Genomic DNA, 70,771 nt, shown 5'->3' with positions numbered 1-70,771 from the left:
TGGCACTAACAAGCAGAGCTGGTGCTCATCCTGGGCAGTCTGGGAGGTGAGAGCCTGGCAGCTGCCCAGCACAAGCAGCCTTCCTGCCATGGTGAGTAGCCTATGGGGACAGCCACCAGCACTGGCCTGGGATTCACTGGGGTTGAGGTGAAATTTGATTGCTTCCTTTGCAGATGGCAGTAAGGCTGTGACCCAAAGGCTTGGGAACATCTCCGGTTCCTGAGTTTGCTTCCCTTCGAATGCTCGATGCCAAGAAAGACAAGAAACAGCAGCAAGGTCCCAAGATGTTTTGGTTTCGTGACGCTGGTGTCACTGCTGCTGAAAGCTTGTAACCATTTGTCTTGGAGGCGGTGAGGGCAGCCCTGCCTCAAAAGGGATGGGTGATAGGGCAGACACGCTCTGGGCTGCCTGGCGGGGACATGTGCATCCACAGCCACTCCTTCAGACATCTGTTAAGCTTTGAGCCCCGGAAATCCATTATTAAAACCTCTCTTTGACTTCAGCAGGAGCAGGATTTCATCTTTAGGCTGGGTTTTGAGCAGGGAAGGGATTTCAGCTCAGGGAAGCTGGGCTGGTCTAGTCTTTTGTGTATGAGCTTCAAACATCTTTCACATTCACTTTAGCTTTACCTGTGTTGAACCAGGAAATAAATAATGCATATGGGAAGGAGAGTAATGCATTGTGGCACCGAAACCCTGGAGATGACTGAATAATAAATAAAAGCTTCTTTCCTTTTATCAGTGGCTTATGTCCTCACTGGCTGAGCATCAAGCTGGGCAGCCAAAAGAGCAGTGTAAGGGTGAAGGGAGAGGAGAGAGAAAGGCAGCAGGAGCACAACAGCTCTGCAGGAAGCCCTCAGGACTTCCCAAAAGCAGCAACGGGCTGCCACTGGCACCGCTGGCTCAGACCTGGCCCTTGGGAGCCACAGTTAGCAGCCCCCCTCTATCCCAAACCCTCCTGCCCTGCACCATTTTGGGGTGTGCCCAGAGAGAGCAGTGTCTTACCTGCATGGTGGCTTTGTACAAGGGCTGCTCATCATGTCACACAGCTGTGTCACACAGGCCCAGGGATAGGATTTTGACCTGCAAAGCAATGTCCCATTGGCAGGGGACAGTGACCTGCTCATAGGCAAGTGCTGAGTCAGAGTTTTGGGAGTTTTGCTCATTGCCTGACCAGGGGGACCCATTGATGCATGCCAGGAGAATGTCAGCACCTCCAATATCAAGAGAGAAATCCAGTTGAAAGTGACCAGTTCAGAGAAAAGTGTTAAAGCCTGACCTCTGTCAAGCATGGACCCATGAATGGCAGGAAATGCTGGGAGGGACTGTGGGGAATAGGAGGGTGGAGGGGAGAGTTTGAATCTGAGCTGAACCCCAGGAGGAGAAACTGCATGTAAGGACCTCTGGATCAAGACCCAGAAAGTACAAAAGCAGGAACCAGCCTGCAGTCCAGGACCACAGGAGCTGTGTGTGCATCCCAGCAGCCTCTCAGCCTCTTCAAATAGAGGATGGACGTCTGGAGCGGAAATGAAGCATTGGCAGCTGAAGGCACAGATTGCTACTCTCTCTGCACACCCATCTCCAAATCTTGTAACTACTTTGTCCATATTTAGGTTGCAGCAAAGAAATGTGTTTTTTATTTAATGTTTTCTCTGAGGAGTGATCCCAAGGTGGGGGGTGGATGTTTTCTGGGTCCCCCAGCCCTCCTGTGTGCTCCTGGAGGGTTTGGCCTCAGACATCTGAGCGATGGAGCAAATGGGGGCTCGCCCCATGGTTCTCCTCAAGGAAGGAGGCAAAGGGGGATCCTGAACCACCTCCCTAAGAAGTGGAAAACGTGAAGAAGTTTGTCTTTGTGAGACTTGCTGAAACCCTGATAATTTCTGCAACTCTCTGCTGCCGCTGGAGTCAATCGATGCAGTTTGTTTGCCTCTGGGGCAGAGGGTATCGATCCCCTTTGTTTCCCTCCCTCCTTGTGTGATGCCAGGTGTCTGAAACGTGTCCAAGTTGTGCTGGTGCCAGGCCTAGTGGCAGCTGAATTATCACCTGGGTCACCCTGTTGCTGTTGGAAATGCACAATAAGCTCTCAGCTAAAAGAGAGAGAGAGAAAAAAAAAGAAGTCAAACAAAACCCTGTAGCAGCTGCTCAGCAGCCCAGGGCAAGCAGGCCCTTGCTGTGCAAGCTGGACAGCCCAAAGCACGGCAGGAACAATGCCCTGATTCCTGTGGTGGCACTGCTCACAGGAGGTGTCCCCATTTCTTTGGCTTGGGGACCTGTTTGCGGGGGCTGGCTCTGTGTGGGTGCTGCACCCATGGCAGGTGGCTGTGGTGGCTCTGGGGTGGCTTTCTCTGCTCAGCTCTCCTCCTCCTGACAGCTTCACTCTCATTGTTAAACAGCTTAATGCAATTCCCCTCCCAGCCTGGCTCTGCAACAGGTACTAGCTCTAATGAGGATAACTCCAGGGGCCACGTGCTGTGTCTTGCCAGCTGACTGAGCCTTTGCGTTCAGCTGCTCCCAGCGTGACAGCTTCCTCAGCAAGGTTTGTGCAGGGATTAGGCGTGCTGCTGGCAGGAGAAGGGGTCTGTGACCCACCTTTGTCACCAGTGGACTTCATAGAATTGCCTGATGGGAAAAGACCAGATCATTGAGTCTATAACCTACCATCTCCCTGTACTATTAGCCCATGTCCCTAAGTGCCTCATCCAAATGTCTTCTAAACACCTTCAGGGATGGTGACTCCACCACTGCCCTTGGCAGCCTGTTCCAGTGCCTGATGACCCTTTTGGTAAAGAAATGTTTCCTAATATCTGCTCTAAACCTCCCCTGGTGCAGCCAGAGAAAGGAACAGGATGAGGCTATTTGTGTGAGTGCTGTGGGTGCCTGAGTGTGATCTGTGCATACACAGATGTATGTGTTTATGTGTGGATATGTCTGTACAGTGTATGTGCCTGCTGGGGGCATGGAGCAGCAGCAGCCTCCCCTCTCTCAGGCTGCTGGACCCAGGGTATTTTCCTCTTACAGGACTGTACCAAGTGCTTAAAAACATATAGGGTAATTTGGGCAAGCAAGAGAGGGCTCTGTGCATGACAGTGACATGCCTGCAGGAGTTGGAAATTTTAGACAAGTTGGTTATAATTAATTTCCCAACCAGCTAATGAGAAGTAATGATGCCAGAGCCCTTTGCACTGGTAAGAGGCAGGTCTGGTGGTCACTCTGACGCCAGCTGAGCCCAAGCTGCCAGAAGGGCTCAACCCATGTAACTACAGCTGGAGTTTCTCTCTCCTATTTGAGCACAGAGATGACCTGGCAGCATCCCAAAGCACCCAGCCTCTGGATGCTGTGCACCTCCTAAAACTGACTAACACACTCACAAAGCTCTTGGACACCCATCCCTTGAACAGCCCAGATTCAATGGCAGTTGTTGGGTACAACTCCAGGAGCACAAATGAGCACTGGAAGTAGCAAAGCTTGTTATTCTAGCACGGTCAAAACCATCAGGAGTGCCCCTGCTAAGGCTGGAGAGGCAGGTTTGATGCCTCCTTTGATACACACCAGAAGCATCCACAGAGAGTAAGGAACATTCATCAAGCACCTGAAGCTCACACCCGCACGGCTGATGGGAGCCAGCTGCAAGTGTTTATATATACTTGTGCCCTCCCCAGGGGAGCAGAAAGGGGTTTTTTTCCCCTGCTGTAAGGAGGTGATGTGTAAGGTACAAGTAAGTGTGTTTGGCCTGGAACTACTGGACTCTGTTCTCTATTGCTTGGATTGAGTGGTGTGATGTGGTGTTGCAGACTTGTAGGGGTAGGAAGTGACCTTTGGAAGCCAAGAGCAGGTTGCCTAGGATGGGTTTGGAATCTTTCCAGGTGAGCTGATTCTGCAACCTCTCTGGGCAACCTGCTCCAGGGCTCTGGCATCCCCATAGGAAAGAAGGTTTTCCCCCATGCTCAGATGGAACCTTGTGGGTTCCAATTTGTGCACTTTGTCCCTTGGCTTGTTGCTGGGTACTACTGAAAAGAGTTTGGTCCCGTCCTTTTGATACCTGTCTGTTAGATATTGATAAGGACTGTTAAGATCTCTTAGTCTTCTCCAGGATAAGCAGCCCCAGGTCTCTCAGCCTTTCCTCTGCACAGAGATCTTTGTAGCCTCTGCTGGACTCTCTCCAGTAGTTCCCTGTCTCTCTTGAACTGAGGAGCCCAGAACTGGAGACAATACTTTGGCTGTGGCCTCAATAGGGCACTGTAAACAGGGACGAGAACCTCCCTTGATTTCTTAATACACCCCAGGATACCACTAGTCTTCTTGCCCCCAAGAGTGCATTGCTGGCTCATCACAGTGAATTAGTGCTGGAATAACTGGCCAGAGGCAGCTGAGCCCCAGCAGGCAGAAAGCAGCTCTCTGCAGGTGTTACAGCAGGCTGACTCCATCAGCCTGGGTAGCAAGGGAAATCCCAAACCAAGAATGAATTCTCTCTGTAGCATCTAGGCTGCTCGGCCACGTGGCTGTCCCCAGCACTTACATGCCTCAATAGCTTCTTTTCATTTTCCTGCGGGAAATAGCAGAGAGAGCCCTCCTCCTGTGCCGTGTGTCACCGAGGAGCTCACCATTTCCCTGCACAGCTGGGAACATCTCTTAGCGGTGCCAGGCGTCTCACCCCCACAGCGTGGCTCCCATGCTGCAGTAGACAGGAGATTCATGGCTCCTGGGAGATGCACAGCCCTCGGGAGTAGCCTCTCACAGATGTAGTGATACCGACCTGATCCAGGCTGCCGGCTGCGACGTGTCCCCAGGCACCTCCTCTGTAAGAGAGTGTGGGAAGATGAGTGGCACAGGACCAGCAGCACTCACTGCTGGGTGGTCACCACACTGGGGCTGGTCACCATATTTGTCTTCTTGGTGCTCAGCCAAGCATCGAGTTCTGCAGCTGATTTAAAATCCTGTGCACACGTTATTGCTGTTCACCAAAAGGTATTTTGACAGGGCTCTGTGATACACTAATTGGAAACAGTCACTTAAAATCCACATCTGAAAAGCGTTGCGGAGCTGAGGTTCAAGGAGTGCAGGTTTGCTACAGACGCTAGATTCCTAAAGAACAATTTCCCACACCTAAATAATGATGTTTTCCATCATGTTACATCCATTAGCTATAGCTTGGCAGTTGCATCCATCATAATATGCTATTTCAGGGAAATAAATGAGTGTATTTTTCTCTGTGAGAACCAAGGCAAAAATATCTGGCTGCTGAAATATTGAGCAGGTTGCTACAGCTAGACCAAGTGCAGATCACTGCTCTAATACCTTGATTCAGCCATTAACATCCAGCACAGACTAGGTTTATAATCTTCTAACTCCAGAACTAACATGTTCATAGTTACTACTTATTAAGTTTGCCTTTAAACTATGCAATTAGCCTTCCAGCAATGTTATTAAACGAGATCATGGCTCTGCCAGAACCAGCCTGCCTGTATTTATAGCTGTTCCTGATAGCCTCCTTGTCTTGGGGAGGTGTCTGCTTTCCCTTTGCTTTTTAAAAGCATTTCAATTGAATTTCCCAAGTTGTTCCCAACCATACGTGTGTGCCAGCAGGTCCCTGATTTTTCTGTTCCTGACTTGGGGAGTGCATTTCAGGCAGAAGAGTGACACAGCTCCAGACACATATGGCTTCCCTGGTCTCCGTGTGCTGTTGATGGGAAGAGCACTGACATTCCCGTCGTACTCCATCAGCGTCATCTCTGCTTTGCATGGGAGCAAGATGTGCTGCTCCGGTGGGATGAGCCACGGAGGAGGAGCGTTGCACTGTGCCCTGAGCAGCACCCCTTACAAGAGCTCCTTGGGTGTCCCTGTGTGCTTGTCCTCTCTCGTTTTTCCATCTGTAAACTGGAAATTAACGTGGTTCATCATCCTTTTCATGGAGACTAACAAGTACCTGACATCCTGCGAGCTAAAAGCAACATCTTGCCAGTCTGAGGCACCTTATCCTGAACCTCCAAGGCCAATGGGACTTGAAACAGATTTATCACCCCCTGGAAGAAGGAGATGGCCCATCTGGGGTTGATTTAAAACTAGCCCAGGCTGCAGTTTCACTGCATCCATGAGGCTGCTGATAGGAAACTGCTCCTTGCTTTGGAGGAAGAAGAGAGAGCAAACTGGCTGCCAGATGCTCTGAGCCCTCCAAGAAATGGTGCATCGTCTGCTGGGGTGCAACCAAATTGTGGGCTAGGTGGACAATACTGCATAGGAACAAGCAATCAAATATACCACTTCTTCCAGACTCTGGCCACAGTATTTGCCAGCTGGGAATCCTTTCCCTGACCAACAATGGGGAAAAAAGTAGGCTGAGGATTGTAGTGAGGTGTCACTATGCTTTGCTTTGGGACTGACAGGTGATGTGGTATGGAAAGGGGTGTACTGGGGGGTGGAGAACCCCAGGCTGATTGATAAACATCAAACAAACAGCAGAGAGTTTGGAAAATGTGCCAGTTAGGGATTTTTTTCAGTGATATAATCATGTTATTAAAAAAGCTTGATTCTCAACAAGCCTAATCAAAGGGAAGCTCCTGAACCTCAGCTACAAAGCAAGGCCCCATGCTGTAACAACACGAGCGCTAATCTCAGAACCTTTAATGGACTACACGAGCAAAGAATGCTCCTGGGACAGCAAAGCAGGCCTCATACAGTGGAAGTGAGACACAGAGAGAAGCAGGCTCTGGAGTCAGCACTTTCCTCTTGCATGCTGGGTGCTGATACAAGAAAGGTGAAAGACCAACAGGATCTTCTGCTTCCAACGGTGCTGCTCCCATTGATTTCTGCAGCAACAAAATTGGCCTTTAGTCAACCACTGTGAAGTTTCCTAAAGCATATTTGATGGATGGCACCTATCAAAACTTTTAGAGGGAGGAACAGGTGCAATTAGCAGCTGCATACAGGATCTCCTCTGCCATTTTTCCTTGACATCATCAGCAATTACCTGCACTAAACATTGCTGCTGCTGCTGCGCGTGGGCTTGTCAGTCAAGAGGCAGCTGAGACCCAGAACATCAGAAATTCACTGTCATAAACTTTGATGCCAGATTGAGGAATAAGTACTATAAGAAGGTGATGCAGCATCTGCAGGACTCTGCGTCCCTCCCTGTGACCTTGCAGCTGAGGATGGGGAAGGAAATTACCACGGAGCTGTGCCACACGGGCCGGCTGAACACACCAGTACTTCCAGCCCTCCAGAAGAGCCATCCCACAATTACCTTATGTGAGCCTGGCAGTTCCCTCCGCTGGAGAGATACAAGGTTATTAAGCAAATATGATTAATGAATAAAAGAACCTCTGGCACGCTGGAACGAGGCTCCGAGGCCTGTCGGGCTCCAGGAGGATTCGTCGGCTGGTGCTTTGGGAACCACGTCAGGTTTCTGCAGTAATATGATTAACACGCTGTGTAATGGGCTAAATCCATCCCAAGTGTCCCTCTGGTTAAGCCTCTGCGTGGACACCTGGGATGAATTTGGCCCTTTTACATGGATGTGCTTGACAAAGCCATAACTGCCAAGCTGGAAGAAAGGAGGAGCTCAGTTACTGCTACAGCCAGGAAGGAGGTGGCAAAAGAAGGATGGAGATGAGGGATGGATCTGGGAGGGATGTGGAACAGCCCCTGCCCTTGCCACCCTCCTGGAGCACAGGGAGGGCTGCAGGGTTGGAGCAGATGTGAGCTGAGCACATGTGCCTGCCATCCCCATGGCCAGCTGCCACACCGTGGCACTTCCCAACCAAAGCTGTGGGACTTGGCCACATGCTTGTCTGCCATGCGGTGCTGCTGTCCCCGGTTCCAGGAAGCACAGAGCTGCCAGACCTTGCTGGCTGGAGGAGTGGGAAGGATGGGGAGCACTGCTGTCCTTATCTGTGGGGCCAGATTGTGAGCAGCTGTGGGCAGATAAAGAGCGATGGAGATAGGCTGGAGGAAGGCGTTTGCTTGCCCTGCAAAGCAAACTATCTCTCCCTTTTCCTAGTGTACTCTGGCAGCAATGGTGCTGCCTTCTGGGCAGAGAGTCTTCTCTGCTGCAGGGGTAAAGCAAGGGGATGGATGATGTAAGAGCAGGAACTTGAGTGATGATTTCAGTTTGTTTGCAGACTTCTGCTTTATCTCCCTCTGTCAAGGCTGCTGCTGCTTCCTACCTCCCCTTGCCTGGGATGGTTGACCCTTGCCAAATGGCAGTGTGGCCAGGAGCAGCCCAACACAAGACACAAGCTGCACCTCAACAGCCAGGCTTGGTGATGGGTTTTGCCTCGCTATTGCAATGTTCTCTCATAAGTAGGCTCTGTTCTGCTATAGTGCCCTGTGCAGCATTAATTGTAATATGATATTTCTTACCCACTCCAACACACCTTCCATTTTGGGTAGGTTCCATGTTCTTGTGGTGGTTTAATAATTCCCAGCAATTACCTTTGTTTTCCAGGCCTTGGATAGTTTCATGCATATGTTCACTGTGGTCCCTTACAGTTTGCTTTAGTCTCGTAATTACTGAGTGATCGCAAGGAATCGAGTTGTTTAGAGCAGCTGCCTAGAAAGGGATTAATCACATCCAGACCTCGTTAAAATCCTGTTGCCACACCAATTCCCCACACTTACAGAACCTGACCACAGTGTGAAAATTGATATTTATGCTGAGGAGTGTCAATGTGCTGCCTTGTGCACCATTCCCTGGTTCACTGTCCTCTGGGGTTCAAACCCTGGAGTTGCATCCAGACTTGCTGCTTGATTTCCACGTCCCCAAAATGAAGGAAGTGCCCACCCAGGCCCTCTGGCACCGAATGTGATCAGCAGGTTAATGCTTCTGGATTCTGTGGATGATCAGCCTCCAGCTTTAAGTTAAATTGCCTGGTTGTTTGCAGTCTGAGTCCTGCAAACTTGTTGAACTGGATGAATACAGTAGCAGAACAGCCAGATTTTGTGATAGGGATTAGAAGTCTGCTGCTGGGCATGATTTAAATTCATTCCTTTCAGCCTCTGCTCTCTCTCTGTCCTGCTGGCTAATGGGGGACAGCCTCAGCACACTGATGACAGATTTTCAAGGAGGCCCAAACCATTGGGGGAAGTTTTTCTGGAGATGAGTTGACTCTCCAGGCTTACTGGGGACTGGTGGTCTTCTCCCTGGGCAGCATGTCCTGCAAACGGTTGAAGAAAGCTCCCTCCCCAGGCCCGGGATGGGTTTTAGAGTTTGCTGAAAATGATAAAAGTCTCTTAGTTACCAGAGTTATGACACAACAAAAGAGATGATTTTGTGATAGTCTGTACAGTGGAAAAACTCTGAAAAAGTGTCTGTTGGCTTTGAAAGTGGCTTGCTCCAATAATCTTAACAGATGGACGGCTGCTCGCAGCGATGTGGCTGGTCTGCACTTGCAACCCTTTAGCTCCCGTGGAGACAGAAATGTTTGGTTAGGAAAGAGCAAGTTCTGCCTGAGATTGTGGCTATGGCCTCAGGGACACAGGGGGTGCAGGCAGGAGAGCGGGAGCCTGATGGCCCACACCTGGCAAGGCACAGCCTACCCAGCCCCATGTGGTACCCAAGGCACTGGTGTGACATTTACACTCTGCAGCTCTTCCATGGGATGCTGCTGAGGCCTGGGTGGAGCATCACGCTGAAAAGGATGCCAAAGAACACTCACTGGAGCAGGGGCAATGAGTACTAAGAATTTTAATGATTCTGGTTTGACCAATAATGGATCTGTTAACGCAGTCTCTACAACTAGGAAAGACAGGTTTATTTCTGTACCTCTCAGGAGACAGGCTGGAGCTATTATAAAGTTATTGAGCTATTATTATATCCAGGTATTAAGGCTGAACGAAGAACTCGAGTGCTATGAGGGTGTATAAAAGAGAAACCTCAGAGGTGCGCAAGAGACGTTAGGGAAGTGATGGTTAGGCATTCATAGTGGGAAGGGGCTGCTTTAGATAAGGGACCAAGCAAAAATAGAGAAGATAAACCACAAATCATCTCTGAGCTCTCAACAAGGTGTGCAAACCATTTTCTTCTGCCACATACAGCTGATTTGAGAGGGATTCCCCCAGGGAGGTGCGCATCCTGTTCGTTAGATCTCTAAGTGTTGTTGTGCTCTGCACTGTGAGCAGAGACCAGCCAAGCTCTGAAACTCAGGGAAGAGCCCACCTGGGACTGCACTTCTTAGAGACCTCTGCACAAATTATGTTGTAGTCTGCAACACTTGTGTATTCAGTGGGAGTGGAGTGAGCGTGCAAAGCCTGCAAAGTACAAATGCAACCAGCCAGCTAGAAGAGGGAAGCGCAGCGAGAAGGGAGGATTCTAGGTAGAGCTGGCATGTGGAGAGCATGCCTCAAAACCCAGTGTGGGTAGCTTCTTGGAACCGAAGCTCTAAACACAGTGGGATACAGCAGCTGGATCTTTTTCCAGCAATCTGAGCATCCACCACAGGGAGCAGAGCCAGGGATGTGACACACGAGCACGAAACGTTAGTCAGAAGGGACAAGTGGAATGTGAAAAACCACCAGGAACTCCCAAAGTGGGTCAGATTCCTTGATGCATCTAACAATAGAAGCAAGACAGGAAGGGCAGGGTCAATCTGGTTGCATGCGCTCCTGTGCCTCCCAAAATCTGGCCTCTGCTGTGGGCCTGACTCTGTGGCGGTGAAATTCAAGGCAGGTGGCTGCCATGGTGGAAGCCAGAGCTCCGGCTGTGCCTCCTCCACCCGAGCCTGCCTGGCATAATGTTAGCTTCACGCCTGAGCGAGGAGGATGGAGCTTATTAAACTTGCAAACCTGCCTTGTGCTAGCCCTTGGGTATTTAGGGCTGCCGGGTCTCTGGGGCAGGATGCTCTAATGCTACTTTAACGCCACATCTACCGCAACGAGGCCTCCTTAATTGGCTTGTGGTTCCCACCAGCACTGCGAGCAAAGAACAAGCGATGGAGAAAAATCTGCCAGCACCACAGCTACCGCTGGGCGCTGGAGCATCATTAGCTCACGTGTCATCTCTCTCCCCAGAGACAAACAAGCTGGGTAGCCAGAAAGGTCTGCAGGGAGGATGAGCAGCAAAATCCAGGCACAAGAACTGGGGGGATGCAGGCAGTTCTTGCCCACTGGGCATCCCCCTGCCCAGTCTGGTTTCTCCCCTAAGTTTTCAGTAGCATGGGGGGAACTTGTAGTGAAATGTTCTTCCCTTCTTTTTCTTTTAAAATAATCCTATATTTCAAACCCAGCCCCACTCCTCTGCTTTAATCACTTCAAAGCAACCCCAGAGGAGCAAGACTTGGGTAAATAAATGTGGGAACCAGGGGAGTTCTTGAACTGTTAAAGAAATCAATATAAATCACAGAGTAACCTTGCCCTGATATCTTCCTTATCACCTCTGAGGCTCTACCTGCCTTTGTCTAACAACAATCTCAGTTAATTAGATAATTAATCTAATTATCTAATTAGGTGGAATTGCTAATAGCTATTCCACCTAATTAGGCCAGTGGCTGTATCTCCGCAGCAGTGATTCTCTCTTTCTGGCTAACCCTGCACCTTCTGCCATGCCTGAAACCAGGCTCTGGCACAATTCAGGGCTCTTTGTTTGCTTTAACCAAAACCACCTGGAAACAGTTTTATGTTTCTACTCAGGCTTTCCTTGAATGAAAGCAAGGTGGCCACTTGGAAAGTAGAAAAGGAAGCTCTCAGCAGAAGATTAATTTTTTTAGCAATGAATGCAGGAAGCTCTTCATTTTTTTTAATTCATTCTCCTGGTGTAAGATTAATTTTAGCTCTGATCACAGCAACCTGTTATGAATTGGAGGGAAACATATTGCTCTGAGGCTGGGGAAACAACATAAGCAGCTTCTCCCCCCCTCCTTTTATTTGGACAAGTTTAGCTAACTCATGGCTGTGGTCCCAAATAGTCTCTTTCCCTGAAGAAACATGAGATGTTCTCTTGCTGCAGCTTTCCCACTTCATCCTATGGGAATGGGATAACACAAGAGAGCTGGGCAGAATTAGAACCAGCCTGGGGATGTTGGTCCCACTGGCAGCAGGGTCCCACTGCTCATGGCTGCAGGGATGCTGCAGCTGGCATCACCATGACACTGCTTTTGGATGCTTTTGGATGGCAGCACCACTGTCCCCTCAGGAGCTGTGGACTCCTTTGGGGCTGCAAAGCTGCCATATGGCACTCATGGGTGCTTTTGCCCTTGATGCCTAAAATGGATTTAAAGCATTTTTGTACATTCCAAAACAAATCTACAGGTGTTTGCAGCCAGACCTGGCCCTGAGCAAGGAGCAATGTGCTCACAATTTGTACACAGAGCTCTACTCTCCTGGGATCCCACCTTATGCACCAGCCTAAGTGAAGGAAAAGACATTCAGCATCTGAATAGTCAAGAATTTAGATTCTTCCATTGCTGTACTTTGTGGAGAATCTCACTGGAGCCCCTCTGATGCCTACAGTCATGGCAGGCACCACTTAGTGTGGTGCTTGGGGAAGGAGGCATTGGGCTCAGAAATCAGCACCGAGTCCCTAGGAACCCTGGCTGGATTCTGGATGAGGTAAAATAGCCAGGTAGGTTCTGCAAGAGCATTTCTGTGGCAGACCACTTCTCTCTCCGGGAAATGCTTCCTTCCTGTAGTGTTCCCAAGTTAATCTGCTGCGATAGCATCTAGACCTGTGATCTGCTTCTGGGGAGAGAGTCCTGCTCCTGCCTGCATCCTCCTGCATGACTGGGATGATGGGCAACAGATGAACCCATGGCTTTTCATTTTGCTTTCGCCGTGTTTTGCTGGGATTTTTCATTTGGTTGAGGTTCCTTTGGTGGGTGTATATATATATAACTGAAACACCATAAAATGTCTCCTTAGGGTAGTTTGATTTGTCTTCAAAATAAAAAAAATAAAGTTATATATTATATATTTTTGAGCTGCTTGGAGCAAACTTGTCTCAGCATTCTCATTTTGAAACCCCCATATTGAGGTGTTTATTACGGCATCGTGAAAATTCACATTTAGCTGAAACTTGGCAAATGTTCTTTTGGCTTGAAGCAAGCTTTCTTTTGAAGGAGTTTACTATTAAGTGTTTAAGAGTTGGGTGGTTTGTTGTTTTTTTCTTTTTTCTTTTCCTTTCCTCTCTATTTTTCTTTTCATAAAGCAACACTTTCCAGAACTGAGTTCAGAAGCTATAGGCCAGCTCTGCAGCAAGTGTGAAAGCTGCAAGTCAAGCACAGAGTTGCAGCCATTCATGGCTTGTTGTTTGCTTTTTGTTTGTGTTTTTCTTTTCTTTTCTTTCTTCTTTCCCCTGACATCTGTTACAGGAATGGGAGGAAGGGAATTCAGCTGCACTCCATGAGAAAAGAGGCTTTTTTGTTGTTGTTGTTTTGGTGAGTCCCGCGTAGCTGCGCTCCCACCAGATGCCTGTGATCCTAATGCCAGCTGCACAGAGCACAGCGTCTCTGATTGCCTGGAGCTGGTCCTTTCACACATCCCAGAGCAAGCCAGATTTGCTGTACCTGGAAGAAAATTGAGAGCGCAGCAGGCTTGTTGCTGTTCTGTGACTTAGATGTGTGTTGAACGATGACATCCCTGGCAAGGGCTCGGGTCATGTTGTTACAGTTCCACTGGAGTAAATACAGTTACTGCTGGTTTGTGCTATGGCCTCGATACTGATGACAGAGTCTATGCTTTGCTTTATATTCACAGGCTTTTCCTCTTTTTCAGGTGTTCAGACCCATCTTGAGATTTTGAGCAATCTGGTCTAGTGGAGAGTGTCCCTCCAGTGCCGGGGGGGTTGGAAATATGTCCAGTTCTGGGCCCCTCAATTTAAGAAGGACATTGAGACTCCTGAATGTGTCAAGAGAAGGGCAATGAGGCTCGTGAGAGACCTCGAGCACAAGCCCTATGAGGAGAGGCTAAGGGAGTTGGGATTGTTTAGCCTAGAGAAGAGGAGGCTCAGGGGAGACCTTATTGCTCTCTACAACTACCAGAAGGGAGATTGTAGACAGGTGGGGGTTGATCTCCTCTCCCAGGCAACCAGCAACAGAACTAGAGGACACAGTCTCAAACTGTGCCAGGGGAAGTTTAGGCTCGAGGTGAGGAGAAACTTCTTCACTGAGAGAGTTGTTTGCCATTGGAATGTGCTGCCCAGGGAGGTGGTGGAGTCACTGTCCCTGGAGGTGTTCAAAAAGGGATTGGATGTGGCACTTGAAGCCATGGTTTAGTAGTCATGAGGTGTTGGGTGACAGGTTGGACTTGATGATCTTTGAGGTCTTTTCCAACCTTATTGATTCTATGCTCTTCAAGGTCCTGTCCAACCCAAACCACTCCATGAATCTATGAATCTTTTTCAATGTGAGGAAGTGTGGGCAGATAACCAGGTTTCTGTAAGCCATGCTAGAAAGCTGCATGGCACATAGAGGCAGGTGTCACTTACATGGTTCTCTGTTGGGCCACAAGCCTTACTTCATCCCTGCCCTGCATGCAGGACTTGTGAGGAGGCAGCAGACGTGTGCACAGAACTCTTGTAGGCATGCTCTTCCACATCCTCTATTTTTGCATGCTAGGATGGGTGTGCGAGGAACAACCCAGGAACTGGTGGTGGCAGTGGTAGGAAATGGCTGTTACTGACCAATGTTGGGTCTTGGCTGGCCAAGAGCGCTCAGTGGTGTTGCCTCTCTTTTGCCCCTTTTCAGCCTGCAAGCTGTGAGATGGGTGAGGATGAGTATGGGCAGACAGCCAGATCTCAGGCAGTGCTTCATCTGGGCCAGCCATAACAGCCTTGTGTCTCCATATGGAGGTGGGCAGCCATCTCCAGAGAGAGCCAGGACCTCCCTGCTGTCTGAAATGATTCCTAACCCTGAACCCAAACAGGATATCTTCTGATATGTTGAAATACTGTAGAGGCTTTTTTTTACTTTCCCCCTGCTTCTAGTTTCTAGCACTAGTCAGAAGGAGAAGTACCAAAGTCTCAGGAGTGAGCCTGCTTACTGTGGCTCTGTCTTTCAAGCTTGGGATATTTGAGGAAGTCTGATCATCATCCTTACCCTTGCTTGTTTAGTAGAACCGAGGGAGTTCCCAGTGCCCTATCTGAGATGACTCTGCTCATAGGACTCTGCTGGCTGGCTGCCACAACAGTGCTCACTGGAATAGAAAAAAGTAGCATTGGTACCTCTGGTCCAGTCTTTCTGGTGCTTTCTCTGTTTTTGCTCTCCTGTTGAAATTGCCACAGCAGAATTGTGCTTGTGCTGTGAAGACACCAACCCGTTACCACCCTTTTGTACCACTGCAATGCTTCAGGCACCTTGCTGGAACATCTGTGGTTGGACAAGTGTGAGTTGGGCTTTATCTGTACTGGGGCTTTTCAACCCCTTCCACAGCACATAATTTACTGAGGTGACTGAATTGCAGTGTTGACTTTTTGGTTTCCCTTCCTCTTTCCCTACCCCATATTATCCTGGGGTTTTTTTTGGGGGGTTGTGGTGGTATTTTATTAGATTTTACTTTTTGACAGGATGCTGCCACATATCACTGCTATGCAGATGTTACACAGATCTATTTACCATTTTCCACTTGCCCACATCTCATCCGTCTGTTCAGCAACTTTGTGTCCCTCCTCACTATAGGCTTTGATGTCCTGCAAACCACTTGGAGCTGCACAACCCAGGTGCTTTTTCTTGGTTGCCAGCATCTAGCACAAAGGGAGAGGCAGGTTTGGAGACGTTGCTTGTTTCTATGGATAATAATCAATAAGGCCCATTAGGGAGACAACTACATACATCACTAAACTTTGACCCCTGCCCTCCAGAGCAGTCCCAAGATGCCTATTCATATGCTGGTGACATCCAGATTGCACTATTGCATAAAGCCTCTTTGCTTGGGAAGGGATTACAGATTTAAATTGCAGAGTCTTTGCTATCTGTAGAATACAGCATGCAGGATGCTTAGCTGCAGCCTCTAGTTTTTGTTGGCTTTCTTTACTACTCAGCCGTTTTATATTTAACGCTGTTGCACACACAGCTTTTTATGCCTCTCCACCTTTTCAGGCTGCTTTCTACCCCTGTCTGTCTGGCATTTTAAGGGTTTACAGACCCTAGAGATTCTTGGCACTGGCTGTTGCTTGCATATTGCTCCTCATCTTTCAGACCCTTTTTTTACTACGTTGTTCTTCAGCAGGCTGCTTCTGATAGAAAGTTTTTGGCTTGCCCTTTGAAGTTCCTGATAGTTGGCATTTGATCACTTGCTAATTCAGTTCTAAAACTATTCTCCAAAGAACCCCTGAAAGACTGACTATAAATAGATCATATTAAAAGAAAGAGAGGAAACTTTTAAAATACCCTTATTTTGCTGAACAGAGGAAGCTTTAAGTTTTCTGGGAGGAAGAAGCCACATAACAAATTTCGAAGCACATGGGAAATCCCTGGGTGTTTGGGAAATCCATTGCTAGGCACAAAAGCTGGATGAAGAGTTTTCTTCTCCCTGTACCTCTCTTCTTCCCTTGAGAGGGCATCTCTGGAAATCCCTTGGTTGGAAACAACTCGGATGAGATTACTGGTGTGGGTGGGTGAGAAGGCAGAGACAGGACTCTGATGACAGTGGGAGGTTCTGACCTCAGCAGGATCAGAGGGGCAGGATGGACTGTGTGAGCTGCTCTGTTGTGTGATTCCTTCTGTAAGTGATCAAGGTCCATCTTTACATCGAGTGCCTTTGCTCCTCCCACTGAGAGGCTCTTTCTGTTCCGTTCTCCTCTGAAGGTTAGAAACAGATGTCTAGTTTCCAGCCTACATGTTCAGCATAGATCAGTTGTGCTCTTCATTCTTGTCTTTTGTTGCTGCAATATGCTGCCTCCTTCCCCAGTGTACTTTAAAGAGTCATCATATCCCCTCCCAGCTTTTGTTTCCCCAGGCTGAGCAAGTTGAGTTTGTAGAAATCCCTCTCATAAAGTAGGTTTTTCATTCTTCTGGCCATCTTAGAAACTATTTTCCATGCTCCAGCCTGACTGCATTTCTTTTTCTCAGCTGGAGAATGGTAAATCCAACAAGATTCACCTGTGCACTGTACAGTGCCATTATATGCCTCCTTGTTTCTGGTCACTGGTACTTCCTCTGACAGCCCTGATTGACATTGGCCTCTTCAGGAGCTAGGTCACACCAACAGCACACAAACACCTGAGACAGGTCGTCTCCTTCCTGTGTGCCATACCAATAAGCTTCTGCTTTATGTCAGGAAGTTTTATGAGCATCCAGCTGCCTAAGTCTGTATTGCATCCTATTTCCATTTTGCTCTCTCTCAAAGTTCTTCTCACGACATCTTGCCTCTCATCTTCAGGTTATTAGCACAATCCCTCCTTTTCCTAATGAGATCACCAAGGAAAATATCAAATAATGTTCACCACAAGGCAGCTTTTTGAGGAGCTGTACAAACAATCTTCCTCCAGCCTCACAGTTCTCCTTGCTTCATCCCTTGCCTACTTTGCCATGCCTGTGCTCCCAGCACAACTGAAAATGTCCCACCTGACCATACATCCAAGTGTTTAGTGAGGTCTGGAAAACAGAACACTGTGTGCTAACTCTTCCTTATCACTTGTTTCTCTCCCACAATTGTCAGTAAAGTCTCTTAGCATCCCAGTATTAATCTTGTTAATTCAGTACCTTTTGCTGGAGCCTGCATAAATCTCTGTGGTGCACCAGGGCCATCCATCAGCCAGGCCTGTGTTTACACAATCCCTAGCCCAACACTTTCCCCCAAAAGCTTATGAATTCAGCCCGGGCCACGTTTTCAAAGGTGCTGTCAAGTGTTAAGTGAGACTTCCTGACTCTTGCTGGCATCAGCACCTGGAGCCGATGGCAGTTAATGCTGTGCTTTGAAAGCAAGAGAGGGTGCGGTCAGTTGGCCACTAGTGCCTCTGGCCAGCACATGCTTTCTGGTTTGGTATTTTGTTTTGTGGTGAACACTTCCAGGCTTCTGAGCAAAGGCTCCTGCTTCCTTTGCCAAGGATGCTCTGACGGTATGGCAAACATTATGTTACTTTGTGTGAAGTCCATCAGCTTTCACACAGCCCCTTTTTCTTCCACCCCTTGATATCTTCTCCTCATCCTGGATACCTGGATAAGCCAAACACTTTTAATCTCCTTTGGCAGGACACAGAAAAACGAATGCTGGCTCTTACAGTGATCTGGTGTAACTGGTTCACCATTTCTACCCTCAATTGCTCATTTCCTTTTCTGCCCACTTCTACTAAAAGGTGCTAATTGTGTGGTGATATGCAACTTCCCTGCCCCAGAGAGCCACACCATCACTTCTGCTCCTTTTAACTCTGGCTAAGCTAATAGAGAGACCTGTGTCCTGAGCCTGATTCTAACTCCTGTGTAACAAGTTCCTTATTAAATCCACAGAAAAACTCATTCACTGCTGGTTAGACTTCAGGCTGCTCAGGGCAGCAATCACTCCTGAGAAGTTACGCACATGTGTGGTTCCCACAGTGACCAAGGGGGCTGAGAAGCTCAGGTTAATGCTTATACTTGGCATTGAACCCCAGGCATGAATACTGACTTTGACTGCATGTGTAGCATCCTAGTTTACTTCTAAAGCCATTTATATGATGGTCTGGGTGCAGGGAATTACCCCTGAGCTCATGACACCCCAGATTTTGGAGGTCTCACTGTGCTGAACAGGCTGCTAACAGGATTCTTAGATGCTTGTGCCTGTTAGCATCCCTGACCAGATGCTTTGTGAAGGATACAGACTGTTGGTTTGGGATGTCAGCTCTTTTCAGGGCTGAAGCAAGGAAGCAGGAGCAGCTGTGATGCTACTGGGGTGGGAGACCAGTTATGCAAGGGGAATAAAGGGTGATAGGTGTGGTACTGAGGGACATGGTTTAGTGGTGACTTGGCAGTGCTGGGTTAACAATTGGATTTGATGATCTAAAAGGTCTCTTCCAACCAAAATGGGCTGGGATGCAGAGGGGTAATAATGCTCCATCTGTCTTATCCCAACATCTCCGTACCTGACATGAAGGATGTACTGACTACCAGCCAAAGCTTTGCTATGAAAAGCCATTTTGCTTGAGGTCCCAGCATGGGCTGTGACAGACAGTTTGTCCTGAGAGGTTTGTGCCCTGCTCTCATGGCTGCTGCGTGTGTCCCAGTGCTGTGTCTGTTGTGCCCTGGAAGCACCTTCAACCAGTGTCTCTTCAGGAGGTTTTTGTTGTTAAAATTACACATGGTGCAGGAAGGGAAGCAGTGGAAAGAAGTGGGTTAACAGAATCTTCTTGCAGTTGGGAGTGCTCTCAAGCAAGCCGTTGCACACAGTTGGCACTGATGAGAAAGTGGCATCTTCTGGAGTCAAGGGTGGGAATTTCTTCTTCAGGTGAATTTACCACCAGCTGAATGGCACTGTGGAGTCTAAAATGTTTAGCTGGAATGAGATTGGTTTGAAAACCTGTGCCACAGATCCATGCATGCACCTACAAATTCTCTCCAGACTGCAGGAGTTAATGAGGAGGAGTGCTCAACGGCTTGCCCAAGGCTGCCTGGTGAGCATGCGATAGCCTCGGCTCCACTGAAAATCCCTAAATGCTCAGTGGGGTGCCTTGCTCATGCCACACTGGTGAATTTCAAGGCCAGCAGGATAACTTGCTGTGCTAATACCATGGTGTTGAAGAAACACCACATCAAGGCCACTGTCATTTAGTTTGACTGTACTTTCAGCCCTGATCTCTGGCAATGGCTCCTGTCTTAGTGTCTGGAAGGGTCAGCAGGGAAGTGCTGCCTGCAGGATGCAGCATCCTAAAGGCTCGATTTGGATCCAGCTGTGAGCCCACCACCAGCCACAGCACTCCTCCAGGAACTGTCCATGAATGTAGAGACACCCAACTGTGGCTTGAAGTGTGTTTAACAAATTGGGAATAATCAACCTCCTGTTGCTGATACAGGATTGAGTGATGTCACACTCTATAGGGTTGCCAAGCTTTTAGCATGTGACTTTGGAAGCACTATTTGCTGTGGAAGGAAGGCTTCCAGGGGAATTGATAATAAAGGATGTAGTAGGTATTTGGAAAGAAAACAACTTTTGCTATGAAAATATCACATCAACCCTGAAACTTTTTGAGGAGAGAAACTGCATTCTAAAAATGAGCTGCAGCTTCTTCACAAGAATTCTGTGCCTGTGGTGGCTGTCGCTCTGCTTGATGCAGCAATGGGGAGCTAAGAGAAGTAGCTGTGGCAGAAAACAGGAGTCAGACTGCTTAGCTCTCCTCTAGAGCCAAAATGTCAGCACTTTCTGCCTTTCTGTGCTTCTTCTCAGGTTCTCTGCTGACCTCATCTCCAGACGCTGTGTTCTTGTTGTCCCAATAAGCATCATTTCCATGAAGTTCTGGTAGCGATTGCACACCAGGACTCTGCACTTACCAGACCCCGTGAGCACTGCTGAGCTACTGTTCCCACACAGATTCCCAAAGCAAACGTTACTGCTGTAATCTAAAAGAGCAAAAATGTTTGGAAAACAGCAGATGCAACGGGAAAATGACACTTCCTACATGTGATAATTCTGCAACCTTAACTCTGCCCTTGGAGTATGTCTGCTTCTCGCTGTATTGTTCAGGAACTTGCGCGGTGTAGAAAAAAAGTCGTTGGAAGTCTTCCTCTGTGCAAATCACAGCTAGAGCAGCTGTCAAAGGTGCCACCAAGGGTTAAATCACCTGTGTGGGGCCGAGGGGGCTGGGTAGGGTAAGTGGATTACCTTAAATACAAGGAGGTGACTGTCAGCATGATTTGGCTGTTAGGATGGGCTTCGGTGAAGGGGGAAAAAAAAATCTCTGTGGCTTGTGTGCACAGATCACTAAAGCTTTAAAGTGCAGGACATGGTTATGTTTCCCTCCTGCCATAAGCCACTGATACTGGTTTGTTTTGTAGGTAACGTTTTTCTTTATCTTTAACTTGTATTCAGCTATAGGTTAACTGTGTTCAGACTGTCCCTATCCTCAGCCTGCAGCCCTTGTCGTCATGCTCTTGGGCACAGCCCTGTGCAGCCCACGGGCATCCCTCCTGCCTGTGCTGTTTTCTTGCCTGGGCATGAAGTTTTCTCTTCAGTTGTCTTGGCTTAGTCGCCAGAGAGAAATTGGGAAAGCTCAGTGAAAAAATGTGTGCCCTGCCAGGCTTGCACTTGCGCAGCTAGGAGAGGTAGAACCAACTCTTGTCTTTACTCATGGCTCATTATCCCTGGCCTCCCCCACCTGTTCATTGCCCCAGCTCCTGCTGCTGAGGAATCAGCCCTGCACAAGAAGCAGCTCAGCAAAGAGGGCAAGGGCTTCTCCTCCGAACGTTGCCCTCCAGCTCACCAGTGTGTCCACAGGCCGAAGGGGGAGGGAGGAAACGCGAGGCAGGACTGCAGCTTTTTGAGAAATGTCACTTCTTGCCACCTTGAGAGTTTTGCAGAAGCGCTGCTTATGCTTTTGGCGGAGTGAATAGATCACTGAGGGGGTGACGGGGACGTTTCCGGAAGACTATGGCAGTGCTGTCAAAATGCCTTTGGCACTGTACGGCCTGACCCGAAGTGGAACGGAAAATCATAAAAGAGGCAGCCGCGGGATTCGTGAGGGCACAAAGAGCCTGTCCCGAGGAAAGGGCACGGAACAGGAGTTTGCTCCGGGCTGCTGCCCAGCCCTACCGGGTAACTTCCAGCGCAGCCGCCGGCGGGGCGAGGCATGCTTCCAGCGCCCTACCCCTCACGGAACGGCCTACGAAGCCCCCGTCCCCCGCCGCTGGTACCTGCTGCCCCTCCCGCTGTCCGGGCATCGCTCCCGCCCCGCGGGCAGGATGGGGCTGCCTGGCCGCCCTCTCTTCTCACGGGCTCCCGCCTGCAGCAGGCCACGGCCTTAGCCCCCCACTTCCCCGGGGGCACAAACAGGCGACCAGCCCTCCGAGGGGGAAGAGACGGGAAAGGAAAGGGCCGAGAGCAGCCAGCCCTCCCGCCGCGGCGGGGTGCCGGTGCGAGGGACAGCGCCCGCAGCGCTGAGCTGAGGGAAGGAGAGAGAGAGAGTGAGGCGACCCCGCAGGGGCTCCCGGCCGGGGGCGGGGGTGGGACCCGACGGGGAGGCGGTGCGGCGCGGGGGGCGCTCCCCGCCAGGGCTGGCGGCGGGGCCGCCCCCATTGGCCGCGGCGCGGCAGCGAGCTCCGCCCGCCGGAGCGGCGCGGCGCGGGGAGGGAGAGGAGGAGGGAGAGGGAGGGCGCCGGGCTGCGCTGCGCTGCTAGTCTGGAGCGGAGCCTGGCAGCGGCAGGAGCGGCGGCGCGGGGGTGAGGAGCAGCCGGAGCCCGCTGGACGGAGGCAGCCCCGTCCCCCTCCCCTCCCCCTCGCCTCTTTCTTTGTGCGCAGGGCAGGGGCGGCCCCGATCCATGGTCATGGGCGACAAGAAGAGCCCGACCAGGTGAGCGAGGGGCGCGGGGGGCGCCGGGGGCGGGCGGGGAGAGGCACCTAAGATGGAGGGAGCGCGGCGGGGACCACCCCTGCCCCGCCAGCGGTGGCTGGCCCGGCTTGGCGCTGGCGCGGCGGGAGGGAGGGGATGGCGGTGGGTAGGCCCCTGGCTGGTAGTTGCGTGCGTGTGCTCCGCCGCGGGGGAAGGAGGGGGGGACGCGGCGGCGAGGGGCTCCTAAGATGGAGGGAGCGGGCGGGGAGGGGGGCGGTGTGCCCGCGCCGCCCCGCCAGGTAACGCGGGGGGCCGGGGCGGAGGGGGGGACGGACGACTGCGGGCGGGGAAGGGCGGGAGGGAGGCTCCTAAGATGGAGGGAGCGTGGAAGGGCAGCAGCAGCGGCAGGAGGAGGAGTGCCGGTGTCTCCGTGCCTGCCGCCGGTGCCAGGGCTGGTATGGTGTGAGCGCAGCCATGGCGGCTCCGCTCGCTCGCACTCCCGCTCCGCGCACTCGCTGCTCCCAGACAAAGGGAGGTTTAACAAGGTGGAGGAGGGAACGCGCCTCCCAGCCTTCAAACTCTCCCACCCACCCTCCCACCCTCCCTCTGCGGGAGGGGGAGCGGCCCCCGACGCGGTGCGGGGGGCACCGGGGGAGGTGCCCGGCTCGGCTTGGCTGGGTTCGGCCCGGCCCGGCCCGGCTGGGCCCTCCCGCGGCTCGGGGACTGGGCCGGGGGCGGAGCGCGGCTCCGCACCGCACCTCTGCGAGCGCCGGCCCCGGTAGGTGTTTGTCGGCTGTTCCTGGGCGCGGGGCGGGGGAAGGAGAAGAGGCGCTGGGTTTCGGGGCTCTGTAACATGGTTTCTCATGTGTGTGTTTTCTTTCTCTCCTCCTTCTCTCCCTCCTCCTCCCCCCGCCTCTCTCCTCCTCCCCAAACACACACGTACACACACGCGCTTCCCCTCTCCCTCTCCCTCCCCCTCCCCAAGGCCGAAAAGGCAAGCCAAACCTGCAGCCGACGAAGGCTTTTGGGATTGTAGTGTGTGCACCTTCAGGAACAGCGCCGAAGCCTTCAAATGCAGCATCTGCGATGTCAGGAAAGGCACCTCCACAAGGTAGGTCCGCACCTTTCTGCACGGGTTTTGCTCCGCGCTGGGCTGTTCTGACTTGTTGATTTCTTTCCTTTTTTTTTTTTCCCCCGCTGTTGCTTGGATATCGGCTGGTTGCATGCCCCCTTCCCTCCGGTGCAGTCCCTTCTGTCCCTGTTCAAAAGCTTGTGGATTTTAAAAATTCTCTTTCAAGCGTTTAATTGGAGCTGGAAGACATGTTTCATGGATGTGGCAGCGACCTGAATCTTTTTGTTGTTCTATGCTTTTTTTGTTGCTGGTGTACAGAAGACCTCTTGGAGGTCCGCAGCAAGCCAAAAACGTTCTGACTGTGGTTTGGGGCAGATGTCTTTTCTGTGGTTTGGGTGGAGGTTTACCTGTGTTTTCGATGGGAGTGTAGAAATGATTTAGGATTAGGGAACCAGGAAGGAAACGTCTGAAACTAAAGACGCTAAAGAACAACAACTGCCTTCCTGTGATGTTGATCTCTTGGTGTCTGTTGTCATCCGAAAGGAATCGGCTTTGTGCTCAGTGTGGGCATGGTGCAGATTTCTGAAAGCTTTAGGTGTCAGGTCTCTCTGATTGCCTTGCTCTGAATAACTGGAAGTCTTTGTGAGGTGATGAAACTGACAGAGTAGTTAGTTTAATCTCAAAAAGCCCCCCAAAACTTGCACTGTTTTGCTTAATGGGTTCAGAAAATTTTGCCTGGAAATACCGCTCGGTGCTAAATGAAGCATGTGGTGCTCTTTTTCTGATGTGCTCTACCATGCTGACTTCTGATTTTGTTGATACTGTACCTTCCAAATTTGAGTTCCCATTGCTCTGTTCTGCCAAGGAAGTAGTTCGTAAGGTTCCCGTTGTGGAAGGCATTTTCATTTGAGTGAAGCTGTGTATTGAGATGCTCTCATCAGCAGGCTGTTTGCATGACTTGGCTGTCTTGACTTGATTGACAAAGGAGGTGAGAGAGTGTTTGGTTGGTTATTGTTCACAGTGTGCTGTAGACAATGCGAAGTGCCTACATCTTTAATGGGAAGCATGCTTTTGGGCCGTTGAAACTCTCTATGAATTACAGCAACAGAGTGTTGTAGTGCTTCACTGTGTGAGTTTTGCCATGCATGTCAGTTCCAAGTATCTCCAGGCTTCTCATAAAATATGCAGAGGTGTTGAACTTCAACCAATTTTAAGCAGCATAGTTACAAGCAGTGAATAAGGTTGAGCTTTCAGGACAGTAGCTGATTCTTCACTTATCCTGTTCAGTCTCGTTTTGTCATGCAACTAAACCTTCACAGCACTCTCGATTTCTGTGTGTTTCTGTTTTCCTTGGCTTCCTTGTTGGCTCAGGTGAAAGATGCTGATCCTGCAGGCGCCTGGTCTCTAACTGTGCTGCTAGAGTGTGTAGCCTTGCAGTCACCACAAGTTCTCGCAGCATCACGTCGAGCCATGTGCATGGGTGTTTGTAGGAGGAGAGCCTTAATGAGATGTGGGAACCCATATGGGTTGTATCTTGTGTCAGACTCGATCATTCTCATTTGGCCACCATGCTGATGTTCATTTTGAGAGCAGCAGCTTTCTCTCACATGCTCTTACTTCGGTGTCTTTTTGTTGTGTGGTTTGTTTTTTTTTTAATGACAATTTTCAAACTGTTTGTTGAGGTAGTAGGATGTTTTGCCTTTTAAAAGGGCTGTTAAGGAGGACAGCAGTGGATGATTTCGGGTTAAGAGCTGTAGCCTTACTTGCAGATGTGGTGCTCAGGTCTAGAACGTTTTAATTCCCTTTAGCTTTTAATGAATCCTTATGAATGGCTTCTAATTTTAATTCATTTAATTCATCAGCTTTCTATTCAGTTTTGCTGCTTTTTTAAATTGCTTTTGTTTGTGGAATTTGAGAAAGTATTTAAAACATTCAATGGACCATCATGTCTTCTTGCATATTTATATCATGCACGAATAAATAGCACTGAAAGCTGGAGTGACTGAATGTTGTGAGGGAGCCTCCTGTGTTGAGAAGACCTGGGAGGTCAGAGTTCTTTGTTGTGGTATTGCTTTGAGTGTTACAGTATGTGACGCACCAGTTGATGCTGGGGAAATTGTTGTGAATTTGTTTAAAAGAAATGACTGATGTGAAGATGCTTAGTGAGCTAGGACTGACGATTTGGCACTCGAAATGGAAGGTATCTGATGAGCTTGACTTTTAAGTTGCTATTTGATGAGTTGATGACACTTCTCCACGTTTAGAACTGCCCTACTTCATTAAGGCTTACTTCAGTCCCACTTACCAGAAATTTTATCAGACTTGCTTTTTACAACCCTAAACAAAGTTCTGAAAGAGACATCACAGATAGATATGGTGAGGCAGCTGCTTTTCATCAAATTACTGTGTGCAATTACAGCGTGCCCAGGGTTTTTTTTTTGGGTAAGATCTGGTATGACCTACTTTCTCCCCCCCCCCCCAGCATGAAGCTGGTTATTTGCTGTAGAATTTGTTTGGCTGATAAATATTCTCTGATTTGAGAACGAGTTAGGACATTGGCTAATTCTCACTGTTTTTTCAGACTCGATATAATCAGTTGGTGTGTGGGAGGGGTGGCTGGCAGCAGTTGGAAGTTTTACTTTCTCAGATCCAACTATCACCCTTTCCCTAAGATCTCATAAAAAGAGCTTCAAACACAGTGAGTTTTAGAAGTGACCTGCCAAGACAAAATCACTGTAGATGCTAAAGAGTTAAATTGCCCCTGAATCCTTTTTCAAGGGGCTGTTTATAAATATTTCAGTTGCACTTTTAAATAAAAATGAGGTCAAATCCATCTCCAGAGAATCAGGAGTTGTCGTGCCAAGATTACATTAAACCTGTAGTATTGTCTTGAATACGGCATGTGTTACACTATGTTACTAACTCCTTTCCTCAACCTTTCTTGCTATTTTATGGTTAAACTTTACTACACTCTATTTAGCCAAGTACCTTGAGTCTTTCCTACCATTTTCCTTCTGTGAGGATCATGGCAAAGATAAAAGCTGTGCTCAACATGTCATTCAGTTGGGCAGCACGATGATTTAACTGGTTAGCTTGGGAGTGAGCAGGGGTGATGAGTTTGCTGGAGTGTACAACGCCTTTTGTCTTTCCTAGAGGTTTTGTGTCTGTTTTATGGTGCAGGGAACTCAGCCACCACTTCCACTTGCTTCCTGTGGCTCTTCTGGTGATTTGCTTTCCTTACCAGCTCCTGCAACCAGGAGAAGTGTTTGAATTAAAACTTCTGCTGGGAAGTTTTCTCCACAGACACATTCCCTTCCAATAACTATTACTTCTTCAAATGTAGAAGGAAAGTTTACTTTGGATTTCCTAGGAATTTGAGGGCAGAATTTGGCCTTGCATTTCCCATCATGGGGAGCTGTGTGTTCCTGTTGGAAGGTAAGCAGTGGCTCCCTGGCTCCATTTGTTTTTCTTAATTGTTTTCTTGCTTATCTTCCCCTTTGCTTCTCTGATAGTTTACATGTGTTGTGTTACTGTACACCTCTTGTAGCTTCCTCTCTCAGGCATGGCCATGCAGAGTGTTTCTGCACAGGACTTCTTTCAGACATCATTGTGAAGGAGAATATTTCCCTCTCTGATTTCACAGAGGTAGTTAATATTTTCCTGTAGCTTTCCTTCTGGATAAATAGGCAAGTGGTGTAATGTGCTGGAGCTTCTCAGATGTTAATTTTTCTCTAACTTTAGGATAAGTGCTTTCCTTGCCTGAACTTCACATCCTCTAGCATGAATGTGCCTTGATTACAGAGAAGTGCACTAAAAAAAAGTTAGGGGAAGATGCAAGAGCAACAGCTGGATGTCTGGCATGTAAATTAACAGAACAGTGGGACTTCTGAGTACAGAATGAACAAGTTGTAGTGTCTATGTCCTCTGCAAGGCATGCACTTGATAAGCATTGCTGTTGTATCTGTTGCTTATAGCTGTGTGGCTTGGAGTTTGCATCAAGTGGTTTGAGCAGAGGTTTCTTTGCGGAGCGCTCCAGTTGAGCTTGCCGGTAGTGCTTCGCTCTTCTGCTATCCTTATTTCTGAGGGGAGGCTGAGCTGAAACTATTCATCAGAATTTTAAAGTTATTTTTTTCTTGTGTGGAACAAGTGTCTCAGGTATTTACCTTCGTTCCCCTTCAGTTCTCCAGAAAATTCCTTTGCGCATTTGCAGGATCTGTGTTGGCACCTTGAAGGACGTAAGCTACTGTCTGTGTCACTACTGAAAAGTATTTACTTGTTCTGCATCCAAGCTGGGCTGACCAGAATAGACACCAGATAGTCCTGCTATTTCTGGAATGAGGAATCAGGCTCATGATCCTGACCTCCATACAACTAATATATGCCCTGCTTATTTGCCTTCTATTTGCATGACTGTTCTTCTTAAAATGCTTTCTTTGGTGTGTAGCTGTGCTGTAGGTTGGAAGCAAAGTGGTTAATTTAGTTCTTTTCAGTTAAATAACTTGCACTTGGATTGAGGTGGGTTTTATTTAGCATCATACCTGCCCTTTAAGTGGGTTATTTTCTGTAAAAATGGAGTACATGACTCCATTGTCTTGAAAAAACTTGTTGTGGAAGAGATGTTGGTGCCTTTACTTTGGACTATTTTACTGGTTGTCCATTTGGATCTGTGGTTAAACCATCCCTGTATTTCCTGCTGATCGCTGAAGTTAAACGGCAGTTGCATCAGGTGGAGGGAGGCATGGTCTGCACCAGCCTGGAGTTATGGCAGTGCTCCAGGAGGCCGTTGAGGTCCTGGAGATGTGCCTCCTTAGGGACTGTTTTGCTGGTAATGGATGGGAACAGCGTAATTCTGCCTAGCTGGGCTTGAGTGTGGGAATGCACCGTACCCATTTGCAAAATGTTTGCCCATGTGCAAGGAGTTCTTGAGATCTCTCTGGTCTCCTACCTCATTTACCAGCATTGGTCAAAAGTTACTTTCAGAATTGGTGGACGAGTACTTTTGCTGCCTCTGGCAAACCCGCCAGGGCGGGTGAGCTAAGGACAGGAGGAGGCTTTTGCAAACCCAATACTTTACAAGCAGACAGTGCTGATGGTTCACAGCAAGCCTGAAATTCCAGGGCTCTGGTTTGAAGATACACGGAGTTTGACTTCATGACTTGTGTTGCTGTACCCCAGGTGCCTCAGCCATGTGGCCTGGGGGTATTGATCTATTCTAAACTGATTACAGATTTGTGCTATGCTTTTTTAAACTAGCGTAGAGATAGTGTGTGAGACTTCATCTGAGCAGATGAAGCTGTTCAGCTTCAGATTAGCTATTACCTGTCATCCTGGTGCAAGCATAACCCTGGCATAAGATCTGTGTCTTGTACTTGGGCTGTTTGAAAGCAAGAAGAGTGGTGTCCTGATTTGCTCTTTGCTGGTGTTTGGCTCTGGCACTAATGATCTCATTACCATCACCGCAGGATTTCTCTTGAGTCTCAGCACCTCTGGGAAATCATTCTCAGCAGGGAGGATCCTCAGTATTGATGTGCCGCACCAAGGCAATACCCCTTTGCTAGGATTACAAATTTGGGGACCTGAAGTGCTGGAGGTGACATAGCAGGTAGTGTGGTGGCTGCTGTGACTCGCTTTGTTTGTGCCACCTTTTGTTTCTGAAGGTCCTGTTAAGGAATAATATCTGTACCTGTGGTGGTGCTTTTTCTTTAGGGGGATAAAAAGATCTTTTTGCAAAAACAAATGCAAAGTTTTTCATATGGATGAGGTGTGTTGCAGTTTTTGCAAGGAGATTACCCATTTGAGTTTAATAATCGTGGGTGGCAGGGTTTAATATCAATCTCTGATTTCTGTTGGAGATTGTATGAAGATCTGATAGATAGCTGAACACACTCAGTGCTGCAGTTTATCACTGATAACATGCAGTGTGGATATTACTCATTTTCCCCTTCCTCCATAGGCTGCTTTTTTGGGAGATGGGAATCTAAATCAAAGTATGCATGTGCGTGTAGGAGGAGAGGGCATGCAGTGTTCTTCTAGTGCTGTAAACAGACGTTGAGTCCACTGGGATGCTGGCCCCTTGCTCTCGGCAGGTCCTCTCCGGGAACTGGTAGGCAGAGGAATGCAGAGCAACTTTCTCTGCGTGCCTTTCTTGATTGCCCTGATTGTTCCATGTTCCCATCCGCTGGCTGCGGAGGGGCTGCTGCTTTTGCACGACTGCCTGATGTGCGTGTTTGCACCCTGCTTGTCTAGTGGGTGGAATCTTGCATGAACTGGAAATCGGAAAGTGTGCACTGTTGCTTGGGGTACTGGTTGAGAGGAGGGAAGTGATGGATACGAAGCGCGGTTCTCTGGGGCCAACTTTGGCTCCTGTGAGATCTTGGCTGACTGTCCTGTGCTGCATGTGAGTGTTCCCTAGCAGCTTGTAGTGCTGCAGGGCTCGCTCTGTTTTGGCTGAACTCTTAGGTCCCTGAAAGCAATGCCTGAGACTCAAGATCCATGAGGGGTGAAAGGAGTCAAGAAATGTGCTGGGGGCTGGGTGAATTGTTTTGGCTGGCTACATCCAGCTTTCGTGCTGTAGCTTGGACACCCCTGCTGTAACTCCATGCCAATTCACTGCTTGATGGTGAATCAGGCGTCAGTTGCGTTCCGGCTGCTGTGAGACCTGCTCTGTTTTAGCTTTGCTGTGCTGTACCGGGGTGCTGCTACTTTCCTTCCTGCTCATATTCAAACGAACAGACAGGTCCTTCCAGGGTGAGAAAAACAGAAGTGTGGGGCACTTCTGGGGAGTCCTGCTGGCGTGCAGGAATATGGAAGTGGGGCGAGGGATGCTGCTGGCGGAGTGCTCCTGCTTGTCTTTTATTCTGTGCATCGCTCTGTGTCTGCCTATTTTTTCTTGTGAGGAAACCCAGTGACCCGTTTTGTGGGATTTTGGGTGGCTCTGTAGGTTAGTGGGCTCCAGTCCCACAATGTAGGTCACTCACAAGGTGTGCTGGAGTTTTGTAACGCATAGCTCTGGCCCGAAATAAGATTCGTACAAACTCTCTGGCTGTGTCTTGCAGCTGTGCTTTATGTCTCTGCACTGGCCGCCTCCTTCACAAGAGGAAAAGGGAAATGTGGGCACTTCCAGAGGGAGGGTCTTACAGGAGGCTTTGTGAGTGTCTCAAGTGTGCATGTTTCAGACAGGTGAGGGGCAAAATCATTGTGAACTGCCGCTTGCTGTTTAAGAACACGTCAGAAAAACCAGACCACGAACACTGAGAAACCCATCCCTGCTACCCTAAGCTGATGTCTAGGGTTACATGATAGGACAGAATGGTGTGGAAATACCCCCATTACGTTGATGTAAGTTACTTTTGCAGCTCACACATGCTAAATGCATTGATTATCTCTTTGTACAGACAGATTTTCTTCACATCAGCCAGAGCTCCTTTCACACTTTTTTGGTATGTCTGGAGGTACGACCAAATCCTTGACATGGCTCTTCCCATAAGCCAGCAATTAATTAGGAGCTTGTTCTCTGTAACAGAGTGCTAATTGGTACATCAACAAATCCACTCCCTGTTTAACATGGGAAAGGCTGTAATTCTGACTGGCTTGAATATAGATTAGAGGGGGAGCATCACTTCTTGCTGGTGTGGGGGGTTTTATTGGACTCTGAGGTATCTGTATCTTCAAAGTCTGGTGAATCTCAACTGCTTCCTAGAAGAAGCAAAATGAGCTGGATAAAGGTGGGCATTACTTTGATAGTCTTGTATTACTGCAGTGCTGCCTGTGTTTCTCAAAGTTAAAAGCATCCCCACAACCTATCTTCTGTTAAGCAGGACTGGAAATGCATGAGAAAAAAGGGTTACAGTGATCTAAAGTATGGATTGTGAAACCGGGAGAACTGACTCTGAACCATGTGTGGTCTTATTTGAGGTGCTGACCTGGGATTGTGGAGTAACCCCCTGTGCTGCAAGGATCAAAGGACTAAACAATTTTTATCATGTTCTTTGCTGCAGAAGCCTTGTAGTAGTCAAATTGATTTTAACCTTCTGACTGATAAACATTTTGAAGCATGCATTTTATGGCAATCTGCTGAGAGCTGAAGTGTTCCATATTTAATGGACACACGGCGTCTGCTTCATGTCAGTTGCTACGTGGAGGTGCAAACTTCCAGAGACTGTGTTTACAGCTTACATGGGAATATGGACATGGCCACATGGGCAGTGGTTAGAGCACCCTCAGCAAGCTTGCCAGTGGCACAGGGCTGTGTGGTGGGGTTGAGACGCTGGAGGGAGGGGATGTCATCCAGAGGCACCTGGGCAGGCTTGAGCAGTCAACCCGTGTGAGTTCAACGAGGCCAAGTGCAAGGTCCTGCACAGGGGTTGGAGCAATCCTAAGCACGAATACAGGCTGGCCAGAGAATGGATGGAGAGCAGCTCTTCAGAGAAGGGCTTGGGGCTGTTGGTTGGTAAGAAGCACAGCATGGTCCCACAGCATGCCCATGCAGCCCAGAAAGCCAGCTGTATCCTGGGCTGCATCAAAAGCAGTGTGGTCAGCAGGTTGAGAGAGGTGATCTTGTGCCTCTACTCTGCTTGCATGAGACCCTACCTGAAGTACTCTGGGGACCCCCGGCATATGAAGGACATGGACCTGGTGCAGCAAGTCCAGAAGGCGGCCACAAAGATGATCAGAAGGCTGGAACACCTCCGCTGTGCAGACAGGATCAGAGGATTGGGATTGTTCAGCTTGGAGGAAAAAAATTTCTGTTAAGCCCTTGTGGCAGCCTTCCAGTAGCCAAAGAGGTCCTACAGGAAAGCTGGGGAGGGACTTTTTGCAAGGGCATGTAGTGACAGGACAAGGAGTAATGGCTTTAAGCTGGAGAAGTGTAAATTTAGATTAGGAGAAAGTTCTTCACTGTGAGGGTAGTGAGGCACTGAAACAGGTTGCCCAGAGAAGTTGTGGATGCCTTTTCCCTGGAAGCATTCAAGGACAGGCTGGGTGAGGCTTTGAGCAATCTGGTCTGGTGGAAGACATCCCTGCCCAAACCATTCTAGGATTCTGTCTTCAGAAATTGTAGAAACATTTTAGTATGAGAATTTACCAGATTGGTTGTCTTTAAATAAAATGGAAGCACAGCAAGTCACTCTTGGTTTCTGTTCAGGTCTAAACAAGGAATAAATGTTTAGACTTGTTTTCTCAAGCAGATTGTTGTTTGGGATTTCAGAAGTTATGATGGATTGCTTGTAACATGTAGAGGTGCTAAGTGAGACAAATTCCAAGCCCGAGATACAGCTGCCTTCTTTGGATTTATATTACTGAATAGACAGATGTGAGACTGATCATAATCTGAAATCTTTTTCCTGAACTGAATTTTTGTGCACGTAGAACTAGGTCTGGATAGTTCATGTGCAGTCATTTCCTATGGTCGAATCAAGGAGGTGGACAGAGGATGTAGAAGCACTGGAATTCGTTAGCTTCAGTGATTGCAGAATGATTTGGCTTGTAAAAGTGATGCTGGGAAGTTGGTCAGGACTCTTGCCTGATCTGTGTTGAGTGTGGGTTCCCCCCCTGTGTCCTGGTCCCAGACATGGCAGTGTTTTGAAGTTACAGGGGCAGTCCTTCACTGAATAGGAGTACTCCCCTTGACACTTTTTATTATCCAAGTGCTAAAGAAATACATGGGAGGACTTGTGTTGTCTTTCACTCCTATCTGCAGGTGTCACTGGGGATAGTATGATGATGTTAGTGTGATTTGAGCCCACATAAAAGCGACTGGAATATTCACCCCTTAGCAAACCAGCAAGTTAAATGTCCTTGAGTTGCCATTTTTTAATCTAACACTCTCTTTTAATTTAATCAAGAAATTCATCTGTGGTAGGTGTTTCATTCCTTTGTTAAGGAAAAAAAAACCCACAAAAAAAGACTAAAAGCCATCTAGATTAGCAGAAGGACATAAATCTTCCTTGTCCTTGTTGGACAAAGCATGCATCTCTGTCCGGGCTGTTGGAAATGTGTGTTTCTGCTGAAACATTTGGCTCTAATTATATGTCTTGGAGCTCTTATTCTGAAAGTGCTTTCACTGTCTTTTCAGAAGTGGTACTGAGCACTTTCTCTTCAGAGCTGAGATTTCAATAAGAGAGGCAATACATTGATGGACGATGGCCCTGTGATGGAGTCAATCAGCCAGTGCAGTCATTTGTCTCCTGGGGATACAGGGTAGAGCACATCATTAGCAGCAGAATGGGAGGCTTTTTTCCCTCTGTAATGCTAATAGGGTGAGGAAGCTCTGGCGGGTGCCTGTTTGCTGCTGATGCTCGGTTTATTACAGGTGGCTTCTGGAGTAACAAACCCATTTTCATTTGTTATCTGTAACAGCCATGGGTGTGGATCAATTTAACAAAAATATTTAATAAGCTGTAGGAAATGTTTCCAGTTCAGCATAGCATTAGCAATTCCTAGACTTGTATGAGGTAAAACTGCTTGCCATAGAAATAGTGAATTACTTTGGGGGTGTCGTGCCTGTTTTCCTGGTTTTCCACACACAAAGCTTGACTTCGTGTAGGAAGGACTGGCAGCTGCCCGATGGCAGCGTGGGATTCGAAGGACCTTGTGTCTTAATGGCAGGAGAAGTGTTGGAAGTGAAGCTGGTGGGCTGCAGAAGTGACTCTAATAGCGTCTGACGGTGCTGGGCTTTGTCAAAGCAAAAGGCAAAGCACATGGCAGTGACAGCAGGTGGCTTGTCCAAGGGAACGTCTGGGTGCTGTGGCAGCAGCAGTGAGTTAGCTTAAAGGTAGCTCGGTATATTTCAGGTGGTGGGTGTCATCCAGGTCTGATTTATAGTTTCACAATGGAATTGTAAATGCTGGCAGAAAAGAGGGTTCTGGAGAGCTGGTGCTTGTTGCTGGGTACCCACCAGTGCTGCGAGCAGGGAGGTGGCACCCAGGGCACTGCTTCATGTGGGGACGTTTTCCCGCTCCCTTTTAACTCGCTGTGAATGTGGACAGTAGAGCAGAGTAACTCACATGCATAGGTTTGCCTGTCTGCAGAGGAAATGTAGTTAAGAAGTCCCTACCACATATGGCTTAGGGGAGGTTAAGTTAATTTTTGGAAGGTGCTTTGAAATCCTGGAATGTCTCCTGAAAACTGCAGGTGAAGTCAGACTTGGAAAGTGATGCTTGGCTTCCTTTCTCTAAACTATATACTTTAAAAATAATGCTGCAAGTGCCATGAAAATGAAAAAAAGGAAAGGTTGTTCTTAAAGAATTTTCAGCATACTTGGAATTTCCAGTTTCTCATGCTTTAGGAAGCATGTTTGTGCTTTTTGATGAGCACCAAGATGGCATAATTGACGTTCGGGAATTTGTTGTTGCTCTGTCAGTTGTCTGTAAGCCATCCAAAGCTCTGGAAACAATTCAGTTGGCATTTCAGCTGTACCAATCAGAAAGTGGAACTATAGCAGAAGAGGATTTAGCTCATGCTCACTGTCACAAGTGTGTCACAGATTAATGTTGCACATCTTTTTCGAGCTGTAGATGAAGAAGGAGGAGAGATTACATACGACGACTTGTACAGATTTGCTGAACTGCACCCACGCTTTGCAGAAGACCATTTGCTGATCAGCTGGGAGCTGAGAGTGGCTTGGAGACTTCATCTCTTTCTGCTCCTAATGGTATCTGTGCTGACTTCAGCCCTGAAAATGCTGAAGATAAAAGCAGGCCTCTGTGGAAGAACCCGAGTTAACACTACAACTGTTGCAATCTTCTCCTGGTGAGAGGATTGTCCTGTCTGTTGGGGTTTTCCTAAGTCACTCCCACCTCTACAGTGAACACCAGTTTTGTGTGTGAAAGCTCTTCTACCTTAAGAGCAAGGGCAGCAAGAAAGGCAGTGATGATACAACTGCTGGAATGGCGTGGAGGGTAGACTTCACACTTTGTTTCAGCATCATGTACAGTGATGTCTTCACTCCTAAAGCACCAGAGCAGTGCCACAGCTGCGTGCTGTGTAGGTACTGAAGGCATGGGTTTCTTGCACAATGTGGATTGGCAGGGTAGGGAACACGCTTACCCATGGTGTGGGAACACAATACTTTGGCAGCAATTAAGAAACATTAATTAGAAGAACTTATTAGCGGATGTGACTCAAGTTAGTTGTAAGTTGCTTAACTTCTGAGGTCAGGAAGATCTGATGCATCTGAGATGTACATTATTAGTGTCCATGGGACCGTGGAGCTCTTTGGGTTGTTGGAAATGTGTTTCTGCTGAAACATTTGGCTCTCATTATGGACAGTCTGTAATACCAGAGCTCAAACTGTCACATTTTGCTGTTCTTTAAATGGCAGTGACAGTTTTGCAGCATCTTTACAAGCTGGGACCACTCATTTGCATTCAGAAGTTAAGACCTCTGAGGGGTTCGTTGAGGCTTCTTGGCTGCATTGGCTGGGAACATGAAAGTGTGTGCTGGCAACTGCTTGCCTTAGCAGGGAGATTGGATTAGATGAGCTCCAGAGGTCACTTCCACCCCTACCATTCTGTGATTCTGTGACTTCCCACTGCTGTGCTGGGAGTCACTGTTGTTTAACCTGCATTCAAAGAAGTGATGGTGAAACTCTATAAACAAAAGCTTCCTTGTCTTTTTGAAGAGGATGGGTTTTTTCTCTTCTTTTTTCTAATTACAAGCTAACTAATTTGACCTGGGCAGGCTGGAGAGTCGGATGGGGAGAAATTGAAGTAAATCTGACGAGGACAAGTGTAGAGTCTTGCATCTGGGAAGGAACAACCTCATTTACCAATATAGGTTGGGAGCTGACCTGTTGGAGGGCAGCTCTGGGGAAAAAGATGTGGAGGACAGAAGGGTTCCCTTGAGCCAGCAATGTGCCCTTGTGGCCAAGAAGGCCAATGGCCTTCTGGGGTGTGTTACAAGGGCTGTGGTGAGTAGGTCAAGAGAGGTTCTCCTTCCCCTCTACTCTGCCCTGGTGAGGCACATCTGGATATATTATGTCCTGTTCTGGACCCCTCAGTTCAAGAAGAACCTCAGGGAACTGCTTGAAAGAGTCCAGCCACAAAGATGAAGGCAGTGGAACATCTCTCTTTTGAGGAAAGGGTGAGGGAGCTGGGGCTTTTGAGCTTGGAGAAGAGGAGCCTGAGGGGTTACCTCATTCATGTTTATAAAGATGTGAAGGGCAGTGGCAGGAGGGTGGAGCCAGGCTCTGCTCAGTGATGTCCAGTGATGAGACAAGGGACAGTGGGTGCAAGCTGGAGCAGGGGAGGTTCCACATGAACATAAGGAAAAGCTTTTTCACTGCGGGGGTGACAAGCTGCCCAGAGGTTGTGGAGTCTCCTCCTCTGGAGATATTCAATGTCTGCCTGGATGTGTTCCTGTGTGACCTATTCTGGATGGTCTTGCTCTGGCAGTAGGGTTGGACTAGACGATCTTCTGAGGTCCCTTCTAACCCCTAACATTCTGTGATTCTGTGTAATTGATACAAAAATCAGCAAAGGACAAGGCAGTGGAACATTGTGCCCATCTGCCACCTATCTAACCTGCACAAGCATGAGTGATCACACCTTCATGTACAGCAGATGCATTTTTGAAGATGTAAGGTGAGAGGACAGCCTCCCCACTTGTGCTTGGAAGATGCACTGCCTCTGCCAGCAGCCAGGCATGCCAAGCAAGTCGTGGAAAATGGCCCATAAAAAGTACTCATCACAATTCTGTGCCAGTTCTCAGGGGTTTTCCTAATGTGCAAGGAGAATGAAGGATAACAACTAGCAGTCGTTTGCTTTGATTTCCATCTTTTTTCCCTTCTCAACTGTTGGGTTTGTGGGGGTTTTTTTGCATGGTAAGTCAGACTGACTTTCCTACTGGCACTCTGAATTCAAAGCCCTGACAAGGTACAGCTGTATACTACACTGACTTGTTTTTCCAAGGCTGTCCCAGGCATGAGTGGTGGTTTTTTACGTGAAGGCGTAGAGCGTAAGGAACAGGTTTACTTAGTCACAGCTGTGGGAATATGAGTTTAATAGCAGTTGGTCACTTCATTTCTGACTGTGCTAGCATTTGCAATTCCATCTGGGTTCGACAGGTTGTTTGATGCTTGTGGAGAATGTGACCTTTTGCTCTTTGCATTGATTTTTCTGAATCGTGTCCAGAGGCTGCAGAAGTCAGTGCAGCACTTCATTGCCAGCTGCAAGGGCTGGAGCTGGGCTCTGAGACCCCTGCATCAAGAAGAAAGGGAATAAGCTGATATGGAACTTAACATGGTTATCTCTTGTGATCTTGCTTTGTTCCAAGGCTATTTTTTTTTCCAGGGTGGTGTTTTTAATAGATAAAAAGGAATTGAGAAATGAGTTGTATTGTATAAAGCCTTAAATGGGACTCAGGGGAAGAGCTTGGTCTGTGTCCATGAAAGCAGAGGATTCCTCTGACCACTCGCAGCTCTTGGTTGTCTTGGAGCCTTTACAGTTTGAACAGGGGCTGAGACTGCCAGAAGTTGGAATCTAGGCTTTTTGGGTGTGTTTTGGGGGTATGTGGGGATTTGTTTGTGGTTGTTTTTGTGGTTTGGTTTGGCTTTGTTGTTGTGTCTGTTTCATGGTGTTTGTTTTGGTAAAGTGTCATAGATGGTCACCAAACCCTTTAAAACAAAGAAATGAAATACACAAAGTCCAACATCCCACATCTTTCAAGGCTCTAGTTCTCAGTGAGCCTCATCTTTCTGTGGCCAACTGTGTAAATTTCTTGGGTTGGATGTTAGTGTACAAATACACCTACATGCTCGCTTGGATCCAAAAGAACATTTTCCTCTTGCATGGAGTTGTATCCGTGCCTCTGCTTATAGAGCTGGCACATTCTTAGTAGGTGAGACAGGTTGGTTCTCAGTGGTTTGCTGCTTTTCCTCCCTGCTCTAGTTCAGAGTTTTTAGCATTAGCAACTTTTGAAGTAAGGTTCCTCTTGGAAGAATTTCTGACTTGAGGCAGGAAAAGTTTTCTTACCAGTCTTGAGCTGCTGGGACTATTGTGTTTCTGAAATGCTATTCATTGCTTCACAAAACTGTTACATCTTGAATCATGCATAGCCTGAAGAATGTCCTGGGGGTAGGGAGATAGAAATAATTGTTTAATTGGGCTGCTCTGCTGTGCAGCTGGTAGCAGTTTGAATATATGGAAAGGACTGATGTTATTTAGTGTTTCACTGTAACAATTCTCCAAGTCCTAAGCTGAGCATTTATCTTAGTAAAATTTCATGTGGTGTTAAGCAAGACAGGCAGATGTGTTTTGACTCAAGCTTTCAGTTTGTAAATAGAAAAGATTCAGATCTCTCAACTTTTAAAAATGTAGTAATTATGGTAACTGAAGTCCTGTGAGAGAGTCTTCCAAGGGAAGCAATTTCCTACTGGAAGGAGAGAACAATAGTTAATAACTATTTGTAAATTTCATTAGAGTTATGGGGAACTGTATCTTCAGTGGTTGTTAGCAGAGATAGCAAAAATCCAAGTAATGTATCAGCATTGTTTTAATTAAAAATATATTTGTAGTCTCCTAAAAATGCACTTTTGACATGCAGGCTTGAAATGAATGTGAAACTTGGCTTTTATACTCCAGGAAAATACGCTCTTGTGCTCAAAGCATGCAGCAAAAGCAACCCCATGAAAATCAATTAGAATAATAGAGTAGAGGCATTGCAAAATATCATTACAATAGTTAAGTAATTATCCCACTGCATGACTTAGCAAGAGGATAAATAATGCATGTGGAAGAGTGTTGGTGCTTGCAAGGAGGATTCGTGCTGCAGAGCGGATGCGAAGGGTGAAGGCTGAGCATGTGTTTGAGGAGAGGGCCTGCTGGGTACAGTAACTGATGATTGAAAGCTTTCAGTGCCTGCAGTAATGAAGATGCAAGTGGGACCCAATTTTGTGCTTTTCTTACAAGATGGCCTTTGGGAAGCAATCTTCCTTTCCTATGTTGGCACAGCTTGACTCCAGCTGCTTCTTGGAGCTGTCCAGCTGGTTGGGGGTGGGTGGATGCTCAGCTCTGGGGTGCAAGCGCAGCCATCCTTCGGTGGATTGCCTTTTGGATTTGGGGAGGAGTTATGTCACAGTCACAGAATGGTGAGGCTTGGAAGGGAGCTCTAGAGATTGAGTCCAAACTGCCTGCCAGAGCAAGATCACCCAGGGCAGACTGCACAGGGACACATCCAGGCAGGTTTTGAAAGTCTCCAGAGGAGACTCCACAGCCTCTCTGGGCAGCCTGTTCCAGAGCTCCCTCACCTTAAAGAAGTGACTCCTCGTGCTGAGGTGGAACCTTCTGTGTTCCTGTTGTTCCATAAACACAGGAGTCCAGCGTTGCTGCCTTCCCAGGGCAGCTTGCAAAGTGTGGAAAAAACCCAAGATGGTGCTACCTCACCTGTTCCACTGCTCTTAACATCTTCTGTGTGTGACTACTCTAGGTCTGGGCAGCTCCTTGTCTGTTGTTTGTTGGGCTGAGGGAGCTGCTTCGTGCATTAATCACACAATGCAAAGCTTGGAGTCCCTCCAGCAGCGTGTCCCAGCCCCTGACCCAGCTGTGAGTCTGGGCAGCAGGAATATTGGCTGGGGTTTGGTTTTTTTTCAGTGGACAGATGAGAGCTTTCATTTTTATTTTTTTTATTTATGTTTTTTTGCCTTCCTTTCAGCTCAAGCTGAATACTCCAAATCTGTCAGTTGCTGCCAAGAGGATTGTACTTTGGGATTAGTGAGCTACTGGAAGCAGTTTGAATCATTGCAGTTAAAAGCACGCTGCACAGCGGTGTAATTAATAGTTACATAACATCATCAATAAGCTTAGGAAAGCAGAATGTAACTTGGGAAGAAATTCAGCCCAGTGCAATCCCTGCACCACCTGAGGACCACTGTGCATTTAAAGGGCGGTGTGTACTCCTTTCTGGGGTGGTTACTGTCAGGGCAGGCTCGCTGCTGCTGTTGGTTCTGTCACGGCACATGTGGAAGCACTTTTTTGAGCCTTTCCCCAGCCTTTCTTCTTCTTGGATGCCTTTCTCATTAGGACCTGGTCAGATTAAGATCCCTGCTCACCTTGGGCTTGTTGGAGCTATTCTTGGCTTCTGTGATTGCCGAAATCCCTAATTGCTGTGTAATTATGGATGCTATGTGAAACAACTCTTCAGCTCCTGAGAATAATTTGAGTTTTCACTGTTGAGTTTTTGAATAGATATTTGAGGGGAGTTCTGCAATACCTTGCTGTTAACACAGGACTAGTAAACGTCTGCCAGCTCTTTACCACTTACGCTTTTAGGGAAGCTGAAATGGTTACTGAGATTTCCAAAGCAGCTTCTCTTCTGTGACAAGCTCTGACCTGTCTGGTAAAGCTGTGTATTTCAGCAAGGCAGCAGGAGAGACTGTACCTGAGCCCTTCTGTCCTGTTAAGTTTTGAACTGGAGGTGTAATCTTTCCAGTTGTTTCTATGAACTTCTGTGAATATCTTAAGAACACAGAGAGGGTAATCAAAATTCTGAGGTCTTGCTGTAATTCTGGATGAGTCTGATTAAAAAACAAAGTCATTATTGTTCTGTTGGCTGACTGGATGCTTTAATTGTCTTAAACCCTTAACTCCCAACACCTAAAAAGACTTTATCTCTTAGTTGATGTGCAGATGTGTCACTTGGAGACATGGTGGACTACTCGGTGCTCGGTTTGTGGTTGAACTCTTACGATCTTAAAGGTCTTTTCCAACCTAAATGGTTTAATGAAAAAAGGGAGAATTAATGCTGGTAAAGAATTTAGTATTTGCTTTTCTCAAAAGGTACCATATCAAACATTGGTGATTAATTAGAAGATGATTTTTCTGTCTAAAAAGAGCAGCTTTGTATTCAAATGTGATAGCTAGGCAAGTGTAAGGCTGCCTGCCCTCCTGTTTTCTATCTACACTGCTTCCCCAAGTGTCAGTTTGCTCAATAGTTGCTGCCATTGACCTTGGATAATTAAGAAAAAACTCTGCTGTTCTGAGGAGATAAATGCAGCTCAGTTGATGTTTGGAACGTGGCTGATTAGCTCAGTTGTAAAAGTGTCATTTTATGTCTGTGGTTCCTGGCAGGATGAATGCTGCCTTTGCAGAACTTGATGTCCCTCTTTTCTGCTCCATGACACCCATGTGAAGTTGGTGAAAATCTCCCAGGACTTCAAAGATCTGAAATTTACAATGGACCTCTTCAATTTTCAGTGAAAATTAATTTAATAGGGGCTTCTTTTACTTGCTGGACCACTCCCTCACTTTCAGCTTATTTCCAGTGCAAATGCAAGGCTGCAGTTGTGCACAGGGTGGAGGTTTGCTATTTCTAGCCAGTGTGATGGTCAGAGGAGGAGTTGGTGCTTGTGAACTTCCCTCTTCCAGAACAGGGTTGGTGTCAGTGTTGCTGTTGAGGGGCTGCAGTGCACTTGGGATACCATTCTGTGCTGGGGGCTGAGGGAAGACAAGAGAAACACCAGAGAAGGGGAAAGGCTGAATCAGAAAAGCAACAAAAAAGTAAGAAGAGAAGCAAATTTCTTTTCAAGCCAGTGACAGTTATTTGTCAAAAACTGAAGGTAGGGGACTGGTGGCATTAGGGGCTGCTTGCCAAATCCCTTGCTCTTTTATTCTTTTTCTGTGCTGCCACTTGGGCTTCACTTCTTTGATTTCTGTGTTACTTGGACCATTGGTGACTTATGCTTGTGTGAGGGCTCTTGTGGTTTTTAAGCATCACTAAGTTGCATAGTATTTTGGTGGGCTTTTTTTCTCAGGTTAGTACTGCTCTAGCAATGGAGCTGCACAGACTACTCTGGGCTGAAGGTGGCCAAAAAGTGAAAGGGTGTTTCTTGGTGTGGTTTAAAAAAATTGCTATTATTTAATCCAATCATTTTGGGACCAGAAGCTGTTCAAATCAAAGCACAGCTTTACAAGTGTATCTGCACCCATGCTGGGTTTTGTTTTAAAGCTGGTGTCAAGCTTTTTACATTCTGGAGAGATATTACTGAGGTGGCAAATTGGGTGTTTTGCCAGGTTGTCCTTTGTTAACACACAATGGGGCACTGTTCCTGGTGGGATCTTTGGGTGCTGAGGCAGTATCAATAATTATCAGGCAGATTTGGGATGGCATGCTGCTTTTACAGACTCTTTTTGCTTTTGAAGCCAAATCTGCAGCATTGAAAATCTTCAGGACTTTGTAATCTTTCCCTCTGCAAGGGTATTATTTATTTGGGAAATTGCATAATACTTGTTATGCAAGCAGTCTCTTTTCAGCCACTGTGTAAAGTGTATTACAGAGAGAAGTGCAATTGTTTTATATATTTATTTTTTTTTAACTTTTATTTTAAACTCAGGCAGCAAGTGGCACAAAATAAATCCCACAACTGAGATAGAATAGAATAGAATAAACCAGGTTGGAAGACACCTTCGAGATCATCATGTCCAACCTATCATCCAACACCACCCAATCAAGTAAACCATGCAACCAAGCATCCTGTCAAGCCTCGCCCTGAACACCCCCAGCGACGGCGACCCCACCACCTCCTCAGGCAGCCCATTCCAGTGGGCAATCACTCTCTCTGTGTAAAACTTCCTCCTAACCTCCAGCCTAAACCTCCCCTGAAGCAGCCTGAGACTGTGTCCTCTTGTTCTGGTACTGGTTGCCTGGGAGAAGAGATCAACCTCCGCCTCACTACAACCTCCCTTCAGGTAGTTGTAGAGAGCAATAAGGTCACCCCTGAGTCTCCTCCTCTCCAGACTAAGCAACCCCAGCTCCCTCAATCTCTCCTCATAGGGCTTGTGCTCCAAGCCCCTCACCAACCTTGTTGCCCTTTTCTGGACATGCTCCAGCAAGTCAACATCCTTCCTAAACTGAGGGGCCCAGATGTTTTAATGAAGAGAGGTTTTATTGAAGGCTTTATTCTGGTACCACAGAGGTAAGGCCAGAACCGAAAGCAGCTCTGGCAAATGTTCACACCTGTTTCCCTAAAGAAATTCAATTCCCACAATGCATCCGATGCTGAGAAACGGTGATTGAGTGGACAGGCTGTGCTGTAGATAAAATCAGCATAGGTCTATTAAATTGAAATACATTTTCCCTGGAATATTTCTAGTAAACAACATCTTGCAGGAAATCTCTCCATACCTTACTTTACAATGTCTCCTGTAAGGATTTACTGCTTGTGCCAAGTCCTAGGTCCTTTTCCACATGTCTGTTCCTGTCCTCAAGTAACTCACTTTGTAGGCTTCTCTCCTTTTCCTCCGCAGGCTGCTGCGTGGTCTTGTTTTTGAGATTCCCTGAGAATCTCGTTTTAAAAAAGCAGGAGTTGATACAGTGGAGCCTTGCTGGGGTTGTGGGAGGACGCTGGAGCCCTCGTCCTCTTCTCACCTTCTGTGCATGCAGCAGGACTGGTGAGGCTCGATCTCTACTGTGTTAAAATACAGTGTGGCTGCTTCCCAGCTTTGGGAGCCTTGCAGGTTTTACATTCAGATTTTAGCTGCGTGCCTTGGATATATCTGTTCAGTTGAGAAAGGGCTGTTTCATGGAACTCAGGAGAGTTACTCACTTGAACAAAAGAGACTTAAAATGAAGCTGTTAATTGTCACAGCCAGTGACTTTTTCCTGTGCATTGCTGCCAACTGAGAGTCTTTTAAACTTGCATGCGAGGTATGAGATGACTTGTGGCCTCTTATCTGCACCTCCCCGAGTAAGGGAAGCAGTCATTCAATTATGCTCTGTAATTAGTGTACTTCAGTGGGCAGGCAGGTGTTAGTTATTCATGGGCTGTTTCACTGGCTCTTACTTTTCCAGGAGTGTTTGCCTGCAGCTCTTCTGCCATGGGTTCAGGTCCCGGGTATTGGGGATGATCCTGACCCACCTTTACTCCTTGTAACAGGTGGGCTGCTCTTGCAAGATGCGAAAAGGAGTTTAGATGAGTATGAAAACCAGTCCAGCTGATGTAAAAATGTCTTACCCAGGTTGAAAGAATTTGAGAGGTGCCGTGACTCCAATGGTGTATGAATATTTAGGATAACTTGCCCAGTTTTGCATGGTAGCCCTGAAAGCAGGCTTGCAAGTCTGAAGATCAGGTTTAGACTGGTGATGGTTTAGGCTAAGCTTTACATCCTCCTTTAGAAATTGTTGAACTTAGAGCCATCACAGCCCCAGTACTGCTGTTGCTGCTGCTTTCTGTAAAATGCATTTATAGGTGTTGCAGCATCCAAAAGGTTTACTCATCACTGAGTGCTTGTAACCCAGGCCAAGTTGTTTGTGCCTCTGTGGAGGGTGTGCCCTTACAGGGTAGAAATAGTTTAACTGCACAGAAAACTTTGCTTCACTCCTCTGTAAAATTCTGAAAGGAACCTTGAGACTCCTTTTTCTTCTGTGAGTGGACCAGGAGGGGGAAAAAATGCCCCAAAGTTCTTGCTGATTGGGGGAAAAAAAAAAGAGAAAGGAAATATGAAACAGGATTTTGTTGCTGGAACCTGTCCTGTAAAAGTGGTAGATGATTGTGTCTGTGAAGCTGCTCTGGTGGTTTTATTTGGTTTTGAGGCAGTGAAGAAACAACTTATGAAAGGTTTGGGTCCTGGTTTCCCAGTGGGTACCGTGTGTGGGCATGCTTCGTCTGCTGCTTATTAACAGGCCAGCTTCATGAGAGCTGATGATTCAGGGTTCTTTTGATAAGCTTATTTTCAGGCATTTTCTGTCACTACGTGTCAGTCTCCGAAATGGTAGCCTTTAGGTTTAAATGAGAAACACCTTCTCTTGGTGGCTTCTTTTAGCGGATACTTTGATGTGAATCTGTTTTGGTGGAATTCCTGTTCTGGCTGCTCCTGTAAAGACCTTTACTCAAGAAGAACAAAGGGGGCTGTTGTGATGAAAAAGCACTGTTAAGGCTGAAGGTGTAACCACCCTGTGAATGGAGGAGTGGCTGTAGAAAATTCCTGACTATTAAGAGGACTGTAGACCTAGATTTACAGCTTAGTGCAAGCACAACTTCCCAAAGGCAGCAGTAGATCAAGGCTTGAGCTGTCAAAATTGTGGCTTTCCTTGGAAATCCCTGGAGAAGAGCTCTATCATGGATGTCAAAATGAGCATACTCGCTTGCAAAGGATGTTCAGTATCCAGGCTTCCTGCTACAGATGTCTGGTTCATGTTGTTACTCGTCCTTCATCCTCCAATCCTGCAGAACTTGGTCCTTCATGTGCCTAACATAGAAGTCATTCACTTGAAGATAGTGGAATTGATATCACTGAGGTTAAACTTTAGTGTAGGATGAAACAGCATTGAAGCGTAATTGTCTGTAAGCAGAGCAGTCTGTCAGTTCCCAAGCACTTGGTGACCATGCCAGGCATCTCCAAGAGAGGTGTTCAGCCTCCAGGGAAGGAGCAGAGAGACTTTTAAGTTGTGTGAGTAGCATTTAAGCTACATTGAGCTTAGACCGTGTAACTCAATGGCTTTTCTCTCTTCACCTCTATACCTTCTTTAAGCTTAATATGACACTGGAATACCAGTGGGATTTTTTTTTTCCAAGCAATCTCTGCGGTGATTTGCTGCCTTTCTTTTACTAAAGACTTGAAGCTTCTTCCAAGTTCAGAAGGACACAGCTACCTGTGTTTCAAAGAGCAGCATGGAGTGGCTGTCTGGGTCGAAGACTGCTTCTTGGTTTTGGATAAAGCCACTTGCCCTGCACTGCCCTGGCTGCCCCTGGGAGAGGAAAGAAGCTGAATAAACAGGGAAACTGTGAAATAAACAGAAACAAAACCAAACCTAGCCCTTGCCTCGGGGCGTGGGCTTGAGTTAGTGAAGCAGCTGTTTCAAAATTAGACTTTCTTTTGTTAAAAGGAGGCACATAAAAGCTTTTCTGCTTTTGTTTTTGTGCCATCATGATAATTTCCATGCATTTCTCTGTTACTTGATTGCTCTCAGTTTCTTCTGAGGAAACTTACTTGAAAAATGAGCAGTTGTGTAATTGCAGCATTGAGATGGTTGCTTCAAGCTTTCCTGCCTTGCTTACCATCAAGTTGTCTGGCAGAAGCAACTTGTCAGGTAGTGAACGCAAACCTACTTGTTTTTCTGAGTTGCCACTCAGTCTTCAAAGATGTTAAATAGATTTTTGGGGTTCCAGGTCAAGCTGCAAATAGTTGTGGTGGGGCTTCAGTTTTGTGACCTTCCTTACTGGTGTTCACAGTGAGCACCAGAGCTGCTGCTGCACTGATGTCAACCCGTCTGGCTTTTCGTGTGCGTTGAGAGCTGGTGATGGGGATAAGTGGGTTTGAAGAGCTGGTGGCAGGAGCAGGCAGAGCTGTCTCTCATGTGGGTAGCGTGGACAGATGGGGAAGTCTTGTGTTGGTTTAGAATCCTGGCACTTGCTGCTGCAACTGACCTCAGAGATTACGAAAAGAGAAAACGATGAGCAAGTATTTTCTGGTTTTTGTTTGGGTTTGTGTTTTTTTATGTGGATAATTTGTATGTGTGGAACTGCTCACAAAGCTACGGGAACTCCTAAAGCTTTGGCTCTCTTCACTCCCCAGCCTTGGTGCAGAGCAAGGGTACAAGCCACTTAGGAAGTGGTTGCTCAACCCAGTCCACACCGTTTTCCGCAGTGCCTTTGAGTAAAAACAAGGTTCTGTTTTTAGCTTGCTTTAACTTGGAAATTCTGGAGATAAGCAATTAGCTGCACAAATCCAGGAAGAAATTAAGAGGAGGAAGCAACAGAACATAGTAGAATCTCACTGAGTCATTTCTGTAAATCTCTAGAAGTATTTTCTCTCATCTGATCACCAGTGTGGTGTAGTCCTGGGGCTCAGACAAGCCTTTGTTTTCTTCTGCTGTCCTCATCCTCAAGCAAGCAACTCACTGTCAATTTCCCCACAGTTAAATGGAAATAAACCTAACCAAGGGGTGTCTGGATAAATACACCTGAGACTGAGGTGTCTGGATATTGTGATGCTGAGAGACTGATGATATGCTTAATTCAAACCCAAACCCAACAGAACAGGGCTGCTTAGTAATGCTTTTCCAGACTTCTCTTTAGTTGCTTTGTGCTTGCAGTTATAATTAATGTGTATTTATTAGCATAAACATGGGTTTATAATATGTTGCCTAAAAATCTCAGTATTTAGGGTTACAGTTTTGGTCTTTGTCTTTCTCTGTTGAGATCATTCACAGAAGGTCTGTAAGCTGACATCAGGTATAAAATAGCAGGTCTTGGTGTGTATGGGCAGCATCTGTTGCCTGAGGAGGTTGTAGAGTGTGTGCCATGTGCTGTTCTTGAGCTTTCTGTTGTGTTTTTTCACAGGGGAAGTGAAACTTCAGCTGTATTTTGCATATATCTTTTCTTCTGTTTCTAAGTAAGATCTCCCTTGGCTTCTGCATTTCATTCATCTACAACCCAGTTTCACTTTCATTACACTTTTTAGTTAGGCATCATGTTGAATTTGCATTTATTTGCTGTTTGAATGTTTTGTGGTATCTCCTTTTATATATTCATCTTGTAGGAATTTACAGTGGGTTTTACAGGGCTGATGTATTGCCTTGTGCTTGGAAATACCTCACTATCTTTTCTATAGAAAAATGCCCAAGCCACATTTCTTCCTGCCCTGCCTAAATGCCAGGCATAAGTACAGTTTAATAGCACCCTCTTAAACTGATGGGTGACAACTGGCTTGGTCACGACTCAGATTGAATCAGAGGGCTGGAACACCTCTCCTGTGGGGGACAGGCTGAGAGAGTTGGGGCTGTTTAGCCTGGAGAAGAGAAGGCTCCAGGAAGACCTTTTAGAGTGGCTTTCTAGGGGGGGCTACAGGAGAGCTGGGGAGGGACTTTTTACAAGGGCTAGGAGTGATTGGATGAGAGGGAATGGATTGAAGCTTGAGGAGGGCAGATTTAAACTGGGTATTTGGAAGAAATTCTTTACAGTGAGGGTAGTGAGACACTGGAACAGGTTGCCCAGGTAGGTTGTGGATGCCCCCTCCCTAGAGGTGTTCAAGGCCAGGTTGGATGAGGCCCTGAGCAACCTGGGCTAGTAGAAGATGTCCCTGCCCATGGTGGGGGGGTTGGAACTAGTTGAGCTTCAAGGTCCTTTCCAATCCAAACCATTCTATGAATCTGTAATATGGACTCAAAACTGACTTTTCATTGTTGTTATACAGCTAACAGAAGGTGGGTTACATGGGGGGAAAAAAAGTTACAAAAATCCAGAATCTTGAAATGTAGCTTTTGAGTCATTACAAGGCAGCAGCAAAGTGAGGACAGGTGTTTTGTACAGGGAAGCCCTGTGCTGACCCTCCAGCCTTTGGTTAAAGGATCCTGCTGCATGCTGTTGCTCTTACCTTGCCCATTTGCCTCTCAGAAGGCAGGCAGTGGCAAACATCCAGACACTCACTTCTGTACCTCTTTCTCCAGCAGTGCTGGGAAGCGTGGTAGCTGGAGGTTTTGGGAGCCGCCGGCCGTTGCTATGCTGACGCCGTTGGGTCCCGCTCGGTCCCGAGACTCTCCAGATGACATAGTGCATTAGGCTGACAAAGCCACACGTGTTGCGGGTCAGGCAGGCTGCCAAGTGCTCAGCCAGCGGGGAGGAAAGGCATTAGGAATCCCAATAATCCACACATCAGTCTCCGTGTGCTGCCTGGTCAGTGGAGACCGAGCGAGTGAGCTGCGGAGAGATTGTGGGTATTAAGTGGGATGGGTAATGAAAGGCTGTGCTGGCGCTGATGTGAGACTCTTTAAATGGAAAATGACTTTAAATGATGGTGCCAGGGCAGTTGGAGTGATTTGCAGCTGGCACAGGTTCACAGCAGAGCGTTTGGGGAGTCTAACCACTTCTTGAGGATGGAGCACCAGAATTGTTTTGAAGAATTAAGGGGGGGGGGCGGGGGAACCCCAACAAAGAACTACCAGCTGAATTTACTCGCTGCTTCTCCTTGGGGCTTGCAGCAGCGTGGTGGCCATGCAGGATTTTGGTTCTGTGTGTGCATGTGTATCTGTGTGTAGAAATAAATGAAAGCCACGTGAGTGTGTGTAAAGCTGCAAAATATACATAGAATACATAGAATAAACCAGGTTGGAAGAGACCTTCAAGATCATCGCGTCCAACCCATCAACCAATCCAACACCGCCCAAACAACTAACCCACGGCACCAAGCACCCCATCAAGTCTTCTCCTGAAAACCTCCAGTGATGGCGACTCCACCACCTCCCCAGGCAGCCCATTCCAATGGGCAATCACTCTTTCTGTATAGAACTTTTTCCTAACATCTAGCCTGAACCTCCCCTGGCGCAGCCTGAGACTGTGTCCTCTTGTTCTGGTACTGCTTGCCTGGGAGAAGAGACCAACATCCGTCTGTCTACAACCTCCCTTCAGGTAGTTGTAGAGAGTAATAAGGTCACCCCTCAGTCTCCTCTTCTCCAGGCTAAGCAACCCCAGCTCCCTCAGCCTCTCCTCGTAGGGCTTATGTTCCAAACCCCTCACCAACTTTGTTGCTCTTCTCTGGACTCGTTCCAGCAAGTCAACATCCTTCCTAAACTGAGGGGCCCAGAACTGGACACAGTACTCGAGGTGCGGCCTAACCAGTGCAGTGTACAGGGGCAGAATGACCTCCCTGCTCCTGCTGGTCATACTGTTCCTGATGCAGGCCAGGATGCCATTGGCCCTCTTAGCTGCCTGGGCACACTGCAGGCTCATGTTCAGTCTACCGTCGACCAGCACTCCCAGGTCCCTCTCAGCCTGACTGCTCTCCAGCCACTCTGACCCCAGCCTGTAGCTCTGCATGGGGTTGTTGTGGCCAATGTGCAGAACCCGGCACTTGGATGTGTTCAATGTCATGCCGTTGGACTCTGCCCACCTGTCCAGCCTGTCGAGGTCCCTCTGCAGAGCCCCTCTAATCATCAGGACAGCACCAGGGGTAGGACACTCAAAAATACAACAAAATGAAGATTTTTAGGTTCAGGATCACCTTATCTGAGAACTGTATGGAAAAAAGACAGTTTTGTCTGTACAAGTCATTAGCATTGGTACCTGCAGGGCAGAAATTGGCTTGCAGAGGACTTGGAAATGTTTCTGTTGTTTTAATTATTCCTGGCTTTTTGTTTTGTAGGGGCATGCTCTCTACTAATTTTGGTTATAAGGGCAGTTGAGCTTCCTTGCCCTGCAACAGGCACACAGAGATAGCTCACACTGGAACTTTAAGTAGGGAACCAACACTTTACTAAGTATGTTTCTTCTAAGGCTTCCGAGTTAGGGGGAGGAAGAGCTTCCAAACTGATTATTGTTATAATTGTTTCCTGACAAATTTTGAAAGCAACCGGGGCAGTTCCACATGCCCAGGAGTAATAATTCTGAAAGCAAAAGGCTCAGTGCGCTCAGGCTGCCTTGTTCCCACAGTGCTTGAACAGCAGCTCTCTGTGGCAGTCCAGTGCCTGACTTCTCTGGTTGTCCTGGGCAGCAGTTTACCTGTGCAAGATTGTCATATGTTGTGCCACCTGGATGGAGCTGGACATCCCAAATTGTCACTTCTTTGTGGTCAGTTCTCTTGGTTGTGTTTGGAGGACACAATGTGGGGGAAGCGTCTCTCAGCACATGATGGCCTGTTGAAAATGCACCTCTGCCTGCCTCATCATCCTTCAGAATGTCTTTTATTTCCTCTTGTGTTTAGAAAAGCAAATTGATCTATTAAGCCATTGGTAGTGACCATTTCACCAGAGGTTGTGCTGGGACAGAGGTACAAAGGAGTGGGTTACCCCTTACTGGTACCACTGGGTACCAGCTCCCTGTGTTGCTGCCTGGTGCCGTTGGCAGAGCTGGGGAGCCAGCAGCGCAGTGTCCACTCCACACGGCAGCAGCTCTGATGTGTCTTCTCAGTTTGGTAGCTGCTGCAGATTGGAACTGTGCTGGTGATGCTGCATTCCTGGTTGTTCAAGGACTCTTGAAATGTCTCTTTTATATGAGAGGAAATCCTGTCATTGCTGGTGTGTTGTTCTTTTGTTTTGGGTGGTGTTGTTGGTTTGATTTTGTTTGTTTGTTGCTTTTCTAATGAAAAGGGTTTGCTTGCTAGGAAACCTCAGTTTCCCCCATGTAGGTGAAGCCTGCTGTGCCTGGATTAAAATTCCTGCTTTGCTCAGGTGGCTTTTTTTCTTTTTCTTTTCTTTTTCCTTGCCTTATGACATCCCTAGAGATTTGGGGCCAATTGAGACTATTCAGCATCTGTTGTAGAAATGGTAGCTTCTCATTTTTCTTCTGGGTGAATTTGGTTGGTAAAGGATAGAAAAGTCTTTTTTTTTTCCTGAGTGCAATGTGTTCCAGTGCTGTGCAAGCACAGGGAAAAGTTACTTTGCCTAAACCAGTCCACCCCTGCATTGCCAGGGAACTCTCCAAGAGTTATTCGGAGTTTCTTAGTTGCTCCTAAGCAAAACTTCCCTGCTTCTTTCCACAGGTTAGGTCATTGGGGTTATCTGCAGTACACACATTAAGCACTATGCTTAAGCAACTGGAAATGCCTGTGTGTAGTTCTTGCTAGTGACCATCTGTAATGGGTTAATGCAAGGGCTTAACCTGCCTGGTGAGGAGCTCACAGGTTCATAAGCTGTTTAGTCCTGTGAGTACTGATCTTAGGACAGTATTTGAAAGGGCAACAGTGACTGCAACAAAAAAAAACCCCAAACTCTTGATCTGCCTCAGAGCTGATCCTAAAACTTAGAGTCTTAAGTTCTAAAATTTCAGTCTCCAAGCTAATAGAAATTCACCTTGTTTCAAAGTTAAAATTTACCTTCCTTTCACTAATAAAAAGATGTTGCAATTGTGTGATTAAAACCACAAATTCTGGAGCTGTGGTATTGGCGTGTAGCTTCAAACCCCAAAGATACCTTGTTCAACTGTAGCTGTACAGCAAGGTTATGTTGGAGACTCAGTATTTAAATGTTGATGTTTTGTAGACATAAATGGTGTTTTCTCTTAAAACAAAAATTGAGAGGCCTCTTAGGGAGTGGTCCTGTGTATGCAGTGCCACATTATTAGGCATTGTATATTGATACCTACTCACATTTGGAGATGCTTGAGCGTGTTAGGAAATGCTCTTAGAGGTCATCATCCTACAAGTTAAAAATGGAGGTTTTCATCTGTGTTCATCCAACAGCACACTTTTAAGAGGGATGCTTTTGGAAATGAGTTTTATTTTAGTTGCAGTACAAATTTTTGGGGAGAAGACCAGCTTCAGAATTCAGCTGATGTCTCATACTTGGCATGGAGGTCATTTTATCAGCATCTCTTCTCTTTCTTGCTTGTTTTCCAAGTTTGGTCTCTTTCCTGCTGTGGTTTTGAATCAGGAAACTTTAGTGTCCCAAAACCTGGGGACAGATGCTCCCAGATGGAAGGTGTATCAAGCTGGATTAAAGGATGGTGCATGAATGACAATTTCCATTTCTCCTCAAGATTTCACTGTCTGGAACAGAAAAATATATATATATATATATACAGGTTGGACTTGATGATCCTCGGGGTCTCTTCCAACCTTAGTTACTGTGATACTGTGATATTAGTTGTCAGGAGGTGTTGGGTATTAGGTAATAGGTTGGACATGATGGTCTCTGAGGTCTTTTCCAACCTGGTTGATTCTATGATTCTATATATATAGATATAAATAGCAGTGTTAAAATGCATAACTCCAGCTCTGGTATTCCTAGTTTTCAACTGTAGCCAGAGTTGCTAAAATTATTCTCTTCCTCAGATTTCCATTATTTTAATCCATAATACAATAGCCATGAATAGCTGCTTGAAGGAATCCACATGTTAAATTTTCATCAGGCTTGTTTATACCCTCATGCTGCCAACTGCACCTTGTTACTCACCAGGAAGTTTTGAGCTTGTTCGCTTTCCTCAGGATTATACATAGCTTAATAAACAGTCCAATAGGAAGAACTATTTAAGTAATTGGTTTTGTTGTAAATCAGAGTGTTTTACTATGCACATCTTGGTTGCTGCCAGCTTTATGGACTGTTTTCAGATCTTTTTGCTAGTGAGAGCAGCTTATTTTTGTCAAGCAAGTAAAATGGCCTTAGTTTTATCATCGCTCTGGTGGTAGCAGGCAAGTAAATTTTGTGCTGAGATCAGTGAATTTTCCATAACAATTTTGTAAGCCCTCATAAATCATGGCACATGGGTTATTTTGCAGGAAGGACTGTCAGTAGATTGAAACACCAAAAGCAGCACAACAAATTTTACCATTTCAGTGTATAGCCTGCCAAAATATTGATTTGAATTTCCAGTGATGGACTAAGCTGAAGCCCTGAGTAGGTCAGTAGCATGATGAGGGTCAGTTGCACTAAATGACTAGGAGGAAGTTTGTTCAGCACTTGTAACATGTGACTAAAATGATTGGTGAGCAGAGAAATTCACATGCCTAAGAAAAATGATTTGGTAATCTCAAGGCCATCTTTTCAAGTTTGGACTTGGTGTGACCTTTATGGTTGCATCTCATTTTGTAAACACTTGGTTGTGGATTTTGTGTATATTAGCACAATTTTTTCTACTGCTGTAGAACTTCTTCCCTACAAATGCAATAAATGAATAGGAGGCAGTGCTCTTTTTTGAATGCTTAGCTGTGGACCTAATCTCAAAGGCATGAGATTGAACACATCCAAGTGCCGGGTTCTGCACATTGGCCACAACAACCCCATGCAGAGCTACAGGCTGGGGTCAGAGTGGCTGGAGAGTGGCCAGGCAGAAAGGGACCTGGGGGTACTGGTTGACAGTAAACTGAACATGAGCCAGCAGTGTGCCCAGGTGGCCAAGAAGGCCTATGGCCAGCAGGAACAGGGAAGTCATTCTGCCCCTGTACTCAGCACTGGTTAAGCCACACCTCGAGTACTGTGTCCAGTTCTGGGCTCCTCAGTTTAGGAAAAATGTTGAGTTGCTGGAACATGTCCAGAGAAGGGCAAGAAAGCTGGTGAAGGGTTTGGAGCACAGCCCTATGAGGGGAGGCTGAGGGAGCTGGGGTTGCTTAGCCTGGAGGAGAGGAGACTCAGGGGAGACCTTATTGCTCTCTACAACTACCTGAAGGGAGGTTGTAGCCAGGTGGGGGTTGGTCTCTTCTCCCAGGCAACTAGCACCAGAACAAGAGGACACAGTCTCAAGCTGCACCAGGGGAAGTTTAGGCTGAATGTTAGGAAGAAGTTGTTCACAGGAACAGTCATTGGCCATTGGAATGTGCTGCCCAAGGAGGTGGTGGAGTCACCATCACTGGCAGTGTTTAAAAAGAGACTGGATGAGGCACTTAGTGCCGTGGCTTAGTTGATTAGACGGTGTTGGGTGATCGGTTGGACTCGGTGATCTCGTAGGTCTTTTCCAACCTGGTGTATTCTGTGTTCTAACTACTAGTCATGGTCAGCAAATGCTTAGGCAGAGGGAAAGAATTCTTGTTCAGCTGGAATTTAGGGTGATGTTGCAATTGGGGCTTGATGCTATTTTAATTTATTACATATTGCAGTTTCTTTTTTTCAGCAGGAGAGATGTATTGTGCTCTTTTTTCCTTAATTTCTGCCTATTTTTCAAAGGGGCCATTAAAAAATCTTAGTAAAAAATTGCTCCACTGTGTTACAAGAAAAACAAGACAGCATCTGAAAAACTAATTCTGGCTATGTGCTCTTTTGTCTTAGATTTTATGTATGGTCATAAATCAGAAGTAGCTTTCTAATATTTGCAAACATAAAGAAGTTGTGATCCTTTGGACAGTTCTGCTTCCCCATCAAACAAGGCAAGACATGTTTGAAGGATGGCAAATTTGGTGAGTTTGCCAGTTCTTCAGTAATTTTGCATTGACTTAGAAGTGTGAACATTATGGACTTTCTCCTATTCTGGTCCTTAAGAGGTGTTCTTAATTGTGGAAGTCATTCTGGGAGATGGTGGTGCCCACTGGCAGGACAAGAGGTGGGCACAAACTTGAGCATAGGAAGTGTTTAAAATGAGGCTGGATGAGGCACTTAGTGCCATGGTTTAGTTGATCAGATGGTGTTGGGTGATAGGTTGGCCTTGATGATCTCAAAGGTCTTTTCCAACCTGGTTGATTCTGTATTCTGTAAAATGAGGAACTTCTTCACTTTGAGTGTGGCAGAGCACTAGAACAGGTGGCTCAGAGAGATGGTGCAGTCTCCTTCTGTGGAATTATTCAAAACCCTCCTGGACACCATCCTGTGTAGCCTTTTGTAGGTGAACCTGCTCTGGCAGGTTGGTTGGACCAGGTTACCAGAGGTCCCTTCCAACCACTGTCATTCTGTGAGACTACCACAGATGGAATCTTTACTCAGAGTACACAGCTCTTCAGTGCTGCCTCGCTGGTGTGTGTGTGCAGATCTGGTTACAGACAGATCTATATCTAGATGTATGTGGGGAGTCATGCAGGTTGGCTCCACAGCTTCACGAGGGCTGCAGCCTCTGCCTGTAGAGTCAGGGACAGAGCTGAGACTGTCAGGGAGCAGTCATTTCTCATCAGAGCAGGCTTCTTCCAGGGGTTTGAACTAGGCAGAGAAAGCAACTGCAGGGTGAGCATCTGCTGGGCGGCCTCAGGGCTTTCGCTGGCGCTCGTTAGCTTCTGCAGATTAGATAGGAAATTATCTCCTGTAGCAGCTTAGGTGCTACAGATGAGAAGATGGGTGAGACTGCCAGCACTGCACGGGCTTCCAGACAAGCTCTTACTCTGAAAGGAGAAACAGAGCAGTGTTCCTTCCAAAACTTCAGCATGACTTCTGTTCTGCCTCCTGCAGACACACAGTAGGTTAAATTTTACGGTATTAGCACTTAAGTAAACCTCAGGCTCTCTTCCAATAACTAATACTCATCTTTGTTATTCACCATCACTGCTATTTCCATCCACACTCTGGTGTTAAAGAAGCATGAAGAATAACTTCCATTTAACTCTTCCTTTTGCTCTCTTGTGATTTCTGATTGAAGAGCAGCAAAAGGAAAGAGTTGTTGCCCTTGCAGGAGACCTTGTAGGGATGGCTCTTTGTTCTCTAGAGCGTACAGGAGGTTTTGTTTGCTGCTGTCTTGCACTACTATCTGTGGAGGCATTTCAGAATGAACCTGTAGTCCAAAACACATCTCCTTCTGAATTTTGTAGGATTGTGTGTTAGAGAAGGACAAAGACCCAGGGCAGTAAGATGAGCAAAACCTGTGAGACTGGGTGGAAAAGACCCAGATTTGTGACTAATCTTATGGTTCAGTACTTTGTTACCAGACAGCCCAATGTGTGATCTATCAGTTTCTGTTGAGGGGAAAAAGAAACAAAAACCAAAAGTTCTGTGCAAAGTTGGTATACTTGCAAAAATTCACAGTGGTGCTTCTCCACTGCAGCTTTTCCAACAAATTCCCAAACACCTTCATTCTCTGGTGGCTTGGGGCTTCCTTCTTACCGGTGGCCCAGTAGGTCAAGTCCACCTCTGCAAGGAGCACCATGTAAGATGTTTCTTGATTAATTTGATAGAGGGTGAATGGTCCCGATGTGCTTTTACATTTGCATTTGTGAGTGCCAGCAAGCAGTTACGTGGAGTTTCCATTTCCATTCTGTGTTAGAATGAACCTGGTTGAGGATGCCCCTGCTTACTGCACAGGGGGTTGGACTAGATGGCCTTGGGAAGTCCCTTCCAACCCAGACCATTGTACAAATTTATGAATGTTTGGAGGAATTTTGTGACTACTCAGCTTTGGCATGGCAAACTTCTGATCAAACTGCTTCCAGGAACGTCTTCTGGCCCTGACTTCAGACTATTTTGTAATGACATTATACAAAAGAGCTATAAAAGTACTGAAAAACCTACTACCCTATTGCTGTTGAGGAGCCACAGTTTCAGAGATCAATTCTGGGACACACAGTACTGGGTTTGTGATTTTTAATGTATTTTCACGAAAACTCTGGGTATAAAGCTCTTTGTTTATGCTTTGATTTGTAAATAGGCCTAAATAATTAAAACCAAGCAATGCTGAGGCTCCTGTAACAAGTAAGAATTCAGGATTCTTTTTACAAACACCACTGAAAGAGCTTCAGCTCCCCCATAGTGGCACAAAGGCAAACAGTAGTGCCAGTCACGTTATGTGAATGGAGGTGACAGCTTGCACTTCACTTAACTTTCCTGCTCTTAATTTGATTAAATAAAAAAAAAAAACAGAGGAGAGAGGGGATTGAAGAAAAGCAGGTTTTCACCCTAAATAGCAGGCAGCTGGCAGCTTTGTGAGACCACTAAATAGTAGGTACTGCAAGTAAGTTTGAACTTCTTCAGCGTATGTACTGGGCTGGGGAGGGTCTTCAAACTGTGAGAAATTAACTGAGGTCTGTAAGTTTCTGGTGGACAAACATGAAGTTTAAAACACCCTTCTCCTGCAATCTGAACAGCTCAAGGTTTGTTGTCATAGCCAGAAATAGCTATCCCAAAGCTGACTCTCCTTTATCTCTGTACTGCATATTCTTGGCCCTTCCAAGGAGATCAAAGACAGTGGGGCTGGATGGTCAAGGAGGATGTTGTGCCATTTGTGGGAGGCTTTCTGAAGTGACCACGCACTTTTAAATGGATTTAGTTTATTTTGTGGTGAACAGTTGTTTTGTTTGTGTGAAGCTCTTGTTTTCTTTCATGCTTTTCCCCAAATGTTCAGCCTTAGCGCTTGGAGCCTTTTAAACGAGTTGCTGTGCACTTCTCTCTAAGGTTAGTAGCAAGTGCTGTTTTCTTCAGCTGAAAGATAACCCTGTCCTGCTGGCAATGCTGTGAAAAGCCAACACCTGCAGCCCACAAGTGGGTGTTCCTTGGATTTAACTTCTGTATTTTTAAACATCTGTCTTCTAAATCAAAGCACAGCTTTAGCACATCAGTGTGAAAGGAAAGCTCTGTTCCTTCAGCAGAATGTGGCTCAGTCACGTATTGCTTGCCATTTGCCCTCCTGGTTTTACTGTTTTTATCGTTGCCTTGTGGCCTTGGACTACAGGGAGAACTTCTCAGATAAATGTATACAACTTCCATACTGCTTTGCAGTTGTACACTAAGGACAATTCGTCCATTCATCCTTTTTCTTGTTGCTAAAAAGGACTTATGTGGTCATAACAAATGAGCTGGGAAATCTGCATGTGAGAGTAAGTGCTTGGCCCATCGCATTTATGGCTTAGTTTCTCCAAAGCTTTGCTCTTCTCTGGGTATAAAATTCTTTTCTTTAATTTCTCCAAAGCTTTGCTCTTCTCTGGGTATAAAATTCTTTTCTTTAATTTCTCCAAAGCTTTGCTCTTCTCTGGGTATAAAATTCTTTTCAGGAGATGTTGATTTTTAATATGTTCATGGGTTAATTCCTAAACTCGCTTTAGAGTATCCCTCAGAAGTCCGCTTATTACATTATTGTTCTGGCACTGACTGCTTTATAAACATGTAAATACTTTTAGTCTCGGGGGTTTTTGTTTTACTTTGAGCAAAGACAGATCAATGTGTGGCTAGGATTATTAAAATAATCTGGTACTCCACGCTGCATGGCGTGTGAAACACATTTTCTCAACGAAACGGCGAGGCACGCGGAGATCTGCTGGTATCACTGCTTCCATCAAAGCCAGAACAGCATGAAATTACCCAAATCCTCGCTACTTCACGTTACATGAGGCTTTTGACTCTGAAATCCCACTCGATGCCACTTTCATTCTTCTGATAACATAGCTGTAGGAAAGTCAGAGCAATTGTAATTAGATCCACGTTGCTGGGGATTGCCGGAGTCCCTCAAGGTCTCCGTGCGTTGCTGTGGGTGTAACACCAGCCACGTGCCTTCCCAGTGTCTGCAGGAGGCAGGTGGCTTGCCTTCTCTTCAGGCAGTGGAACCAGAGAAAGCCCAGAGAGATACAGAAATTAGGGTCACATTAGAAAATACAGTGCTACTTTTCCTCCTATATCCCTGTTGAAATCCAGGTCTGAGTAACAGTCGAGTGTTGGATGTCAGGTGATTTGTGCTGCTCTGCTTCAAAGCTTGGTTGCAGGGGTTAGGAGTGGAGCGACAGAATTGCTGAGCGTCAGTGCTCTGGATTTGGTCCTGGGACACGCATTGAGATCCAGAAGTGATCCATGGCAAGATGCTTACCAGAAGCTTAAAAGTACAGGATTGGGTTTGGTTTCTTAAAAATTCCAAGAGCACAGTACCACAGGCAGTGAGCCCTTCAGGAAGGGTCTTGCATTTATTCCACTTCTCAGGAGCCAAATATCCCATATGAGGATAGAATATTTGCAGGCACATTCTTTCTGTGCAGGGCTGTTACTAAAGGTGGTAAAGAGTATGCGTGTGCATCATTTATGATAGCTAATGGTAAATGCCTGGGTGCAAAATGCACACTCAGAATAGGCAAATACCTTTCAGCTTTTTCATGCATCTGTCTGTCCATCCTGCAGAGGTCATGAATTACTGTGCAAATATCTGCTCCTCTGATGTCAGCTACAGTTTAATGTGAAACAATTCATTTTACTTGACATAACTTTGAAAGCATCTGGAGGTGTTCAAAAAAGGATTGGATGTGGCCCTTGAAGCCATGGTTTAGTTGTCAGGAGGTGTTAGGTATTAGGTAATAGGTTGGACTTGATGATCTTTTCCAACCTGGTTGATTCTATGATTGATTCTATGATGATTAAGTTAGTTTCATTGCTCTCAGTTTAGAGAGAAGACAATCCTCCTTATGCTGGGAAAAAGGAGAGTAACGTTCATTGGTTTGTCACATCGGTGTTGAAACTTGATGGTTGCATCTTCACTCAGACTGCCACTTAAATTAGGGGGAAGTTGTCCAAAGCATAACTTATCTTAATGTTCATGTAGAAGGCAAGATACCCATTTCAGATACTTGCATTGAAATTGTTTTCTTGTAATCATAGAATCCTTAAGTTTGGAGCAAGTTTTGGATATTGTGGTGACTTTACTCACTACTGGTCACTATGTTTTTGGTTTGCTGTGGTTAAAAATGCACTGCTCTGCTTGTTTTGCTTGGCTTTTTAGTAAAGGGCTTGTAACCATTGTGTCCTGGCTGTAGTGGCAGTGTGGGACTTACTTGAAGGAATTTATTGCTCCTATTGTTACTACCATTAGTATACCAGTTGCTTAATTTACCTGTTTTTTAGTGCTCCTGAGCTTGCTGGCCAAAGAGGAGTTGGAAGGCTGTTGGGTTATTTGCATTATTTAAATCTGTTCTATTAGGAGAGCAGATCTTAAATGTGCTTGGTGTTGACCAAAGTCTTAGCAGCTCTCTGCTCCCTTCCTCAGTGGGGTAGGAGAAATCCCATCAGCAGGGCTGACCTCTCTGCTTCCCGCAGGTCCCTGCCTGCCCACGCTGCTGCCGATTCTGCTTTTAGTTTTGGGTTTGCCCTTACCAGTGGTGTGTCAGGAGGAATATATAAATGTGGGTTGGGAGAAGTTGTGCTGGTTCTGTCAGTGGCTGGCCAGAAAATGATAAAACTTAATAAATGTAGTGTGCTGTCACAAGCACAGATAAGCAGCGGAAGAGCATGGGGCGAAGTATCTCTGCAGGAGCACTGTAAGGCTGGGCTTTTGTTGGATTCCAGCCTTCTCCAGGGAGATGCAGTGTGGCTTATTTACATACTTTTTGATTTTAGTTGAAGCTTCCATTTTAAAAGTTGTGTCTTCATTCAAGCAGTGCAGCACTCCTCCAACAGGAACAGCAGCTCGGTAGCTGTGGAGGTTGGACAGAAGGCTTGGAAATAACACCGCAGGCAGGCACAGCAGAGTCGTGCAAAGCAGCAAAACTTGAAGGTGTTCTCGGAGTCTCAATTTGGAATTTCCCATGAATGGCTCAGGTTTCTGACTTAGCTGGTTGTGTAAACAGCAAATAACTGTAAGCCTGGGCAGAAGTGACAGCTTCACGCAGTGAGGTTAATCGAGTCTAATCATGTAGGGAGATGGTATCAGCCCTCTCTTTGAGGTTTTCTTGACACTTTATCTCTTCCCCCCACTCTTTTTTTCTTTTCTTTATTTTTTTTTTTGTTTGAGTAGACAGCAGGTTGCTTGACACAAGCTACTGTTGCCAGCTTTTAGTGTGGTTGCATCAATCTTAAGATCTTTTCCATGTAACCAACCCCCTTTTTCTTACATGTTTATGCTCAGTCATGGAGACAGAAATTGCTGTATGTGGGACTTTTAATGCAAGGATGCTAGAGATCTTCCCTGTTTTGTGGAACAGGTAACTGCAAAATGTTTCAGCATCTTACTTATTTATGACCTGCTCTTTAGCCTTCTTTGTTCACGCAGAATTGTATGCAAATTGTAGCTTAAAATGGGGTTAAGAGTTTCTATGGGTGAAAAAGCCGAATGCCAGCAGCTTTGAGATGAGTCAGGGGCCCAACTGCAACCTGTTGAGTAGACTTTATAATTAGCTGTGGTAGTGAAATTAAATCTTTGGGTGTATCTGGTTTTGTAGTAAGAGCATTTTGGTACCATTATGCGTGCTGAGAGAGGCTCACTAGGTCCTTGGATTTTCCTGTGAGAGGGGGTAGAACTTCTCTGGGTGTTCTGTTGTCTGTGTGCAGATGATACATGTGATCAATTAATGGTTTCTCTTGGTGTTTGTTTGTTTTAAACATGTGAACTGCTAAGTAGCATCTTAAAGTCTCTAGATGTTTGTAGTAAAAATTAGATGCAGGTGCACAGCTCTGATGCACAACCCCTTAGGTTGCTGTTCTCCAGTTGTAGACTCAGTGATACTTGTGTGCCTCTTTCATTGATAGTCTGCTGTAGTCTGATCTATATAGAAAATGTGAATGATATTTATGACCAATATAATGCTATGGACAAGCTTGAGCAACTGTTGCAGTTAGTATTCAGCTCATAATGGACGACTAATGGAGCTGATGACCTGGTTTTCTTCCCCCTCCCCACTCTGAGCTGTGTGGGCACAGGAAGCATAGATCTTCCTGGCATGTTGAAGGAGTTGAATCGATCATGAACAGTCAGAGTATAAGCTGCTGTGATATGCCAGGCCAGGAGGGAGAAGTTTCAGGTTGTTAAGATGAAAGCACATTGGAGTTCGCACAAGGAATGCAGGAGAGATGAAGGGACTGATTTCTGTGAGATGTGAGGACCCACAGTGAAGATATTGGTTACATTTGAAGCTGCCTTTTTTGTGTGTGTGTGTAAATCATAATTTGAAATGGAAATAGTCTTTGAAAGCCAGTTTGCTTGTGTATTTTGTCTGAGCACTGCTGGGCACTGAGACAATTGTGTGAGGATGGTGTGTCGGAGGCTGGCACAGCATTCCCCCATGGCATCGTGAATGCCCACTTGTCTTCTGTGCTCCTGCCAGCAAGCTTCAGTCCCAGCCCCAGGGACAAAGTCATCTCAGTTACCTTCTCTTGTTCTTTGTTATTTGTGTGAGATTTGCTGCTTCAGGGAATCAGAAGCTTGTTTGAAAAATTAAATTGAAAGCTGGGAAAGAGGCTGATGTTTATCAGGAAACTTATTTTTACCACACTCTATTCTTTCTCTTAAAATGTAGCTACTTTGCCAGGCATGTCTGGCAACTTCTTGAAAACTGCTTTTTCACTCTTGTCCCCCCAAAACTGGTTGTGATTTCGTGACATTGGTGGAAGAAAGGGAGCATTATACTTGGGAATGTTAGACGAAGCTAAAAAAAAATTGATGAAACAGCAATTTGGAGTATGACTTCAAAAAGTTTTACCTTGTTTGGTAGTAGCAGTAGTACTGCACATTAAATAAGGCCATCTATTTGAGTCTTTAGAAGTGGAGCATTCTTCCCTGGTTGCCCAAATAAATCTTCATACTGCTTTTGGTGAAGTCTTTTTCACTGTGTAATATTGACTGTAGATCTCTCTTCTTATTGTCGTTACAGAAAGCCTAGAATAAACTCTCAGTTGGTGGCACAACAAGTTGCCCAGCAATATGCAACCCCACCACCACCTAAGAAGGAGAAGAAGGAGAAAGTGGAAAAACAAGACAAAGAAAAACCTGACAAAGAGAAGGAAATTAGTCCAAGTGTCACAAAGAAGAACACTAACAAGAAGACTAAGTAAGTTTGAAGGCTGTGCTGTTTCACGCGGGGTGATTTCGGTAGCGCTGTGCACCGATTAATTGGGCAGGTAAATAACATCATGCTCTGCCTCTTCCCTCCAATTCTTGCAGACCAAAGTCAGATATTGTGAAAGATCCTCCTAGCGAAGCAAACAGCATACAGTCTGGGAATACTACAACAAAGAACAACGACTCAAATCACACTTCAAGGTAACTTTATACTAAAGTTAAACTCTGGGTGTCTGAAAGCTGTGTTAAATAGCAGGCACCTCTCTTTGATGGACAGAGGTCAAACAATGCCTGACCCACAGGGTCTGCCAACGTTATCATGGCTAGACCATCCCTAGCTGTGAGCTTTCTTCGTGTGCAAGCCCTCAGACTCTGCTGGTGAGGACAGACTCAGGCATTGCAAATAATTATTGCATTGTCCACTCGGTTTTCCTTCCTCTGCTAAAATAATCATCGATTGGGCAGTAATGCTTTTGGCTGTGAAATGCAGTGGGGGGAAAAACATTAACCAACAATTGCAGTGGCCTTTATCAAATCCTTATCATCACCTGATAGCAGTAACAAAGGTTACTTTTTCACTTCCTTATCTGTAATTCAGCCACTGTAATTGCCAAGATAATTTTCCATGTATAGGAGAATTAAAAGGCTGCATGACCAGATTTGCTAGAATCAACAAAAAGCATGAATGGTTGGTTTCATGTTCATCTGCGTTTCAAACGAGTAGCTATGAAGAGAGGTTTATTCCTACTCATAGAACATTAGGGGTTGGAAGGGACCTCTGGAGATTGAGTCCAAACCTCCTGCCAAAGCAGCATCACCTGGGGCAGGTCACACAGGAATGCATCCAGACAGGTCTTGAAAGTCTCCAGAGAACCTCTCTATAGACAGCTCCACAACCTCTCTGGGCAGCACCCTTCCTGTAAAAAAAGTTTTCCCTCATGTTGAGGATGAACTTCCTAGGTACCAGTCTGTATCCACTGCCCCTTGTCCCATCACAGGACATCACTGAAAAGAGACTGGCACCCTCTTGACACCCACCCTTCAGATATATATAAATATTGATTAGATCCCCTCTGCCTGCTCTTTTCCAGACTAAAAGGCCCAGGTCTATCAGTCTTTCCTCACAAGACAGATGTTCCAGTCCCTTCTTCATTCTTGTAGCCTCTGTTGGACACTCTGTAGTATACCCTATATATAAATACAATACAAATATAATGTATGTTGTGCAGCTAGGAGCCTGGCTGATCTGTAGGAGCAGGACACCTTTCTTAAAGCTGTGTTAGAAGCAAAACATCCATGTGCATGATCCTGATGCTGTCTCATGTTGATGCTCATGTCTTAGGGCGATGCTCCACGTTTGTTTTCTTTAAGCAGCCTCTTGTGCTGTACTTCTTAAATCCAAACTTCAGCATCAAAGAACAGGGGTTTATATTAATGGACAAAGAGATTTCAACTGGGCACTTTGCTTCTATGGGCTCTAAGAATTGCATCTCTTTAAACTGTGCTGTAATAAGTATTTGATAGTAAATCCACATGAACTGAAGCAATATTAGCCACAAACAGTTGTAAAGCACATGGGTTTGCACTGCTAGTAGTGGGAACAGCTTTTAAATCTTCCTCAGTCCTCAAAGATCAAAGTGTCCATTCCTGATTTGATTAGAGAAATACAGCTTCATTGCAATGGTATTTTTTTCTTGTCCTGTTCTTTTTGAAATGGTACTTATTTTGAGACTTAGGATGCAGGAGACTTGATGTATTTGACTAATGACATAATGTTAAATTGACAGATTAGATCAAATAATTTTTTTCTTTACCCCTTGAAGGAGTCACTCTGTCTACTGCAGAGTCTTTTAGTCTCTGGTTTGTGGCAAGCTCTTGTCATTCCTAATTAATCCTTAATAATATCAGGTCTAGCTGGTTATTTTTAATGGATACATCATCTTCAGTTCCTAAACTGGATCTTTTCCTGCGCTTCATTGCCATCAGGAGTACTGTCAAGAGTATTTTCAAGGGACCTGATTGTTAGTCACAAATTATATGTTAAGATTTTTTTCATAGCCAGATTTCATAATTGGTTTGGGGTTTTGAGAGTAGTTTTTGGTAAATTTTCTTTCAAGGATCTCTGGATTTTTAAGAAATCCTGTTTGAACTTCTTGGATTCCATGCCTGACTAAATATCTTGGTTTATCCCATGCCTTCCTGTGCACTTTCAGGTTGACTCTTTTGAAGCAAGTTTCTTATTTGGCCATAAACCTTATAAACATGAAGCATGAGGGTGTTTAATTTTGCAAAATGATGTGAACGGGCCAGTCCCTTTGTCTTCTATAGGAAACAAATTGTATGCATGTGCTGAAGAGATTGTCCCAAGGTTTGCATCTGTGCTTCATCTGCTCTTTGCACAGGGGAGATCCCTAAAACCTCCTGCAGAAATGGTTGGAGGGCTCACTTTTAAAACTGACACTGATAGTATGTCAGTTTGTAAGCAGGACTGTGGAGGAATCTTGTATCTCAGCCCTGCTTGCCCCCCAGTCCTTCCATATTACTTAGTCATGACATTTATAGGTGCATGGGGAGTTCACTTGAAGCTCTTGGTGCATGCCTTATCTCAGAGGCTGTTAGTGGGAGCCTTTCAAGGCAGAACTTAATGAAGGCTAGGTCATATCAACTCCTTTTTTTCTTTCTGACTATGACTATCAGTGCTGGCTTCTGATAAGCAATAGTGGGAGTGCATTTTCAACCCTGTAGAAAGGTGGAGACCGTAAAGTCTGTTCCAGTATTTGCACCAGCATTTTTTGGCAGTTTCTGAGTACAAGAGAAAACAAAATGACCCAGGCAAATTACAGGAAGAGCTGGGTTTCCTAGAGGAACTTGGGGCTTAGAGAGGAAAACACGTCCACGTACTACGCTTCCGGGAACACTTGCTGCTGCGCTTGCTGCCAGCGCGCTGGGGGCAGCCCGCGGCTGCCCAGGCACTTATCTGAAAGCCAACGGAAACCCCTAAACTTGCTGAGCTAGCTGCCCTTTCTTGTTACCTATGAGCAAGGTGACATCATTTCATCTAGCCTGTGGTTACATGTTGAATTTGCCGGCTCCTGTAAGCGTGTATCTACAGCGCGTACGCGTGGGCGCCTGTCTCGCTGATGCGGGAATTTATCGAGCGCAGCTCTGGGTTTGAAAAGGCTGCTCACCAAAGCAAGGGGCTGTTGTAAGTAGGAGGTTTTACTGGCATTATCCCAGTGCAGCAGTATTTTAATTGTGTTTTCTATCTGTTTTTCTAGTGGTACTTGTTAAAAATTGAGTCAAATCTCCTAGGGTGGATATGAAAATACTATTTTTGGTTCAGTAACTTTGTTTTTGGTGAGAAGTTTGCAGAAATACAGCTGCTCTGTTTTGGAAGCGGTGCATTCATCCTTAATACTTCTTCCTTGGATACTGCTTGGGTAACTAGTGCTTAAGGACTTTACCCTTGTTAACTTAGCACTGCAAGCCATTGAGCAAGCATGGCAAATAGTCAGCTTAATTTCCTCTCTTTTTGTTTGACTGCACCAGCCTAGTGCACTGTGGATGAGGGGGAGGAAAGCCGGATTGGTTTAAAAGCTGGCGCTTGTTCCCAGAGTAAACTTTCCCCGTTCCCTTGGAATAAGGCAGTTCTCAGCAAGCTACTTCTCACTGATGTGTAAAGACACTCCTTTTTAATTTCCCTATTGGGAATATTCCACTGCTAAAGCCTGACTCTCAATTAGGAGCAAAAGCTGTAAATTGCAGCAGTAGCAGCAGCTGACTTGGAATTTGCTGGTAGCTGGAGGAGGGTCCAAGGTTTGTTGTATCAGAGCATTGGACCAGCCCCTGAAGTGTGCATGAATGTCAGCTTCCTAGAGTCTAGACCCTTATTAGCTACATTACTAATTGAATGATAGCACGGCATGCAAATTACAGAGATAATCCTGAGCTATAAATACCAGTGTGCTCTTTCCTGGTGGTTCTGAGTTTTTAATTTATTTATTTTTTTAATTCTTTTTCTTTCCCTCCCCCTACCCACAAGCACTAGCAGCAAGAAATACCGTTGCACATGCTGGATTTTATTTACAATAGCGCCTGTTCCAGAGGGAACATTTTGAGTGTTTTTATACATAGGCTGATTGGGCATCTGATTTGTATAAGCTCAAAGCAGTTGAAAGAGAAGCCAAGTTGTCCTAGTGCCTGTGTTGTTTGCAGCTGCGGAGTTCCACTATGGGAATGAAAGAGCCGTGGTCAAACGCTTTCATGTGGTTTTGTATTGCAGAGTCACAGCCTTGTCTCATAACATCAGGGCACATGATGCGATGGGGAGTTGAGATAAGAGAACTCTTTCATCTGCCCCTTGGGGAGAAGATCCTTCAGGCTGTCTGGCTCCTGTCCGCTTGGCTCTGCTGTGGTGTCCTCCTTTCTGGCAGAGCTGGAGCAGGGATAAGTCCACAGCAGAGCACCCTTTGCAGGGTTCTGTGAGACAGGTTTTTCCTCTGGGGCTGAACGTGCTGCTGCGGCCCTGGCAGCCCAGGCTGTCGTAGGGAGCAGAAGGTCAAACCTTTGTCCTCCACTGTGCAGCACTTACTGCTGCCTCAGTTCTCCTCCCAGTTGCTGCCATCTGTGCAGGCGAGCGGAGGGCAAGTCGCACCGTGTCGTCGAATGCTTTTCTAATAAACTTTTCCTTTCTTGTCTTATTTTTATCCCTTTTATAAATATTTTCTCCTTTTATTTTAGACCCAGACTGAAAAATGTGGACAGAAGTACCGCACAGCAGCTGGCAGTCACAGTGGGAAATGTCACAGTAATTATCACAGACTTTAAAGAAAAGACTCGCTCCTCTTCTACGTCGTCTTCTACAGTGACCTCCAGTGCAGGATCAGAACAACAGAATCAGAGCAGCTCGGGCTCTGAGAGCACAGACAAGGGCTCGTCCCGCTCCTCCACGCCAAAGGGGGACATGTCGGCAGTCAACGACGAATCTTTCTGAAAATTGCACATGGAGTTGTGGAAACTATGAATCAGGGTATGAAATTCAAACACTCCACCTGCCCATGCTGTTCAAATCCTGGAGAGCCTCTTCCGAGCTTGAACACACACACACACACACACACACGCACGCACACACACAGAAACACACACACACTCTCTTTTGGGACATCGACCTCTTACTGATGCAACCAGGATAATTTCTGCTTGCCGTGGGCATCTGGCCACCAAGGAATTTCTCACCCTAACGATTCCTCTTGACACTTTTATGTATTCCATTGTTTTATATGATTTTCCTAACAATCATTTATAATTGGATGTGCTCCTGAATCTACTTTTTTATAATATCTGCTGTGCACAATTTTCCATGAACATTACAACTTTTTGTTTTGGGGGGAGGGAGAGGGTGGGGAGGGAAGGGGGCTTTATTTATTGCATTCACAAACTCCATCCTCTTTCAACATATCCTTTTTAAGTTCAGTTCTTCTTCCAGTTATACTGTGTACTATCAGTTTTGATATAAATTATATATAAATATATATATAAATAAATATATATAAAGGGTTATTTGAAACCAATACATGGAAACGCTGGTGCTTGAAACACTGTGAAGTGAAAAACAAACAAAAAACAAAAATAATTAATAATTGAACAGTTCAAGATCTGGGACAGTCCCCTTCTGTGAAAGTACTGAAACTGAAATGGAACTGGTCTTAGGTGAAAAGAGTTCCTGAAGGTTTGAACCTGGATGGGACCCGTTCTCTCTGTTGTTCCTTCCCCTTTTCTTCCCTAAGCGATGGCTAAAACATCCTGGACACACTGTTTTGATTTTGATAGCTTGGGATCTGAAATGAAAAAAGATTGCTCCAGGTAGCTTGTGTTTCCACAAGGGTAGCTCAGATCGGTGATGTGGGAGTTCGTGCCCGGCTGGAGCATCAGTAGTCGCAACCGGACTGGTGTTGGCATGCCGCGGGTGCGTGAGCGTCGCTATACCGTGCGTAGCCAACCCCCCAGATGTCTGGTGATCTTAAATTTCATGAATTTCACCTGCCTGCAGCAGTGCCCGAGGTAATTTTGGAACTGGAGTGGTTTGCTTTGGGTTGGAGGGCAGCAGGGAGCGATCATGGGTTGAGGGAGCAAGCTGGTGCTCCTTCCTGCTGGCGGCATGTGGGTCAGTCGTCATCAGCCCCCTTCTGCCTGTTCCCTGCGTGCCATTGGGGTGGCTCCTCTTGAAGAGCATCCCTGTTCCAAGGGTGGTTTCTGAACGGCATCTCGTCCAGTGCTGATATTGGGCTTGTCAGTATTTGGATGCTTCTGGGTCTCCTGCTGTGGGAGCAAAAGTAGGGAAAAGCTTCCATGCTGGCAAAGCGAGTGACATGTGTGGCTCGTGCTCATGACCAGCATCTCCTTCATTCTTGCTCTAAAGCTATTCAGACTGTGATTTCTTTTCCTGGCCTGTTAGTGTTGCTTTACAGTTTACCTTCCATGCATTATCCTGCTAAAACACTAGGCTGAAGAGGTGAAACAAACTGGGGGTTTTTAAACAGCGAAACAAACCCCCAAACCTCTCTGGCTTTTCGTCCTTTTTTTTTTTTCGTGGCCCCAAGGGTGCTTTGCAGTAATTTCAGGCACAGTGACTGTGGCTTCATTTGACATCAAATGCATAACTTCTGGGTGCGAGGAAAGAGGGCCACATTCAGACAACTTCGTGCCAGCTTCTTATATTGTGAATTATTTGCTTCGTGAGAGTAATTTCTCTTTGTGGAGGCAACTGATTTAAGATTTCTTTAAAAAAAAATAAATAAAACTGTGTGGTTTTGAGTAGCAGATGTAGGTTCCTTTCACACTGGTGACAGAAATGTGTGAGTAAGGGATCAATTACAGCCCCTCCTCGAAGGTACGTCCAGCACCGGTGCCTTTGCAGCAGTGGTTTTACTCCGGATATGTTAAGGTGGGCACCCCGACTTAATTCTGCTTCTATTCGCAGTATAGGCTGTCTTTATAAGCATTTTTAAAAGTATTTATTAAAGAACCAAAGGAAACCAGATGCTTCCTATGAGCATCCAGACAATTTATTATACATAGTTTTAAATACTATGAATTTCTCAATCTACATTTTAACATTAGTGGGATATTGCAAAGACATTCCTTTTTCCAGTTTTTACTATTCCTTTAAGGGTCTCAGGGAGGGTAAACTGGTCAGCCATATTTATTTATTTTACTGAAATGTATTGGAATAATTTTTTAAGAGAGATTTTTTGAAGATGCCCCTTGAACTTGTATATTTTGCACTGCTTTATAAATGATCCATTATCGATTAGGCT

At 46.3% G+C, this 70,771-nt stretch overlaps 1 protein-coding gene across 1 annotated transcript; it reads left to right on the top strand.

Annotated features, from left to right (window-relative positions):
• Positions 1 to 22,190: 22,190 nt before the first annotated feature.
• Positions 22,191 to 68,836, top strand: RYBP (RING1 and YY1 binding protein). The gene is made up of 5 exons (XM_054180257.1): positions 22,191 to 22,395; positions 23,360 to 23,485; positions 63,268 to 63,444; positions 63,558 to 63,656; positions 68,196 to 68,836. Exons 1-5 carry the CDS (start codon positions 22,364 to 22,366, stop codon positions 68,446 to 68,448), a joined length of 687 nt encoding a protein of 228 aa, XP_054036232.1. The 5' UTR covers positions 22,191 to 22,363; the 3' UTR covers positions 68,449 to 68,836.
• The last annotated feature ends 1,935 nt before the right edge of the window (positions 68,837 to 70,771 follow it).

The sequence above is a fragment of the Dryobates pubescens genome, chromosome 1, assembly GCF_014839835.1.
Source record: "Dryobates pubescens isolate bDryPub1 chromosome 1, bDryPub1.pri, whole genome shotgun sequence".
NCBI lineage: Eukaryota > Metazoa > Chordata > Aves > Piciformes > Picidae > Dryobates > Dryobates pubescens.
This window is presented reverse-complemented; position numbering and strand designations above follow the sequence as displayed.

What these genes read in the sequence shown, in the direction of transcription:
- RYBP (XM_054180257.1), top strand. Translation starts at nt 22,364, where the DNA reads ATGGTCATGGGCGACAAGAAGAGCCCGACCAG. An exon ending in GACAAGAAGAGCCCGACCAG is followed by an intron (nt 22,396 to 23,359) that starts GTGAGCGAGGGG and finishes CCCCTCCCCAAG; the next exon opens with GCCGAAAAGGCAAGCCAAAC. An exon ending in GACTCAAATCACACTTCAAG is followed by an intron (nt 63,657 to 68,195) that starts GTAACTTTATAC and finishes CTTTTATTTTAG; the next exon opens with ACCCAGACTGAAAAATGTGG.